This window comes from Phalangium opilio, unplaced genomic scaffold, assembly GCF_054372755.1.
Source record: "Phalangium opilio isolate 3A_F unplaced genomic scaffold, DU_Popi_V2 ptg000087l_1, whole genome shotgun sequence".
NCBI classification, from domain to species: domain Eukaryota; kingdom Metazoa; phylum Arthropoda; class Arachnida; order Opiliones; family Phalangiidae; genus Phalangium; species Phalangium opilio.
Window position 1 is genome coordinate 4,168,299 of NW_028324192.1, and position 72,089 is coordinate 4,240,387.

The 72,089-nt window shown below is 43.1% G+C and overlaps 25 pseudogenes; 21 read left to right on the plus strand and 4 right to left on the minus strand.

Moving 5' to 3' along the window:
- Nucleotides 1-22,502: 22,502 nt before the first annotated feature.
- Nucleotides 22,503-22,621, plus strand: LOC149650285 (5S ribosomal RNA; annotated as a pseudogene).
- A 361-nt stretch (nucleotides 22,622-22,982) lies between these two features.
- LOC149650286 (5S ribosomal RNA) lies at nucleotides 22,983-23,101 on the plus strand (annotated as a pseudogene).
- Nucleotides 23,102-23,463: 362 nt separating this feature from the next.
- On the plus strand, nucleotides 23,464-23,582 carry LOC149650287 (5S ribosomal RNA; annotated as a pseudogene).
- A 360-nt stretch (nucleotides 23,583-23,942) lies between these two features.
- Nucleotides 23,943-24,061, plus strand: LOC149650288 (5S ribosomal RNA; annotated as a pseudogene).
- A 362-nt stretch (nucleotides 24,062-24,423) lies between these two features.
- On the plus strand, nucleotides 24,424-24,542 carry LOC149650289 (5S ribosomal RNA; annotated as a pseudogene).
- Nucleotides 24,543-24,903: 361 nt separating this feature from the next.
- LOC149650290 (5S ribosomal RNA) lies at nucleotides 24,904-25,022 on the plus strand (annotated as a pseudogene).
- A 362-nt stretch (nucleotides 25,023-25,384) lies between these two features.
- LOC149650291 (5S ribosomal RNA) lies at nucleotides 25,385-25,503 on the plus strand (annotated as a pseudogene).
- Nucleotides 25,504-25,863: 360 nt separating this feature from the next.
- On the plus strand, nucleotides 25,864-25,982 carry LOC149650292 (5S ribosomal RNA; annotated as a pseudogene).
- A 362-nt stretch (nucleotides 25,983-26,344) lies between these two features.
- Nucleotides 26,345-26,463, plus strand: LOC149650293 (5S ribosomal RNA; annotated as a pseudogene).
- A 361-nt stretch (nucleotides 26,464-26,824) lies between these two features.
- Nucleotides 26,825-26,943, plus strand: LOC149650294 (5S ribosomal RNA; annotated as a pseudogene).
- Nucleotides 26,944-27,305: 362 nt separating this feature from the next.
- On the plus strand, nucleotides 27,306-27,424 carry LOC149650295 (5S ribosomal RNA; annotated as a pseudogene).
- Nucleotides 27,425-28,010: 586 nt separating this feature from the next.
- Nucleotides 28,011-28,129, plus strand: LOC149650296 (5S ribosomal RNA; annotated as a pseudogene).
- Nucleotides 28,130-28,266: 137 nt separating this feature from the next.
- Nucleotides 28,267-28,385, plus strand: LOC149650297 (5S ribosomal RNA; annotated as a pseudogene).
- Nucleotides 28,386-28,745: 360 nt separating this feature from the next.
- Nucleotides 28,746-28,864, plus strand: LOC149650298 (5S ribosomal RNA; annotated as a pseudogene).
- A 362-nt stretch (nucleotides 28,865-29,226) lies between these two features.
- On the plus strand, nucleotides 29,227-29,345 carry LOC149650299 (5S ribosomal RNA; annotated as a pseudogene).
- Nucleotides 29,346-29,931: 586 nt separating this feature from the next.
- On the plus strand, nucleotides 29,932-30,050 carry LOC149650300 (5S ribosomal RNA; annotated as a pseudogene).
- Nucleotides 30,051-30,186: 136 nt separating this feature from the next.
- Nucleotides 30,187-30,305, plus strand: LOC149650301 (5S ribosomal RNA; annotated as a pseudogene).
- A 362-nt stretch (nucleotides 30,306-30,667) lies between these two features.
- On the plus strand, nucleotides 30,668-30,786 carry LOC149650302 (5S ribosomal RNA; annotated as a pseudogene).
- A 137-nt stretch (nucleotides 30,787-30,923) lies between these two features.
- LOC149650303 (5S ribosomal RNA) lies at nucleotides 30,924-31,042 on the plus strand (annotated as a pseudogene).
- Nucleotides 31,043-31,640: 598 nt separating this feature from the next.
- On the plus strand, nucleotides 31,641-31,759 carry LOC149650304 (5S ribosomal RNA; annotated as a pseudogene).
- A 362-nt stretch (nucleotides 31,760-32,121) lies between these two features.
- On the plus strand, nucleotides 32,122-32,240 carry LOC149650305 (5S ribosomal RNA; annotated as a pseudogene).
- Nucleotides 32,241-34,002: 1,762 nt separating this feature from the next.
- Nucleotides 34,003-34,121, minus strand: LOC149650306 (5S ribosomal RNA; annotated as a pseudogene).
- A 361-nt stretch (nucleotides 34,122-34,482) lies between these two features.
- On the minus strand, nucleotides 34,483-34,601 carry LOC149650307 (5S ribosomal RNA; annotated as a pseudogene).
- Nucleotides 34,602-34,962: 361 nt separating this feature from the next.
- On the minus strand, nucleotides 34,963-35,081 carry LOC149650308 (5S ribosomal RNA; annotated as a pseudogene).
- Nucleotides 35,082-35,442: 361 nt separating this feature from the next.
- On the minus strand, nucleotides 35,443-35,561 carry LOC149650309 (5S ribosomal RNA; annotated as a pseudogene).
- Between the last annotated feature and the right edge of the window lie 36,528 nt (nucleotides 35,562-72,089).

Sequence of the window (72,089 nt, forward strand, 5' to 3'; positions counted from 1 at the left end):
AAAAACCTTGACTTTTTACGTAACATCTGAGACGTCACAACACCGCTCCCGGGTATGCTTGAAGCACGAACCTATTGGCTAACAGCCGAACGCGCTAACCATTGAGCCACGGAAGCTCAGAAATTAAATGGTTGTCAGGTATTGTGGAAAAACTTTGGCTTTCTACGTTACATTTGAGACCCCACAACCACCAACCTTTCGATTAACAGCTGAACGCGCTAACCATTGAGCCACGGAAGCTCAGAAATTAAATGGTCGTCAGGTGTTGTGGAAAAACTTTGGCTTTCTACGTTACATTTGAGATCCCACAACACCGCTCCCGGGTGGGCTCGAACCACCAACCTATGGGTCAACAGCAGAACGCGCTAACCATTGCGCCACGGAAGCCCAAAAATTAAATGCTCGTCAGGTTTTGCGTAAAAACCTTGACTTTTTACGTCACATCTGAGACCTCACAACACCGCTCCCGGATGGGCTCGAACTACCAAACTATTGGTTAACAGCCGAACGCGCTAACCATTGAGCCACGGATGCTCAGAAATTAAATGCTCGTCAGGTTTTGCGTAAAAGCCTTGACTTTTTACGTCACATCTGAGAACTCACAACACCGCTCCCGGATGAGCTCGAACAACCAACCTATTGGTTAACAGCCGAACGCGCTAACCATTGAGCCACGGAAGCTCAGAAATTAAATGATTGTCACGTATTGTGGATAAGTTTTGACTTTTTACGCTACATATGAGACCCCACAACACCTCTCCCGGGTGGGCTCGAACCTTCGACCTTTCGATTAACAGCTGAACGCGCTAATCATTCCGCCACGGAAGCCCAAAAATTAAATGTTCGTCAGGTATTGTGAAAAACTCTGACATTTTACGTTACATCTGAGACCTCACAACACCGCATCCCGGATGGGCTTGAACCACAAACCTATTGGTTAACAGCCGAACGCGATAACCATTGAGCCAAGGAAGCTCGGAAATTAAATGGTTGTCAGGTATTGTGGATAAGTTATGACTTATTACGTTACATCTGATACCCTACAACACCTCTCCCGGTTGGGATCGAACCACCAACCTTTCGGTTAACAGCCGAACGCGCTAACCATTGCCCCAAGGAAGCCCAAAAATTAAATGTTCGTCAGGTATTGTGGAAAAACCTTGAATTTTTACGTTACATTTGAGATCCCACAACACCTCTCCCGGTTGGGCTCGAACCACCAACCTATTGGTTAACAGCCGAACGCGCTAATCATTGAGCCACGGAAGCCCAGAAATTAAATGATTGTCACGTATTGTGGAAAAGTTTTGACTTTTTACGCTACATCTGAGACCCCACAACACCTCTCCCGGGTGGGCTCGTACCACCAACCTTTCGATTAACAGCTGAACGCGCTAACCATTGCGCCACGGAAGCCCAAAAATTCAATGTTCGACAGGTATTGTGGAAAAACTCTGACATTTTATGTTACATTTGAGACGTCACAACACCGCTCCCGGGAGAGCTCAAACCACCAGTCTTTTGAATAGCAGCTGAACGCGCTAACCATTGCGCCACGGAAGCCCAAAAATTAAATGGTCGTCAGGTATTTTGGAAAAACCTTGACTTTTAACGTCACATCTGAGACGTCACAATACCGCTCCCGGATGGGCTCGAACCACCAACCTATTGGTTAACAGCCGAACGCGCTAACCATTGAGCCACGGAAGCCCAAAGTTAAATGCTCGTCAGGTATTGTGTAAAAACCTTGACTTTTTACGTCACATCTGAGACCTCACAACACCGCTCCCGGATGGGCTCGAACCACCAACCTATTGGTTAACAGCCAAACGCGCTAACCATTGAGCCACGGAAGCCCAAAGTTAAATGCTCGTCAGGTATTGTGTAAAAACCTTGACTTTTTACGTCACATCTGAGACCTCACAACACCGCTCCCGGATGGGCTCGAACCACCAACCTATTGGTTAACAGCCAAACGCGCTAACCATTGAGCCACGGAAGCTCAGAAATTAAATGGTTGTCACGTATTGTGGAAATGTTTTGACTTTTTACGCTACATCTGAGACCCCACAACACCTCTCCCGGGTGGGCACGAACCACCAACCTTTCGGTTAACAGCCGAACGCACTAACAATTGCGCCAAGGAAGCCCAAAAATTTAATGGTCGTCAGGTATTGTGGCAAAACTTTGGCTTTCTACGTTACATTTGAGATCCCACACCACCGCTCCCGGGTGGGCTCGAACCACCAACCTATTGGTTAACAGCCGAACGCGCTAACCATTGAGCCACGGAATCTCAGAAATTAAATGGTTGTCACGTATTGTGGATAAGTTTTGACTTTTTACGCTACATCTGAGACCCCACAACACCTCTTCTGGGTGGGCTTGAACCACCAGCCTTTCGATTAACAGTTGAACGCGCTAATAATTGCGCCAAGGAAGCCCAAAAATTAAATGTTCGTCAGGTATTGTGGAAAAATTCTGACATTTTACGTTACATCTGAGACGCCACAACACCGCTCCCGGATGGGCACGAACCACCAACCTTTAGGTTAAGAGCCGAACGCGCTAACCATTGAGCCACGGAAGCCCAAAAATTAAATGCTCGTCAGGTATTGTGTAAAAACCTTGACTTTTTGCGTCACATCTGAGACCTCACAACACCGCTCCCGGATGGGCTCGAACAACCAACCTATTGGTTAACAGCCGAACGCGCTAACCATTGCGCCACGGAAGCCCCAAAGTTAAATGCTCGTCAGGTATTGTGTAAAAACCTTGACTTTTTACGTCACATCTGAGACCTCACAACACCGCTCTCGGATGGGCTCGAACAACCAACCTATTGGTTAACAGCCGAACGCGCTAACCATTGCGCCACGGAAGCCCAAAAATTAAATGTTCGTCAGGTATTGTGGAAAAACTCTGACATTTTACGTTACATCTGAGACCTCACAACACCGCTCCCGGATGGGCTCGAACCACCAACCTATTGGTTAACAGCCGAACGCGCTAACCATTGAGCCACGGAAGCCCAAAAAATAAATGGTCGTCAGGTATTGTGGAAAAACTTTGTCTTTCTACGTTACATTTGAGATCCCACAACACCGCTCCCGGGTGGGCTCGAACCACCACCCTATTGGTTAAAAGCTGAACGCGCTAACCATTCAGCCACGGAAGCTCAGAAATTAAATGGTTGTCACGTATTGTGGAAAAGTTTTGACTTTTTACGCTACATCTGAGACCCCACAACACCTCTCCCGGTTGGGCTCGAACCACCAACCTTTCGGTTAACAGCCGAACGCGCTAACCATTGCGCCATGGAAGCCCAAAAATTAAATGTTCGTCAGGTATTGTGGAAAAACCTTGACTTTTTACGTCACTTCTGAGACCTCACAACACCGCTCCCGGATGGGCTCGAACCACCAACCTATTGGTTAACAGCCGAACGCGCTAACCATTGAGCCACGGAAGCTCAGAAATTAAATGGTCGTCACGTATTGTGGAAAAACTTTGGCTTTCTACGTTACATTTGAGATCCCACAACACCGCTCCCGGGTGGGCTCGAACCACCAACCTATTGGTTAACAGCCGAACGCGTTAACCATTGCGCCACGGAAGCCCAAAAATTAAATGGTCGTCAGGTATTGTGGAAAAACTTTGGCTTTCTACGTTACGTTTGAGATCCCACAACGCCGCTCCCGGGTGGGCTCGAACCACTAACCTATTTGTTAACTGCTGAACGCGCTCACCATTGCGCCACGGAAGCTAAAAATTAAATGCTCGTCAGGTATTGTGTAAAAACCTTGACTTTTTACGTCACATCTGAGACCTCACAACACCGCTCCCGGATGGGCTCGAACCACCAACCTATTGGTTAACAGCCGAACGCGCTAACCATTGCGCCACGGAAGCCCAAAAATTAAATGTTCGTCAGGTATTGTGGAAAAACTCTGACATTTTACGTTACATCTGAGACCTCACAACACCGCTCCCGGATGGGCTCGAACCACCAACCTATTGGTTAACAGCCGAACGCGCTAACCATTGAGCCACGGAAGCTCAGAGATTAAATGGTTGTCAGGTGTTGTGGATAAGTTATGACTTATTACGTTACATCTGAGACCCTACAACACCTCTCTCGGTTGGGCTCGAACCACCAACCTTTCGGTTAACAGCCGAACGCGCTAACCATTGCGCCAAGGAAGCCCAAAAAATAAATGGTCGTCAGGTATTGTGGAAAAACTTTGTCTTTCTACGTTACATTTGAGATCCCACAACACCGCTCCCGGGTTGGCTCGAACCACCACCCTATTGGTTAAAAATTGAACGCGCTAACCATTCAGCCACGGAAGCTCAGAAATTAAATGGTTGTCACGTATTGTGGAAAAACTTTGGCTTTCTACGTTACATTTGAGATCCCACAACACCGCTCCCGGGTGGGCTCGAACCACCAACCTATTTGTTAACAGCCGAACGCGTTAACCATTGCGCCACGGAAGCCCAAAAATTAAATGGTCGTCAGGTATTGTGGAAAAACTTTGGCTTTCTACGTTACGTTTGAGATCCCACAACGCCGCTCCCAGGTGGGCTCGAACCACTAACCTATTTGTTAACTGCTGAACGCGCTAACCATTGCGCCACGGAAGCCCAAAAATTAAATGCTCGTCAGGTATTGTGTAAAAACCTTGACTTTTTACGTCACTTCTGAGACCTCACAACACCGCTCCCGGATGGGCTCGAACCACCAACCTATTGGTTAACAGCCGAACGCGCTAACCATTGCGCCAAGGAAGCCCAAAATTTAAATGCTCGTCAGGTATTGTGTAAAAACCTTGACTTTTTACGTCACATCTGAGACCTCACAACACCGCTCCCGGATATGCTCGAACCACCAACCTATTGCTTAACAGCCGAACGCGCTAACCATTGCGCCACGGAAGCCCAAAACCTAAATGCTCGTCAGGTATTGTGCAAAAAACTTGACTTTTTACGTCACATCTGAGACCTCACAACACCGCTCCCGGATGGGCTCGAACCACCAACCTATTGGTTAACAGCCGAACGCGCTAACCATTGCGCCACGGAAGCCCAAAAGTTAAATGCTCGTCAGGTATTGTGTAAAAACCTTGACTTTTTACGTCACATCTGAGACCTCACAACACCGCTCCCGGATGGGCTCGAACCACCAACCTATTGGTTAACAGCCGAACGCGCTAACCATTGAGCCACGGAAGCTCAGAAATTAAATGGTTGTCAGGTGTTGTGGAAAAACTTTGGCTTTCTACGTTACATTTGAGACCCCACAACACCTCTCCCGGGTGGGCTCGAACCACCAACCTATTGGTTAACAGCCGAACGCGCTAACCATTGCGCCACGGAAGCCCAAAAATTAAATGGTCGTCAGGTATTGTGGAAAAACTTTGGCTTTCTACGTTACACTTGAGATCACACAACACCGCTCCCGGGTGGGCTCGAACCACCAACCTATTGGTTAACAGCTGAAATTGCTAACCATTGAGCCACGGAAGCTCAGAAATTAAACGGTTGTCAGGTATTGTGGAAAAACTTTGGCTTTTTACTTCACATCTGAGACCTCACAACACCGCTCCCGGATGGGCTCGAACCACCAACCTTTCGGTTAACAGCCGAACGCGCTAACCATTGCGCCACGGATGCCCAAAAAAAATGGTCGTCAGGTATTGCGGAAAAACTTTGGCTATTTACGTTACATTTGAGATCCAAAAACACCGCTCCCGGGTGGGCTCGAACCACCAAGCTATTGGTTAACAGCCGAACGCGCTAACCATTGAGCCACGAAAGATCAGAAAATAAATGGTTATCACGTATTATGGAAAAAGTTTGACTTTTCACGCTACATCTGAGACCTCACAACACCTCTCCCGGGTGGGCTTGAACCACCAACCTTTCGATTAACAGTTGAACGCGCTAACAATTGCGCCACGGAAGCCCAAAAATTAAATGCTCGTCAGGTATTGTGGAAAAGTTACGACTTTTCACGCTACATCTGAGACCCCACAAAACCTCTCTCGTTTGGGCTCGAACCACCAACCTTTCGGTTAACAGCTGAACGCGCTGACCATTGCGCCACTGAAGCCCAAAAATTAAATGTTCGTCAGGTATTGTGGAAAAACTCTGACATTTTACGTTACATCTGAGACGTCACAACACCGCTCCCGGGGGGGCTCGAACCACCAACCTTTCGGTTAACAGCTGAACGCGCTGACCATTGCGCCACTGAAGCTCAGAAATTAAATGGTTGTCACGTATTGTGGAAAAGTTTTGACTTTTTACGCTACATCTGAGACCCCACATCACCTCTTCCGGGTGGGCTCGAACCACCAACCTTTCGATTAACAGCTGAACGCGCAAACCATTGCGCCAAGGAAGCCCAAAAATTAAATGTTCGTCAGGTATTGTGGAAAAACTCTGACATTTTACGTTACATCTGAGACATCACAACACCGCTCCCGGATGGGCTAGAACCACCAACCTATTGGTTAACAGCCGAACGCGCTAACCATTGATCCACGGAAGCTCAGAAATTAAATGGTTGTCAGGTATTGTTGAAAAGTTACGACTTTTCACGCTACATCTAAGACCCCACAAAACCTCTCTCGTTTGGGCTCGAACCACCAACCTTTCGGTTAACAGCTGAACGCGCTGACCATTGCGCCACTGAAGCCCAAAAATTAAATGTTCGTCAGGTATTGTGGAAAAACTCTGACATTTTACGTTACATCTGAGACGTCACAACACTTCTCCCGGATGGGCTCGAACCACCAACCTATTGGTTAATAGCCGAACGCGCTAACCATTGCGCCACTGAAGCCCAAAAATTAAATTTTCGTCAGGTATTGAGGTAAAACCTTGACTTTTTACTTACCATCTGAGACCTCACAACACCGCTCCCGGATGGGCTCGAACCACCAACCTTTCGGTTAACAGCCGAACGCGCTAACCATTCGCCACTGAGGCCCAAAAATTAAATGGTCGTCAGGTATTGTGGAAAAACTTTGGCTATTTACGTTACATTTGAGATCCAAAAACACCGCTCCCGGGTGGGCTCGAACCACCAACCTATTGGTTAACAGCCGAACGCGCTAACCATTGAGCCACGGAAGATCAGAAATTAAATGGTTGTCACGTATTGTGGAAAAGTTTTGACTTTTAACGCTACATCTGAGACCCCACAACACCTCTTCCGGGTGGGCTCGAACCACCAACCTTTCGATTAAGAGCTGGACGCGCTAATTACTGCGCCACGGAAGCCCAAAAATTAAATGTTCGTCAGGTATTGTGGAAAAACTCTGACATTTTACGTAACATCTGAGACGTCACAACACCGCTCCCGGATGGGCTCGAACCACCAACCTTTCGGTTAACAGCCGAACGCGCTAACCATTGCGCCATGGAAGCCCAAAAATTAAATGTTCGTCAGGTATTGTGGAAAAACCTTGACTTTTTACGTCACTTCTGAGACCTCACAACACCGCTCCCGGATGGGCTCGAACCACCAACCTATTGGTTAACAGCCGAACGCGCTAACCATTGAGCCACGGAAGCTCAGAAATTAAATGGTCGTCACGTATTGTGGAAAAACTTTGGCTTTCTACGTTACATTTGAGATCCCACAACACCGCTCCCGGGTGGGCTCGAACCACCAACCTATTGGTTAACAGCCGAACGCGTTAACCATTGCGCCACGGAAGCCCAAAAATTAAATGGTCGTCAGGTATTGTGGAAAAACTTTGGCTTTCTACGATACGTTTGAGATCCCACAACGCCGCTCCCGGGTGGGCTCGAACCACTAACCTATTTGTTAACTGCTGAACGCGCTCACCATTGCGCCACGGAAGCTAAAAATTAAATGCTCGTCAGGTATTGTGTAAAAACCTTGACTTTTTACGTCACATCTGAGACCTCACAACACCGCTCCCGGATGGGCTCGAACCACCAACCTATTGGTTAACAGCCGAACGCGCTAACCATTGCGCCACGGAAGCCCAAAAATTAAATGTTCGTCAGGTATTGTGGAAAAACTCTGACATTTTACGTTACATCTGAGACCTCACAACACCGCTCCCGGATGGGCTCGAACCACCAACCTATTGGTTAACAGCCGAACGCGCTAACCATTGAGCCACGGAAGCTCAGAGATTAAATGATTGTCAGGTGTTGTGGATAAGTTATGACTTATTACGTTACATCTGAGACCCTACAACACCTCTCTCGGTTGGGCTCGAACCACCAACCTTTCGGTTAACAGCCGAACGCGCTAACCATTGCGCCAAGGAAGCCCAAAAAATAAATGGTCGTCAGGTATTGTGGAAAAACTTTGTCTTTCTACGTTACATTTGAGATCCCACAACACCGCTCCCGGGTTGGCTCGAACCACCACCCTATTGGTTAAAAATTGAACGCGCTAACCATTCAGCCACGGAAGCTCAGAAACTAAATGGTTGTCACGTATTGTGGAAAAACTTTGGCTTTCTACGTTACATTTGAGATCCCACAACACCGCTCCCGGGTGGGCTCGAACCACCAACCTATTTGTTAACAGCCGAACGCGTTAACCATTGCGCCACGGAAGCCCAAAAATTAAATGGTCGTCAGGTATTGTGGAAAAACTTTGGCTTTCTACGTTACGTTTGAGATCCCACAACGCCGCTCCCAGGTGGGCTCGAACCACTAACCTATTTGTTAACTGCTGAACGCGCTAACCATTGCGCCACGGAAGCCCAAAAATTAAATGCTCGTCAGGTATTGTGTAAAAACCTTGACTTTTTACGTCACTTCTGAGACCTCACAACACCGCTCCCGGATGGGCTCGAACCACCAACCTATTGGTTAACAGCCGAACGCGCTAACCATTGCGCCAAGGAAGCCCAAAATTTAAATGCTCGTCAGGTATTGTGTAAAAACCTTGACTTTTTACGTCACATCTGAGACCTCACAACACCGCTCCCGGATATGCTCGAACCACCAACCTATTGCTTAACAGCCGAACGCGCTAACCATTGCGCCACGGAAGCCCAAACCTAAATGCTCGTCAGGTATTGTGCAAAAAACTTGACTTTTTACGTCACATCTGAGACCTCACAACACCGCTCCCGGATGGGCTCGAACCACCAACCTATTGGTTAACAGCCGAACGCGCTAACCATTGCGCCACGGAAGCCCAAAAGTTAAATGCTCGTCAGGTATTGTGTAAAAACCTTGACTTTTTACGTCACATCTGAGACCTCACAACACCGCTCCCGGATGGGCTCGAACCACCAACCTATTGGTTAACAGCCGAACGCGCTAACCATTGAGCCACGGAAGCTCAGAAATTAAATGGTTGTCAGGTGTTGTGGAAAAACTTTGGCTTTCTACGTTACATTTGAGACCCCACAACACCTCTCCCGGGTGGGCTCGAACCACCAACCTATTGGTTAACAGCCGAACGCGCTAACCATTGCGCCACGGAAGCCCAAAAATTAAATGGTCGTCAGGTATTGTGGAAAAACTTTGGCTTTCTACGTTACACTTGAGATCACACAACACCGCTCCCGGGTGGGCTCGAACCACCAACCTATTGGTTAACAGCTGAAATTGCTAACCATTGAGCCACGGAAGCTCAGAAATTAAACGGTTGTCAGGTATTGTGGAAAAACTTTGGCTTTTTACTTCACATCTGAGACCTCACAACACCGCTCCCGGATGGGCTCGAACCACCAACCTTTCGGTTAACAGCCGAACGCGCTAACCATTGCGCCACGGACGCCCAAAAAAAATGGTCGTCAGGTATTGCGGAAAAACTTTGGCTATTTACGTTACATTTGAGATCCAAAAACACCGCTCCCGGGTGGGCTCGAACCACCAAGCTATTGGTTAACAGCCGAACGCGCTAACCATTGAGCCACGAAAGATCAGAAAATAAATGGTTATCACGTATTATGGAAAAAGTTTGACTTTTCACGCTACATCTGAGACCTCACAACACCTCTCCCGGGTGGGCTTGAACCACCAACCTTTCGATTAACAGTTGAACGCGCTAACAATTGCGCCACGGAAGCCCAAAAATTAAATGCTCGTCAGGTATTGTGGAAAAGTTACGACTTTTCACGCTACATCTGAGACCCCACAAAACCTCTCTCGTTTGGGCTCGAACCACCAACCTTTCGGTTAACAGCTGAACGCGCTGACCATTGCGCCACTGAAGCCCAAAAATTAAATGTTCGTCAGGTATTGTGGAAAAACTCTGACATTTTACGTTACATCTGAGACGTCACAACACCGCTCCCGGGAGGGCTCGAACCACCAACCTTTCGGTTAACAGCTGAACGCGCTGACCATTGCGCCACTGAAGCTCAGAAATTAAATGGTTGTCACGTATTGTGGAAAAGTTTTGACTTTTTACGCTACATCTGAGACCCCACATCACCTCTTCCGGGTGGGCTCGAACCACCAACCTTTCGATTAACAGCTGAACGCGCAAACCATTGCGCCAAGGAAGCCCAAAAATTAAATGTTCGTCAGGTATTGTGGAAAAACTCTGACATTTTACGTTACATCTGAGACATCACAACACCGCTCCCGGATGGGCTAGAACCACCAACCTATTGGTTAACAGCCGAACGCGCTAACCATTGATCCACGGAAGCTCAGAAATTAAATGGTTGTCAGGTATTGTTGAAAAGTTACGACTTTTCACGCTACATCTAAGACCCCACAAAACCTCTCTCGTTTGGGCTCGAACCACCAACCTTTCGGTTAACAGCTGAACGCGCTGACCATTGCGCCACTGAAGCCCAAAAATTAAATGTTCGTCAGGTATTGTGGAAAAACTCTGACATTTTACGTTACATCTGAGACGTCACAACACTTCTCCCGGATGGGCTCGAACCACCAACCTATTGGTTAATAGCCGAACGCGCTAACCATTGCGCCACTGAAGCCCAAAAATTAAATTTTCGTCAGGTATTGAGGTAAAACCTTGACTTTTTACTTACCATCTGAGACCTCACAACACCGCTCCCGGATGGGCTCGAACCACCAACCTTTCGGTTAACAGCTGAAAGCGCTGACCATTGCGCCACTAAAGCTCAGAAATTAAATGGTTGTCACGTATTGTGGAAAAGTTTTCACTTTTTACGCTACATCTGAGACCCCACATCACCTCTTCCGGGTGGGCTCGAACCACCAACCTTTCGATTAACAGCTGAACGCGCTAACCATTGCGCCACGGAAGCCCAAAAATTAAATGTTCGTCAGGTATTGTGGAAAAACTCTGACATTTTACGTTACATCTGAGACGTCACAACACTTCTCCCGGATGGGCTCGAACCACCAACCTATTGGTTAATAGCCGAACGCGCTAACCATTGCGCCACTGAAGCCCAAAAATTAAACTTTCGTCAGGTATTGAGGTAAAACCTTGACTTTTTACTTACCATCTGAGACCTCACAACACCGCTCCCGGATGGGCTCGAACCACCAACCTTTCGGTTAACAGCCGAACGCGCTAACCATTCGCCACTGAGGCCCAAAAATTAAATGGTCGTCAGGTATTGTGGAAAAACTTTGGCTATTTACGTTACATTTGAGATCCAAAAACACCGCTCCCGGGTGGGCTCGAACCACCAACCTATTGGTTAACAGCCGAACGCGCTAACCATTGAGCCACGGAAGATCAGAAATTAAATGGTTGTCACGTATTGTGGAAAAGTTTTGACTTTTAACGCTACATCTGAGACCCCACAACACCTCTTCCGGGTGGGCTCGAACCACCAACCTTTCGATTAAGAGCTGGACGCGCTAATTACTGCGCCACGGAAGCCCAAAAATTAAATGTTCGTCAGGTATTGTGGAAAAACTCTGACATTTTACGTAACATCTGAGACGTCACAACACCGCTCCCGGATGGGCTCGAACCACCAACCTTTCGGTTAACAACCGAACGCGCTAGCCATTGCGCCACGGACACCCAAAAATTAAATGGTTGTCAGGTATTATTGAAAAGTTACGAATTTTCACGCTACATCTGAGACCCCACTAAACCTCTCTCGTTTGGGCTCGAACCACCAACCTTTCGGTTAACAGCTGAACGCGCTGACCATTGCGCCACTGAAGCCCAAAAATTAAATGTTCGTCAGGTATTGTGAAAAACTTCGACATTTTACGTTACATCTGAGACGTCACAACACTTCTCCCGAATGGGCTCGAACCACCAACCTATTGGTTAATAGCCGAACGCGCTAACCATTGCGCCACTGAAGCCCAAAAATTAAATTTTCGTCAGGTATTGAGGTAAAACTTTGACTTTTTAGTTCACATCTGAGACCCCACATCACCTCTTCCGGGTGGGCTCGAACCACCAACCTTTCGATTAACAGCTGAACGCGCAAACCATTGCGCCAAGGAAGCCCAAAAATTAAATGTTCGTCAGGTATTGTGGAAAAACTCTGACATTTTACGTTACATCTGAGACATCACAACACCGCTCCCGGATGGGCTAGAACCACCAACCTATTGGTTAACAGCCGAACGCGCTAACCATTGATCCACGGAAGCTCAGAAATTAAATGGTTGTCAGGTATTGTTGAAAAGTTACGACTTTTCACGCTACATCTAAGACCCCACAAAACCTCTCTCGTTTGGGCTCGAACCACCAACCTTTCGATTAACAGCTGAACGCGCTAACCATTGCGCCACGGAAGCCCAAAAGTTAAATGTTCGTCAGGTGTTTTGGAAAAACTCTGACATTTTACGTTACATCTGAGACGTCACAACACCGCTCCCGGGAGGGCTCGAACCACCAACCTTTCGGTTAACAGCTGAACGCGCTGACCATTGCGCCACTGTAGCCCAAAAATTAAATTTTCGTCAGGTATTGAGGTAAAACCTTGACTTTTACTTACCATCTGAGACCTCACAACACCGCTCCCGGATGGGCTCGAACCACCAACCTTTCGGTTAACAGCTGAAAGCGCTGACCATTGCGCCACTAAAGCTCAGAAATTAAATGGTTGTCACGTATTGTGGAAAAGTTTTCACTTTTTACGCTACATCTGAGACCCCACATCACCTCTTCCGGGTGGGCTCGAACCACCAACCTTTCGATTAACAGCTGAACGCGCTAACCATTGCGCCACGGAAGCCCAAAAATTAAATGTTCGTCAGGTATTGTGGAAAAACTCTGACATTTTACGTTACATCTGAGACGTCACAACACTTCTCCCGGATGGGCTCGAACCACCAACCTATTGGTTAATAGCCGAACGCGCTAACCATTGCGCCACTGAAGCCCAAAAATTAAACTTTCGTCAGGTATTGAGGTAAAACCTTGACTTTTTACTTACCATCTGAGACCTCACAACACCGCTCCCGGATGGGCTCGAACCACCAACCTTTCGGTTAACAGCCGAACGCGCTAACCATTCGCCACTGAGGCCCAAAAATTAAATGGTCGTCAGGTATTGTGGAAAAACTTTGGCTATTTACGTTACATTTGAGCTCCAAAAACACCGCTCCCGGGTGGGCTCGAACCACCAACCTATTGGTTAACAGCCGAACGCGCTAACCATTGAGCCACGGAAGATCAGAAATTAAATGGTTGTCACGTATTGTGGAAAAGTTTTGACTTTTAACGCTACATCTGAGACCCCACAACACCTCTTCCGGGTGGGCTCGAACCACCAACCTTTCGATTAAGAGCTGGACGCGCTAATTACTGCGCCACGGAAGCCCAAAAATTAAATGTTCGTCAGGTATTGTGGAAAAACTCTGACATTTTACGTAACATCTGAGGCGTCACAACACCGCTCCCGGATGGGCTCGAACCACCAACCTTTCGGTTAACAACCGAACGCGCTAGCCATTGCGCCACGGACACCCAAAAATTAAATGGTTGTCAGGTATTGTTGAAAAGTTACGAATTTTCACGCTACATCTGAGACCCCACAAAACCTCTCTCGTTTGGGCTCGAACCACCAACCTTTCGGTTAACAGCTGAACGCGCTGACCATTGCGCCACTGAAGCCCAAAAATTAAATGTTCGTCAGGTATTGTGAAAAACTTCGACATTTTACGTTACATCTGAGACGTCACAACACTTCTCCCGAATGGGCTCGAACCACCAACCTATTGGTTAATAGCCGAACGCGCTAACCATTGCGCCACTGAAGCCCAAAAATTAAATTTTCGTCAGGTATTGAGGTAAAACTTTGACTTTTTAGTTCACATCTGAGGCCTCACAACACCGCTCCCGGATGGGCTCGAACCACAAACCTTTCGGTTAACAGCCGAACGCGCTAACCATTGCGCCATGGACGCCCAAAAAAAATGGTCGTCAGGTATTGCGGAAAAACTTTGGCTATTTACGTTACATTTGAGATCCAAAAACACCGCTCCCGGGTGGGCTCGAACCACTAAGCTATGGGTTAACAGCCGAACGCGCTAACCATTGAGCCACGAAAGATCAGAAAATGAATGGTTATCACGTATTATGGAAAAAGTTTGACTTTTCACGCTACATCTGAGACCACACAATACCTCTTCCGGGCGGGCTCGAACCACCAACCTTTCGATTAACAGCTGAACGCGCTAACCATTGCGCCACGGAAGCCCAAAAGTTAAATGTTCGTCAGGTGTTTTGGAAAAACTCTGACATTTTACGTTACATCTGAGACGTCACAACACCGCTCCCGGGAGGGCTCGAACCACCAACCTTTCGGTTAACAGCTGAACGCGCTGAACATTGCGCCACTGTAGCCCAAAAATTAAATTTTCGTCAGGTATTGAGGTAAAACCTTGACTTTTACTTACCATCTGAGACCTCACAACACCGCTCCCGGATGGGCTCGAACCACCAACCTTTCGGTTAACAGCTGAAAGCGCTGACCATTGCGCCACTAAAGCTCAGAAATTAAATGGTTGTCACGTATTGTGGAAAAGTTTTCACTTTTTACGCTACATCTGAGACCCCACATCACCTCTTCCGGGTGGGCTCGAACCACCAACCTTTCGATTAACAGCTGAACGCGCTAACCATTGCGCCACGGAAGCCCAAAAATTAAATGTTCGTCAGGTATTGTGGAAAAACTCTGACATTTTACGTTACATCTGAGACGTCACAACACTTCTCCCGGATGGGCTCGAACCACCAACCTATTGGTTAATAGCCGAACGCGCTAACCATTGCGCCACTGAAGCCCAAAAATTAAACTTTCGTCAGGTATTGAGGTAAAACCTTGACTTTTTACTTACCATCTGAGACCTCACAACACCGCTCCCGGATGGGCTCGAACCACCAACCTTTCGGTTAACAGCCGAACGCGCTAACCATTCGCCACTGAGGCCCAAAAATTAAATGGTCGTCAGGTATTGTGGAAAAACTTTGGCTATTTACGTTACATTTGAGCTCCAAAAACACCGCTCCCGGGTGGGCTCGAACCACCAACCTATTGGTTAACAGCCGAACGCGCTAACCATTGAGCCACGGAAGATCAGAAATTAAATGGTTGTCACGTATTGTGGAAAAGTTTTGACTTTTAACGCTACATCTGAGACCCCACAACACCTCTTCCGGGTGGGCTCGAACCACCAACCTTTCGATTAAGAGCTGGACGCGCTAATTACTGCGCCACGGAAGCCCAAAAATTAAATGTTCGTCAGGTATTGTGGAAAAACTCTGACATTTTACGTAACATCTGAGGCGTCACAACACCGCTCCCGGATGGGCTCGAACCACCAACCTTTCGGTTAACAACCGAACGCGCTAGCCATTGCGCCACGGACACCCAAAAATTAAATGGTTGTCAGGTATTGTTGAAAAGTTACGAATTTTCACGCTACATCTGAGACCCCACAAAACCTCTCTCGTTTGGGCTCGAACCACCAACCTTTCGGTTAACAGCTGAACGCGCTGACCATTGCGCCACTGAAGCCCAAAAATTAAATGTTCGTCAGGTATTGTGAAAAACTTCGACATTTTACGTTACATCTGAGACGTCACAACACTTCTCCCGAATGGGCTCGAACCACCAACCTATTGGTTAATAGCCGAACGCGCTAACCATTGCGCCACTGAAGCCCAAAAATTAAATTTTCGTCAGGTATTGAGGTAAAACTTTGACTTTTTAGTTCACATCTGAGGCCTCACAACACCGCTCCCGGATGGGCTCGAACCACAAACCTTTCGGTTAACAGCCGAACGCGCTAACCATTGCGCCATGGACGCCCAAAAAAAATGGTCGTCAGGTATTGCGGAAAAACTTTGGCTATTTACGTTACATTTGAGATCCAAAAACACCGCTCCCGGGTGGGCTCGAACCACTAAGCTATGGGTTAACAGCCGAACGCGCTAACCATTGAGCCACGAAAGATCAGAAAATGAATGGTTATCACGTATTATGGAAAAAGTTTGACTTTTCACGCTACATCTGAGACCACACAATACCTCTTCCGGGCGGGCTCGAACCACCAACCTTTCGATTAACAGCTGAACGCGCTAACCATTGCGCCACGGAAGCCCAAAAGTTAAATGTTCGTCAGGTGTTTTGGAAAAACTCTGACATTTTACGTTACATCTGAGACGTCACAACACCGCTCCCGGGAGGGCTCGAACCACCAACCTTTCGGTTAACAGCTGAACGCGCTGACCATTGCGCCACTGTAGCCCAAAAATTAAATTTTCGTCAGGTATTGAGGTAAAACCTTGACTTTTTACTTACCATCTGAGACCTCACAACACCGCTCCCGAATGGGCTCGAACCACCAACCTTTCGGTTAACAGCTGAAAGCGCTGACCATTGCGCCACTAAAGCTCAGAAATTAAATGGTTGTCACGTATTGTGGAAAAGTTTTCACTTTTTACGCTACATCTGAGACCCCACATCACCTCTTCCGGGTGGGCTCGAACCACCAACCTTTCGATTAACAGCTGAACGCGCTAACCATTGCGCCACGGAAGCCCAAAAATTAAATGTTCGTCAGGTATTGTGGAAAAACTCTGACATTTTACGTTACATCTGAGACGTCACAACACTTCTCCCGGATGGGCTCGAACCACCAACCTATTGGTTAATAGCCGAACGCGCTAACCATTGCGCCACTGAAGCCCAAAAATTAAATTTTCGTCAGGTATTGAGGTAAAACTTTGGCTATTTACGTTACATTTGAGATACCAAAACACCGCTCCCGGGTGGGCTCGAACCACCAACCTATTGCTTAACAGCCGAACGCGCTAACCATTGAGCCACGGAAGCTCAGAAAATAAATGGTTATCACGTATTATGGAAAAAGTTTGACTTTTCACGCTACATCTGAGACCTCACAACACCGCTCCCGGATGGGCTCGAACCACCAACCTTTCGATTAACAGCCGAACGCGCTAACATTGAGCCACGGAAGCCCAAAAATTAAATGTTCGTCAGGACAATAAATAAAAATGTACCTCGATTTTTAATTTTCAGCTGTTAACCGAAAGGTTGGTGGTTCGAGCCCTCCCGGGAGCGGTGTTGTGACGTCTCAGATGTAACGTAAAATGTCAGAGTTTTTCCACAATACCTGACGAGCATTTAATTTTTGGGCTTCCGTGGCGCAATGGTTAGCGTGTTCAGCTGTTAATCGAAAGGTTGGTGGTTCGAGCCCACCCGGGAGAGGTGTTGTGAGGTCTCAGATGTAGCGTGAAAAGACAAACTTTTTCCATAATACGTGATAACCATTTATTTTCTGATCTTTCGTGGCTCAATGGTTAGCGCGTTCGGCTGTTAACCAATAGCTTGGTGGTTCGAGCCCACCCGGGAGCGGTGTTTTTGGATCTCAAATGTAACGTAAATAGCCAAAGTTTTTCTACAATACCTGACGACCATTTAATTTTTGGGCTTCCGTGGCGCAATGGTTAGTGCGTTCAGCTGTTAACCGAAAGGTTGGTGGTTCGAGCCCAAACGAGAGAGGATTTGTGGGGTCTCAGATGTAGCGTGAAAAGTCGTAACTTTTCAACAATACCTGACAACCATTTAATTTTTGGGCGTCCGTGGCGCAATGGCTTGCGCGTTCGGCTGTTAACCGAAAGGTTGGTGGTTCGAGCCCATCCGGGAGCGGTTTTGTGACGTCTCAGATGTTACGTAAAATGTCAGAGTTTTTCCACAACACCAGACGAACATTTAACTTTTGGGCTTCCGTGGCGCAATGGTTAGCGCGTTCGGCTGTTAACCAATAGGTTGGTGGTTCGAGCCCATCCGGGAGCGGTGTTGTGAGGTCTCAGATGTGAGTTAAAAAGTCAAGGTTTTTACACAATACCTGACGAGCATTTAATTTTTGGGATTCCGTGGCGCAATGGTTAGCGCGTTCAGCTGTTAATCGAAAGGTTGGTGGTTCGAGCCCACCCGGGAGAGGTGTTGTGGGGTCTCAAATGTAACGTAGAAAGCCAAAGTTTTTCCACAACACCTGACAACCATTTAATTTCTGAGCTTCCGTGGCTCAATGGTTAGCGCGTTCGGCTGTTAATCAATAGGTTGGTGGTTCGAGCCCATCCGGGAGCAGTGTTGTGAGGTCTCAGATGTGACGTAAATAGTCAAGGTTTTTACACAATACCTGACGAGTATTTAACTTTTGGGCTTCCGTGGCGCAATGGTTAGCGCGTTCGGCTGTTAACCAATAGGTTGGTGGTTCGAGCCCATCCGGGAGCGGTGTTGTGAGGTCTCAGATGTGACGTAAAAAGTCAAGTTTTTTGCACAATACCTGACGAGCATTTAGGTTTTGGGCTTCCGTGGCGCAATAGTTAGCGCGTTCGGCTGTTAACCAATAGGTTGGTGGTTCGAGCCCACCCGGGAGCGGTGTTGTGTGATCTCAAATGTAACGTAGAAAGCCAAAATTTTTCCACAATACCTGACGACCATTTAATTTTTGGGCTTCCGTGGCGCACTGGTTAGCACGTTCGGCTGTTAACCAATAGGTTGGTGGTTCGAGCCCATCCGGGAGCGGTGTTGTGAGGTCTCAGATGTGACGTTAAAAGTCAAGGTTTTCCACAATACCTGACAACCATTTAATTTCTGAGCTTCCGTGGCTCAATGGTTAGCGCGTTCGGCTGTTAACCAATAGGTTGGAGGTTCGAGCCCACCCGGGAGCGGTGTTGTGGGATCTGAAATGTAACGTAGAAAGCCAAAGTTTTTGCACAATAAATGACGACCATTTAATTTTTGGGCTTCCGTGGCGCAATGGTTAGCGCGTTCGGCTGTTAACCAATAGGTTGGTGGTTCGACCCCATCCGGGAGCGGTGTTGTGAGGTCTCAGATGTGACGTAAAAAGTCAAGGTTTTTACATAATACCTGACGAACATTTAAATTTTGGGCTTCCGTGGCGCAATGGTTAGCGCGTTCGGCTGTTAACCAATAGGTTGGTGGTTCGAGCCCACCCGGGAGCGGTGTTGTGTGATCTCAAATGTAACGTAGAAAGCCAAAGTTTTTCCACAATACCTGACGACCATTTAATTTTTGGGCTTCCGTGGCGCAATGGTTAGCGCGTTAAGCTGCTATTCAAAAGACTGGTGGTTTGAGCTCTCCCGGGAGCGGTGTTGTGACGTCTCAAATGTAACATAAAATGTCAGAGTTTTTCCACAATACCTGTCGAACATTGAATTTTTGGGCTTCCGTGGCGCAATGGTTAGCGCGTTCAGCTGTAAATCGAGAGGTTGGTGGTACGAGCCCACCCGGGAGAGGTGTTGTGGGGTCTCAGATGTAGCGTAAAAAGTCAAAACTTTTCCACAATACGTGACAACCATTTAATTTCTGGGCTTCCGTGGCTCAATGATTAGCGCGTTCGGCTGTTAACCAATAGGCTTGTGGTTCGAGCCCATCCGGGATGCGGTGTTGTGAGGTCTCAGATGTAACGTAAAATGTCAGAGTTTTTCACAATACCTGACGAACATTTAATTTTTGGGCTTCCGTGGCGCAATGATTAGCGCGTTCAGCTGTTAATCGAAAGGTTGAAGGTTCGAGCCCACCCGGGAGCGGTGTTGTGAGGTCTCAGATGTGACGTAGAAAGCCAAAGTTTTTCCACAATTCCTGACGACCATTTAATTTTTGGGCTTCCGTGGCTCAATGGTTAGCGCGTTCGGCTGTTAACCAATAGGTTGGTGGTTCGAGCCCATCCGGGAGCGGTGTTGTGTGATCTCAAATGTAACGTAGAAAGCCAAAGTTTTTGCACAATAAATGACGACCATTTAACTTTTGGGCTTCCGTGGCGCAATGGTTAGCGCGTTCGGCTGTTAACCAATAGGTTGGTGGTTCGACCCCATCCGGGAGCGGTGTTGTGAGGTCTCAGATTTGACGTAAAAAATCAAGGTTTTTACACAATACCTGACGAGCATTTAACTTTTGGGCTTCCGTGGCGCAATGGTTAGCGCGTTCGGCTGTTAACCAATAGGTTGGTGGTTCGAGCCCATCCGGGAGCGGTGTTGTGAGGTCTCAGATGTGACGTAAAAAGTCAAGGTTTTTACACAATACCTGACGAGCATTTAACTTTTGGGCTTCCGTGGCGCAATGTTTAGCGCGTTCGGCTGTTAACCAATAGGTTGGTGGTTCGAGCCCATCCGGGAGCGGTGTTGTGAGGTCTCAGATGTGACGTAAAAAGTCAAGGTTTTTACACAATACCTGACGAGCATTTAATTTTTGGGATTCCGTGGCGCAATGGTTAGCGCGTTCAGCTGTTAATCGAAAGGTTGGTGGTTCGAGCCCACCCGGGAGAGGTGTTGTGGGGTCTCAAATGTAACGTAGAAAGCCAAAGTTTTTCCACAACACCTGACAACCATTTAATTTCTGAGTATGGTTAGATGAATGACAAATTGGACTATAACATATCCTAAGGACATCCCGGTATCTCTAGTAGACACAGAGTTATGGGCCTTGCAAAGTATAGTCTAATGCATTTTCTATGGAGGGGTTTGTTTGTTCACGTATTGCTTAATTACTTGACCCTGTTCCTTCGATTAAAAATAATAACATATCTTTAGTGTAGCCGTTATCGCATCCGCCTCACTCCCGGAAGGCCACAGGTTCGAAACCGCGAAGTTTTTTCTTTTTGCTTGGAACATGCAAAGACCTTTATAATTATCCGAACATTTGTGTCAAGGTCACATTATTTACATCCCCGTATCTCTGGTAGAACCAGAGTTACGAGCCTGCAAAGTTTATTTTCAAAAATCAAAAGTAACCTTCTAACAATAAGTGAGACAAAAAATAAGTTGACGACGATATTGAGGTAGCCTCAAGTTTAAAGTATCCTGGTATGGGGAGCAAAGAGTACTATAACATTTCCAAAGGAGATCCCAGTATCTCTTGTAGAACAAGAGTTATGAGCCTCCAAAGTTTAGTGCAAAAATCATAAGTAACATAATAAAAATAAGTGAGACGATACCAAAGTTGACGAACATTTTGCTTAATATCTCGGCCCTTGTTTGTCGTAGCTCAATGTTTTTAGTATGGTTAGATGGGTGACAATTTGGACTATAACATATCCTAAGGACATCCCCGTATCTCTAGTAGACACAGAGTTATGGGCCTGCAAAGTATAGTCTAATGCATTTCCTAAGGACGGGTTGTTTGTTTACGTTTAGCTTAATTACTCGGCCCCTGTTTGTCGTAGCTCAATGTTTTTAGTATGGTTAGATGGAAGACAAATTGGAATATAACATACTCAAAGGACATCCCCGTATCTCCAGTGGAAACAGAGTTACGAGCCTGCAAAGTATAGTCTAACTCATTTCCTATGGAGGGGGTTTGTTTCTTTACGTTTCGCTTAAGTACTCGGCCCCTGTTTGTCGTAGCCCAAAGTTTTTAGTATGGTTAGATGAATGACAAATTGGACTATAACATATCCTAAGGACATCCCGGTATCTCTAGTAGACACAGAGTTATGGGCCTTGCAAAGTATAGTCTAATGCATTTTCTATGGAGGGGTTTGTTTGTTCACGTATTGCTTAATTTCTTGACCCTGTTCCTTCGATTAAAAATAATAACATATCTTTAGTGTAGCCGTTATCGCATCCGCCTCACTCCCGGAAGGCCACAGGTTCGAAACCGCGAAGTTTTTTTTTTTGCTTGGAACATGCAAAGACCTTTATAATTATCCGAACATTTGTGTCAAGGTCACATTATTTACATCCCCGTATCTCTGGTAGAACCAGAGTTACGAGCCTGCAAAGTTTATTTTCAAAAATCAAAAGTAACCTTCTAACAATAAGTGAGACAAAAAATAAGTTGACGACGATATTGAGGTAGCCTCAAGTTTAAAGTATCCTGGTATGGGGAGCAAAGAGTACTATAACATTTCCAAAGGAGATCCCAGTATCTCTTGTAGAACAAGAGTTATGAGCCTCCAAAGTTTAGTGCAAAAATCATAAGTAACATAATAAAAATAAGTGAGACGATACCAAAGTTGGCGAACATTTTGCTTAATATCTCGGCCCTTGTTTGTCGTAGCTCAATGTCGTAGCTCTCGGCAACGGCCATTTCACGCTGAATTCACCGGTTCTCGTCCGATAACCAAAGTTAGGCAGCGTCGAGCGCAGTCAGTACTTGGGAGGGCGACCACTTAGGAACACTGCGTGCCGTTAGCTTTTTCACTTTTTTTTCCTCTTTTAAATTCCAATAGATATGAAAAAATTAAACATATTTTCTTTTTGTTATTGTTTGAAAAAGATGAAGGTTAATTTGTCTCACTTAATTTAAATTCGAATTATTATCTAGCACTCTCGGCAACGGCCATATCACGCTGAGAACACCGGTTCTCGTCCGATCGCCGACGTTAGCAGCGTCGAGCGCAGTCAGTACTTGGGAATACTGCGTGCCGTTTGCTTTTTCACTTTTGTTTCCTCTTTCAAATTCCACCAGATATGAAAAAAGCAAACATATCTTCTTTTTGTTATTGTTTTAAAATGATGAAAGTTAATTAAATTCAAATTATTAACTAGCACTCTCGGCAACGGCCATGTCACGCTGAATACACCGGTTCTCGTCCGATAAGCGAAGTTAAGCAGCGTCGAGCGCAGTCACTACTTGGGAGGGAGACAACTTAGGAACACTGCGTGCCGTTGGCTTTTTCAATTTTTCTTCCCCATTTAAATTTTAATAGATATGAAAAAAGCAAACATGTTTTCTTTTTGTTATTGTTTTAAAATGATGAAGGTTAATTTGTCTCACTTAATTTAAATTCGAATTATTAACTAGCACTCTCGACAACGGCCATATCACGCAGAAAACACCGGTTCACGTCCGATCACCGAAGTTAAGCAGCGTCGAGCGCATACAGCACTTGGGAATACTGCGTGCCGTTTGTTTTTTCACTTTTGTTTCCTCTTTTAAATTCCACCAGATATGAAAAAAGCAAACATATCTTCTTTTTGTTATTGTTTTATAAAGATGAACGTTAATTAAATTCAAATTATTAACTAGCACTCTCGGCAACGGCGATATCACGCTGAATACACCGTTTCTCGTCCGATAACCGAAGTTAAGCAGCGTCGAGCGCAGTCAGTACTTGGGAGGGCGACCACTTAGGAACACTGCGTGCCGTAAGCTTTTTCACTTTTTTTCCTCTTTTAAATTCCAATAGATATGAAAAAAGCAAACATATTTTCTTTTTGATATTGTTTGAAAAAGATGAAGGTTAATTTGTCTCACTTAATTTAAATTCGAATTACTATCTAGCACTCTCGGCAACGGCCATATCACGCTGAGAACACCGGTTCTCGTCCGATCGCCGACGTTAGCAGCGTCGAGCGCAGTCAGTACTTGGGAATACTGCGTGCCGTTTGCTTTTTCACTTTTGTTTCCACTTTCAAATTCTACCAGATATGAAAAAAGCAAACATATCTTCTTTTTGTTATTGTTTTATAATGATGAAAGTTAATTAAATTCAAATTATTAACTAGCACTCTCGGCAACGGCCATATCACGCTGAATACACCGGTTCTCGTCCGATAACCGAAGTTAAGCAGCGTCGAGCGCAGTCACTACTTGGGAGGGAGACCACTTAGGAACACTGCGTGCCGTTGGCTTTTTCAATTTTTCTTCCCCATTTAAATTTTAATAGATATGAAAAAAGCAAACATGTTTTCTTTTTGTTATTGTTTTAAAATGTTGAAGGTTAATTTGTCTCACTTAATTTAAATTCGAATTATTAACTAGCACTCTCGGCAACGGCCATATCACGCTGAAAACACCGGTTCACGTCCGATCACCGAAGTTAAGCAGCGTCGAGCGCATACAGTACTTGGGAATACTGCGTGCCGTTTGTTTTTTCACTTTTGTTTCCTCTTTTAAATTCCACCAGATATGAAAAAAGCAAACATATCTTCTTTTTGTTATTGTTTTATAAAGATGAACGTTAATTAAATTCAAATTATTAACTAGCACTCTCGGCAACGGCCATATCACGCTGAATACACCAGTTCTCGTCCGATAACCAAAGTTAAGCAGCGTCGAGCGCAGTCAGTACTTGGGAGGGCGACCACTTAGGAACACTGCGTGCCGTTAGCTTTTTCACTATTTTTTCCTCTTTTAAATTCCAATAGATATGAAAAAAGCAAACATATTTTCTTTTTGTTATTGTTTGAAAAAGATGAAGGTTAATTTGTCTCACTTAATTTAAATTCGAATTATTATCTAGCACTCTCGGCAACGGCCATATCACGCTGAGAACACCGGTTCTCGTCCGATCGCCGACGTTAGCAGCGTCGAGCGCAGTCAGTACTTGGGAATACTGCGTGCCGTTTGCTTTTTCACTTTTGTTTCCACTTTCAAATTCTACCAGATATGAAAAAAGCAAACATATCTTCTTTTTGTTATTGTTTTATAATGATGAAAGTTAATTAAATTCAAATTATTAACTAGCACTCTCGGCAACGGCCATATCACGCTGAATACACCGGTTCTCGTCCGATAACCGAAGTTAAGCAGCGTCGAGCGCAGTCACTACTTGGGAGGGAGACCACTTAGGAACACTGCGTGCCGTTGGCTTTTTCAATTTTTCTTCCCCATTTAAATTTTAATAGATATGAAAAAAGCAAACATGTTTTCTTTTTGTTATTGTTTTAAAATGTTGAAGGTTAATTTGTCTCACTTAATTTAAATTCGAATTATTAACTAGCACTCTCGGCAACGGCCATATCACGCTGAAAACACCGGTTCACGTCCGATCACCGAAGTTAAGCAGCGTCGAGCGCATACAGTACTTGGGAATACTGCGTGCCGTTTGTTTTTTCACTTTTGTTTCCTCTTTTAAATTCCACCAGATATGAAAAAAGCAAACATATCTTCTTTTTGTTATTGTTTTATAAAGATGAACGTTAATTAAATTCAAATTATTAACTAGCACTCTCGGCAACGGCCATATCACGCTGAATACACCGTTTCTCGTCCGATAACCGAAGTTAAGCAGCGTCGAGCGCAGTCAGTACTTGGGAGGGCGACCACTTAGGAACACTGCGTGCCGTAAGCTTTTTCACTTTTTTTCCTCTTTTAAATTCCAATAGATATGAAAAAAGCAAACATATTTTCTTTTTGATATTGTTTGAAAAAGATGAAGGTTAATTTGTCTCACTTAATTTAAATTCGAATTACTATCTAGCACTCTCGGCAACGGCCATATCACGCTGAGAACACCGGTTCTCGTCCGATCGCCGACGTTAGCAGCGTCGAGCGCAGTCAGTACTTGGGAATACTGCGTGCCGTTTGCTTTTTCACTTTTGTTTCCACTTTCAAATTCTACCAGATATGAAAAAAGCAAACATATCTTCTTTTTGTTATTGTTTTATAATGATGAAAGTTAATTAAATTCAAATTATTAACTAGCACTCTCGGCAACGGCCATATCACGCTGAATACACCGGTTCTCGTCCGATAACCGAAGTTAAGCAGCGTCGAGCGCAGTCACTACTTGGGAGGGAGACCACTTAGGAACACTGCGTGCCGTTGGCTTTTTCAATTTTTCTTCCCCATTTAAATTTTAATAGATATGAAAAAAGCAAACATGTTTTCTTTTTGTTATTGTTTTAAAATGTTGAAGGTTAATTTGTCTCACTTAATTTAAATTCGAATTATTAACTAGCACTCTCGGCAACGGCCATATCACGCTGAAAACACCGGTTCACGTCCGATCACCGAAGTTAAGCAGCGTCGAGCGCATACAGTACTTGGGAATACTGCGTGCCGTTTGTTTTTTCACTTTTGTTTCCTCTTTTAAATTCCACCAGATATGAAAAAAGCAAACATATGTTCTTTTTGTTATTGTTTTATAAAGATGAACGTTAATTAAATTCAAATTATTAACTAGCACTCTCGGCAACGGCCATATCTCGCTGAATACACCAGTTCTCGTCCGATAACCAAAGTTAAGCAGCGTCGAGCGCAGTCAGTACTTGGGAGGGCGACCACTTAGGAACACTGCGTGCCGTTAGCTTTTTCACTATTTTTTCCTCTTTTAAATTCCAATAGATATGAAAAAAGCAAACATATTTTCTTTTTGTTATTGTTTGAAAAAGATGAAGGTTAATTTGTCTCACTTAATTTAAATTCGAATTATTATCTAGCACTCTCGGCAACGGCCATATCACGCTGAGAACACCGGTTCTCGTCCGATCGCCGACGTTAGCAGCGTCGAGCGCAGTCAGTACTTGGGTATACTGCGTGCCGTTTGCTTTTTCACTTTTGTTTCCACTTTCAAATTCTACCAGATATGAAAAAAGCAAACATATCTTCTTTTTGTTATTGTTTTATAATGATGAAAGTTAATTAAATTCAAATTATTAACTAGCACTCTCGGCAACGGCCATATCACGCTGAATACACCGGTTCTCGTCCGATAACCGAAGTTAAGCAGCGTCGAGCGCAGTCACTACTTGGGAGGGAGACCACTTAGGAACACTGCGTGCCGTTGGCTTTTTCAATTTTTCTTCCCCATTTAAATTTTAATAGATATGAAAAAAGCAAACATGTTTTCTTTTTGTTATTGTTTTAAAATGTTGAAGGTTAATTTGTCTCACTTAATTTAAATTCGAATTATTAACTAGCACTCTCGGCAACGGCCATATCACGCTGAAAACACCGGTTCACGTCCGATCACCGAAGTTAAGCAGCGTCGAGCGCATACAGTACTTGGGAATACTGCGTGCCGTTTGTTTTTTCACTTTTGTTTCCTCTTTTAAATTCCACCAGATATGAAAAAAGCAAACATATCTTCTTTTTGTTATTGTTTTATAAAGATGAACGTTAATTAAATTCAAATTATTAACTAGCACTCTCGGCAACGGCCATATCACGCTGAATACACCGTTTCTCGTCCGATAACCGAAGTTAAGCAGCGTCGAGCGCAGTCAGTACTTGGGAGGGCGACCACTTAGGAACACTGCGTGCCGTAAGCTTTTTCACTTTTTTTCCTCTTTTAAATTCCAATAGATATGAAAAAAGCAAACATATTTTCTTTTTGTTATTGTTTGAAAAAGATGAAGGTTAATTTGTCTCACTTAATTTAAATTCGAATTATTATCTAGCACTCTCGGCAACGGCCATATCACGCTGAGAACACCGGTTCTCGTCCGATCGCCGACGTTAGCAGCGTCGAGCGCAGTCAGTACTTGGGAATACTGCGTGCCGATTGCTTCTTCACTTTTGTTTCCTCTTTCAAATTCCACCAGATATGAAAAGAGCAAACATATCTTCTTTTTGTAATTGTTTTATAATGATGAAAGTTAATTAAATTCAAATTATTAACTAGCACTCTCGGCAACGGCCATATCACGCTGTATACACCGATTCTCGTCCGAATACCGAAGTTAAGCAGCGTCGAGCGCATAGAGTACTTGGGAATACTGCGTGCCGTTGGCTTTTTCACTTTTGTTTCCTCTTTCAAATTCCACCAGATATGAAAAAAGCAAACATATCTTCTTTTTTGTTATTGTTTTATAAAGATGAAAGTTAATTAAATTTAAATTATTAACTAGCACTCTCGGCAACGGCCATATCACGCTGAATACACCGGTTCTCGTCCGATAACCGAAGTTAAGCAGCGTCGAGCGCAGTTACTACTTGGGAGGGAGACCACTTAGGAACACTGCGTGCCGTTGGCTTTTTCACTTTTTTTTCCTCTTTTAAATTTTAATAGTTATGAAAAAAGCAAACATATCTTCTTTTTGTTATTGTTTTATAAAGATGAAGGTTAATTTGTCTCACTTAATTTAAATTCGAATTATTATCTAGCACTCTCGGCAACGGCCATATCAAGCTGAATACACCGTTTCTCGTCCGATAACCGAAGTTAAGCAGCGTCGAGCGCAGTCAGTACTTGGGAGGGCGACCACTTAGGAACACTGCGTGCCGTAAGCTTTTTCACTTTTTTTCCTCTTTTAAATTCCAATAGATATGAAAAAAGCAAACATATTTTCTTTTTGTTATTGTTTGAAAAAGATGAAGGTTAATTTGTCTCACTTAATTTAAATTCGAATTATTATCTAGCACTCTCGGCAACGGCCATATCACGCTGAGAACACCGGTTCTCGTCCGATCGCCGACGTTAGCAGCGTCGAGCGCAGTCAGTACTTGGGAATACTGCGTGCCGTTTGCTTTTTCACTTTTGTTTCCACTTTCAAATTCTACCAGATATGAAAAAAGCAAACATATCTTCTTTTTGTTATTGTTTTATAATGATGAAAGTTAATTAAATTCAAATTATTAACTAGCACTCTCGGCAACGGCCATATCACGCTGAATACACCGGTTCTCGTCCGATAACCGAAGTTAAGCAGCGTCGAGCGCAGTCACTACTTGGGAGGGAGACCACTTAGGAACACTGCGTGCCGTTGGCTTTTTCAATTTTTCTTCCCCATTTAAATTTTAATAGATATGAAAAAAGCAAACATGTTTTCTTTTTGTTATTGTTTTAAAATGTTGAAGGTTAATTTGTCTCACTTAATTTAAATTCGAATTATTAACTAGCACTCTCGGCAACGGCCATATCACGCTGAAAACACCGGTTCACGTCCGATCACCGAAGTTAAGCAGCGTCGAGCGCATACAGTACTTGGGAATACTGCGTGCCGTTTGTTTTTTCACTTTTGTTTCCTCTTTTAAATTCCACCAGATATGAAAAAAGCAAACATATCTTCTTTTTGTTATTGTTTTATAAAGATGAACGTTAATTAAATTCAAATTATTAACTAGCACTCTCGACAACGGCCATATCACGCTGAATACACCGTTTCTCGTCCGATAACCGAAGTTAAGCAGCGTCGAGCGCAGTCAGTACTTGGGAGGGCGACCACTTAGGAACACTGCGTGCCGTAAGCTTTTTCACTTTTTTTCCTCTTTTAAATTCCAATAGATATGAAAAAAGCAAACATATTTTCTTTTTGTTATTGTTTGAAAAAGATGAAGGTTAATTTGTCTCACTTAATTTAAATTCGAATTATTATCTAGCACTCTCGGCAACGGCCATATCACGCTGAGAACACCGGTTCTCGTCCGATCGCCGACGTTAGCAGCGTCGAGCGCAGTCAGTACTTGGGAATACTGCGTGCCGATTGCTTCTTCACTTTTGTTTCCTCTTTCAAATTCCACCAGATATGAAAAGAGCAAACATATCTTCTTTTTGTAATTGTTTTATAAAGATGAAAGTTAATTAAATTCAAATTATTAACTAGCACTCTCGGCAACGGCCATATCACGCTGTATACACCGATTCTCGTCCGAATACCGAAGTTAAGCAGCGTCGAGCGCATAGAGTACTTGGGAATACTGCGTGCCGTTGGCTTTTTCACTTTTGTTTCCTCTTTCAAATTCCACCAGATATGAAAAAAGCAAACATATCTTCTTTTTTGTTATTGTTTTATAAAGATGAAAGTTAATTAAATTTAAATTATTAACTAGCACTCTCGGCAACGGCCATATCACGCTGAATACACCGGTTCTCGTCCGATAACCGAAGTTAAGCAGCGTCGAGCGCAGTTACTACTTGGGAGGGAGACCACTTAGGAACACTGCGTGCCGTTGGCTTTTTCACTTTTTTTCCTCTTTTAAATTTTAATAGTTATGAAAAAAGCAAACATATCTTCTTTTTGTTATTGTTTTATAAAGATGAAGGTTAATTTGTCTCACTTAATTTAAATTCGAATTATTATCTAGCACTGTCGGCAACGGCCATATCACGCTGAAAACACCGGTTCACGTCCGATCACCGAAGTAAAGCAGCGTCGAGCGCAGTCAGTACTTGGGAGGGCGACCACTTAGGAACACTGCTTGCCGTTAACTTTTTCACTTTTTTTTCCTCTTTTAAATTCCAATAGATATGAAAAAAGCAAACATATTTTCTTTTTGTTATTGTTTGAAAAAGATGAAGGTTAATTTGTCTCACTTAATTTAAATTCGAATTATTATCTAGCACTCTCGGCAACGGCCATATCACGCTGAGAACACCGGATCTCGTCCGATCGCCGACGTTAGCAGCGTCGAGCGCAGTCAGTACTTGGGAATACTGCGTGCCGTTTGCTTTTTTCATTTTTGTTTCCTCTTTCAAATTCCACCAGATATGAAAAAAGCAAACAAATCTTCTTTTAGTTATTGTTTTATAAAGATGAAAGTTAATTAAATTCAAATTATTAACTAGCACTCTCGGCAACGGCCATATCACGCTGAATACACCGGTTCTCGTCAGATAACCGAAGTTAAGCAGCGTCGAGCGCAGTCACTACTTGGGAGGGAGACCACTTAGGAACACTGCGTGCCGTTGGCTTTTTCACTTTTTTTTCCTCTTTTTAATTTTAATAGATATGAAAAAAGCAAACATGTTTTCTTTTTGTTATTGTTTTAAAATGATGAAGGTTAATTTGTCTCACTTAATTTAAATTCGAATTATTAACTAGCACTCTCGGCAACGGCCATATCACGCTGAACACACCGGTTCTCGTCCGATAACCGAAGTTAAGCAGCGTCGATCGCAGTCAGTACTTGGGAGGGCGACCACTTAGGAACACTGCGTGCCGTTAGCTTTTTCACTTTTTTTTTCTCTTTTAAATTCCAATAGATATGAAAAAAGCAAACATATTTTCTTTTTGTTATTGTTTGAAAAAGATGAAGGTTAATTTGTCTCACTTAATTTAAATTCGAATTATTATCTAGCACTCTCGGCAACGGCCATATCACGCTGAGAACACCGGTTCTCGTCCGATCGCCGACGTTAGCAGCGTCGAGCGCAGTCAGTACTTGGGAATACTGCGTGCCGTTTGCGTTTTCACTTTTTTTCCTCTTTTAAATTCCAATAGATATGAAAAACAAACATATTTTCTTTTTGTTATTGTTTGAAAAAGATGAAGGTTAATTTGTCTCACTTAATTTAAATTCGAATTATTATCTAGCACTCTCGGCAACGGCCATATCACGCTGAGAACACCAGTTCTCGTCCGATCGCCGACGTTAGCATTGTCGAGCGCAGTCAGTACTTGGGAATACTGCGTGCCGTTTGCTTTTTTCACTTTAGTTTCCTCTTTCAAATTCCACCAGATATGAAAAAAGCAAACAAATCTTCTTTTAGTTATTGTTTTATAAAGATGAAAGTTAATTAAATTCAAATTATTAACTAGCACTCTCGGCAACGGCCATATCACGCTGAATACACCGATTCTCGTCCGATAACCGAAGTTAAGCAGCGTCGAGCGCAGTCATTACTTGGGAGGGAGACCACTTAGGAACACTGCGTGCCGTTGGCTTTTTCACTTTTTTTTCCTCTTTTAAATTCCAATAGATATGAAAAAAGCAAACATATTTTCCTTTTGTTATTGTTTGAAAAAGATGAAGGTTAATTTGTCTCACTTAATTTAAATTCGAATTATTATCTAGCACTCTCGGCAACGGCCATATCACGCTGAGAACACCGGATCTCGTCCGATCGCCGACGTTAGCAGCGTCGAGCGCAGTCAGTACTTGGGAATACTGCGTGCCGTTTGCTTTTTTCACTTTTGTTTCCTCTTTCAAATTCCACCAGATATGAAAAAAGCAAACAAATCTTCTTTTAGTTATTGTTTTATAAAGAAGAAAGTTAATTAAATTCAAATTATTAACTAGCACTCTCGGCAACGGCCATATCACGCTGAATACACCGGTTCTCGTCAGATAACCGTAGTTAAGCAGCGTCGAGCGCAGTCACTACTTGGGAGGGAGACCACTTAGGAACACTGCGTGCCGTTGGCTTTTTCACTTTTTTTTCCTCTTTTAAATTTTAATAGATATGAACAAGTTGGGAAAACCAAAATATTACCTCTCCGAGTCAAGACGACTACTTACAAACTTATTTACACAGATATGGAAATGTTTCTTAAGTTAAAATTTATGAAATATTAAGCAGTATACAAAGCATAGCAAATATACTGTAAATCAGACGACATTTTACATCCAATAATGATATACTTGTACACATTAAAATCATCCGATGGGGGAAAAACGGGAAATGAAGACAAAAAACTTTGGAGGGATATTACCTTAACGTGTTTGTAAAGGCCCAATTTTCTACTCCTCAACTGTATGCCCTCTATGTTCAAAGCCATACTCACAACAGGGTTGCCATGTAAACACTATCCTCTCGTTTCACCTCAACGATTTTCTTAGTTTTGTCAACAAGACTGTTAACGTTACATAACACTACGCGTTTTACGTCACGTTATCCAAAAAGCCGACTATTTTCTTTGAAGACCGCGCTAGCTCAGCGCTGAGCACCCGACGTCAAAGTTCATAAACAAAATCCGGTTACATAGGACACTGTTCACAGCGCTGGGGTCTGCTGAACGCGGCCCAGATATCCACCATGATTATAAAATTTAAGCCTAATTATTTAAAAGTGTATTTAACTTTCGGCTCACTCTGAACCGTTATTGTCTCTGCATTACAGAAACGAAAACCAAGCGTTTACTTTTTGGTTCACTAGGCCTATTGACAAATAAAAGTTAATTTGACCAACATAGTAGCGTTCTGCTTGTATTCACTTTAGAAAGGATTATGCTATAAACAGATCTAGTATAGCTTAAGTAATATATAAACATCCATTTTAAATAATTATATTTAAAAAAATCTTTGGAATATCAAAATGAAATAGAGCTTTAAAGCTACAAAAGTACTAAATGCATCATAATTACGAAAAATATTTCCACATATTCACTTTATATTAAGGATAAAGGGGATATTATGGTTCTGTAGGATTTCTTTACACATCAAAACAAAACGAACTTCTAACGCAGCGCACTACTGTAACAACGGACGGACACACACAGACAAAAACATAGGCTGCTTTTTAACTCTTTCCGTATTAATTTTGAATTGAGAAACAAGATTATCTTAAATATTATAATAAATATAATTAATATTTAACATTTTCTTCGTTAGTTATTCGCCTTATTGAACGTTACATCGTTTTAAAAAAGAACAATTAAACATTCTTGAGAGACTTGACTAATATTGGCGTTTGAAATGAAGCATACGCCGGTTGCTTCGCCTTACTAAAATAGGTAGTATATAAGGGTTTCGAATCGCAACTATGGATAAGAACAGCGCAATTGCGTGAACCTTTGGTGGAAGCCCCACCTTAGGGAGGCCGGACGTTTCTCGTAACCCTGGCCGATCGCCGCGTATGTCTTAACCTTAACGATGATGATGGAGTAGAAGCCAGGTGTGCAGACTGGTGTCCATGTGGGATGGACCAAAACAATGACCAGAAGATGGTGGTGTGTAGAAACCAGTATTCCCAAGTACTGTATGCGCTCGACGCTGCTTAACTTCGGTGATCGGACGTGAACCGGTGTTTTCAGCGTGATATGGCCGTTGCCGAGAGTGCTAGTTAATAATTCGAATTTAAATTAAGTGAGACAAATTAACCTTCAACATTTTAAAACAATAACAAAAAGAAAACATGTTTGCTTTTTTCATATCTATTAAAATTTAAATGGGGAAGAAAAATTAAAAAAGCCAACGGCACGCAGTGTTCCTAAGTGGTCTCCCTCCCAAGTAGTGACTGCGCTCGACGCTGCTTAACTTCGGTTATCGGACGAGAACCGGTGTATTCAGCGTGATATGGCCGTTGCCGAGAGTGCTAGTTAATAATTTGAATTTAATTAACTTTCATCATTATAAAACAATAACAAAAAGAAGATATGTTTGCTTTTTTCATATCTGGTAGAATTTGAAAGTGGAAACAAAAGTGAAAAAGCAAACGGCACGCAGTATTCCCAAGTACTGACTGCGCTCGACGCTGCTAACGTCGGCGATCGGACGAGAACCGGTGTTCTCAGCGTGATATGGCCGTTGCCGAGAGTGCTAGATAATAATTCGAATTTAAATTAAGTGAGACAAATTAACCTTCATCTTTTTCAAACAATAACAAAAAGAAAATATGTTTGCTTTTTTCATATCTATTGGAATTTAAAAGAGGAAAAAATAGTGAAAAAGCTAACGGCACGCAGTGTTCCTAAGTGGTCGCCCTCCCAAGTACTGACTGCGCTCGACGCTGCTTAACTTTGGTTATCAGACGAGAACTGGTGTATTCAGCGTGATATGGCCGTTGCCGAGAGTGCTAGTTAATAATTTGAATTTAATTAACCTTCATCTTTATAAAACAATAACAAAAAGAAGATATGTTTGTTTTTTTCATATCTGGTGGAATTTAAAAGAGGAAACAAAAGTGAAAAAACAAACGGCACGCAGTATTCCCAAGTACTGTATGCGCTCGACGCTGCTAACGTCGGCGATCGGACGAGAACCGGTGTTCTCAGCGTGATATGGCCGTTGCCGAGAGTGCTAGATAATAATTCGAATTTAAATTAAGTGAGACAAATTAACCTTCATCTTTTTCAAACAATAACAAAAAGAAAATATGTTTGCTTTTTTCATATCTATTGGAATTTAAAAGAGGAAAAAAAAGTGAAAAAGCTAACGGCACGCAGTGTTCCTAAGTGGTCGCCCTCCCAAGTACTGACTGCGCTCGACGCTGCTTAACTTTGGTTATCGGACGAGAACTGGTGTATTCAGCGTGATATGGCCGTTGCCGAGAGTGCTAGTTAATAATTTGAATTTAATTAACCTTCATCTTTATAAAACAATAACAAAAAGAAGATATGTTTGCTTTTTTCATATCTGGTGGAATTTAAAAGAGGAAACAAAAGTGAAAAAACAAACGGCACGCAGTATTCCCAAGTACTGTATGCGCTCGACGCTGCTAACGTCGGCGATCGGACGAGAACCGGTGTTCTCAGCGTGATATGGCCGTTGCCGAGAGTGCTAGATAATAATTCGAATTTAATTTAAGTGAGACAAATTAACCTTCATCTTTTTCAAACAATAACAAAAAGAAAATATGTTTGCTTTTTTCATATCTATTGGAATTTAAAAGAGGAAAAAAAAGTGAAAAAGCTAACGGCACGCAGTGTTCCTAAGTGGTCGCCCTCCCAAGTACTGACTGCGCTCGACGCTGCTTAACTTTGGTTATCGGACGAGAACCGGTGAATTCAGCGTGATATGGCCGTTGCCGAGAGCTACGACATTGAGCTACGACAAACAAGGGCCGAGATATTAAGCAAAATGTTCGCCAACTTTGGTATCGTCTCACTTATTTTTATTATGTTACTTATGATTTTTGCACTAAACTTTGGAGGCTCATAACTCTTGTTCTACAAGAGATACTGGGATCTCCTTTGGAAATGTTATAGTACTCTTTGCTCCCCATACAAGGATACTTTAAACTTGAGGCTACCTCAATATCGTCGTCAACTTATTTTTTGTCTCACTTATAGTTAGAAGGTTACTTTTGATTTTTGAAAATAAACTTTGCAGGCTCGTAACTCTGGTTCTACCAGAGATACGGGGATGTAAATAATGTGACCTTGACACAAATGTTCGGATAATTATAAAGGTCTTTGCATGTTCCAAGCAAAAAAAAAACTTCGCGGTTTCGAACCTGTGGCCTTCCGGGAGTGAGGCGGATGCGATAACGGCTACACTAAAGATATGTTATTATTTTCAATCGAAGGAACAGGGTCAAGTAATTAAGCAATACGTGAACAAACAAACCCCTCCATAGAAAATGCATTAGACTATACTTTGCAAGGCCCATAACTCTGTGTCTACTAGAGATACCGGGATGTCCTTAGGATATGTTATAGTCCAATTTGACATTCATCTAACCATACTAAAAACTTTGGGCTACGACAAACAGGGGCCGAGTACTTAAGCGAAACGTAAAGAAACAAACCCCCTCCATAGGAAATGAGTTAGACTCTACTTTGCAGGCTCGTAACTCTGTTTCTACTGGAGATACGGGGATGTCCTTTGAGTATGTTATAGGCCAATTTGTCCCCCATCTAACCATACTAAAAACATTGAGCTACGACAAACAGGGGCCGAGTAATTAAGCTAAACGTAAACAAACAACCCGTCCTTAGGAAATGCATTAGACTATACTTTGCAGGCCCATAATTCTGTGTCTACTAGAGATACGGGGATGTCCTTAGGATATGTTATAGTCCAAATTGTCACCCATCTACCCATACTAAAAACATTGAGCTACGACAAACAAGGGCCGAGATATTAAGCAAAATGTTCGTCAACTTTGGTATCGTCTCACTTATTTTTATTATGTTACTTATGATTTTTGCACTAAACTTTGGAGGCTCACAACTCTTGTTCTACAAGAGATACTGGGATCTCCTTTGGAAATGTTATAGTACTCTTTGCTCCCCATACCAGGATACTTTAAACTTGAGGCTACCTCAATATCGTCGTCAACTTATTTTTTGTCTCACTTATTGTTAGAAGGTTACTTTTGATTTTTGAAAATAAACTTTGCAGGCTCGTAACTCTGGTTCTACCATAGATACGGGGATGTAAATAATGTGACCTTGACACAAATGTTCGGATAATTATAAAGGTCTTTGCATGTTCCAAGCAAAAAAAAAAACTTCGCGGTTTCGAACCTGTGGCCTTCCGGGAGTGAGGCGGATGCGATAACCGCTACACTAAAGATATGTTATTATTTTTAATCGAAAGAACAGGGTCAAGTAATTAAGCAATACGTGAACAAACAAACCCCTCCATAGAAAATGCATTAGACTATACTTTGCAAGGCCCATAACTCTGTGTCTACTAGAGATACCGGGATGTCCTTAGGATATGTTATAGTCCAATTTGACATTCATCTAACCATACTAAAAACTTTGGGCTACGACAAACAGGGGCCGAGTACTTAAGCGAAACGTAAAGAAACAAACCCCCTCCATAGGAAATGAGTTAGACTATACTTTGCAGGCTCGTAACTCTGTTTCCACTGGAGATACGGGGATGTCCTTTGAGTATGTTATATTCCAATTTGTCTTCCATCTAACCATACTAAAAACATTGAGCTACGACAAACAGGGGCCGAGTAATTAAGCTAAACGTAAACAAACAACCCGTCCTTAGGAAATGCATTAGACTATACTTTGCAGGCCCATAATTCTGTGTCTACTAGAGATACGGGGATGTCCTTAGGATATGTTATAGTCCAAATTGTCACCCATCTACCCATACTAAAAACATTGAGCTACGACAAACAAGGGCCGAGATATTAAGCAAAATGTTCGTCAACTTTGGTATCGTCTCACTTATTTTTATTATGTTACTTATGATTTTTGCACTAAACTTTGGAGGCTCATAACTCTTGTTCTACAAGAGATACTGGGATCTCCTTTGGAAATGTTATAGTACTCTTTGCTCCCCATACCAGGATACTTTAAACTTGAGGCTACCTCAATATCGTCGTCAACTTATTTTTTGTCTCACTTATTGTTAGAAGGTTACTTTTGATTTTTGAAAATAAACTTTGCAGGCTCGTAACTCTGGTTCTACCATAGATACGGGGATGTAAATAATGTGACCTTGACACAAATGTTCGGATAATTATAAAGGTCTTTGCATGTTCCAAGCAAAAAAAAAAACTTCGCGGTTTCGAACCTGTGGCCTTCCGGGAGTGAGGCGGATGCGATAACCGCTACACTAAAGATATGTTATTATTTTTAATCGAAAGAACAGGGTCAAGTAATTAAGCAATACGTGAACAAACAAACCCCTCCATAGAAAATGCATTAGACTATACTTTGCAAGGCCCATAACTCTGTATCTACTAGAGATACCGGGATGTCCTTAGGATATGTTATAGTCCAATTTGTCATTCATCTAACCATACTAAAAACTTTGGGCTACGACAAACAGGGGCCGTGTACTTAAGCGAAACGTAAAGAAACAAACCCCCTCCATAGGAAATGAGTTAGACTATACTTTGCAGGCTCGTAACTCTGTTTCCACTGAAGATACGGGGATGTCCTTTGAGTATGTTATAGTCCAATTTGTCCCCCATCTAACCATACTAAAAACATTGAGTTACGACAAACAGGGGCCGAGTAATTAAGCTAAACGTAAACAAACAACCCGTCCTTAGGAAATGCATTAGACTTTACTTTGCAGGCCCATAACTCTGTGTCTACAAGAGATACGGGGATGTCCTTAGGATATGTTATAGGCCAAATTGTCCCCCATCTAACCATACTAAAAACATTGAGCTACGACAAACAAGGGCCGAGATATTAAGCAAAATGTTCGTCAACTTTGGTATCGTCTCACTTATTTTTATTATGTTTCTTATGATTTTTGCACTAAACTTTGGAGGCTCATAACTCTTGTTCTACAAGAGATACTGGGATCTCCTTTGGAAATGTTATAGTACTCTTCGCTCCCCATACAAGGATACTTTAAACTTGAGGCTACCTCAATATCGTCGTCAACTTATTTTTTGTCTCACTTATTGTTAGAAGGTTACTTTTGATTTTTGAAAATAAACTTTGCAGGCTCGTAACTCTGGTTCTACCAGAGATACGGGGATGTAAATAATGTGACCTTGACACAAATGTTCGGATAATTATAAAGGTCTTTGCATGTTCCAAGCAAAAAGAAAAAACTTCGCGGTTTCGAACCTGTGGCCTTCCGGGAGTGAGGCGGATGCGATAACGGCTACACTAAAGATATGTTATTATTTTTAATCGAAGGAACAGGGTCAAGTAATTAAGCAATACGTGAACAAACAAACCCCTCCATAGAAAATGCATTAGACTATACTTTGCAAGGCCCATAACTCTGTGTCTACTACACTGTTAAAAAAAATGGAACTGTTTGACACCTTTAGAGGTGTTTCCTAATGCATCCCCAGCAGCACCCCTATTGGTGTTTAAAAGCACCATTCGAGAGGATGTCAATACGCACCTTTGAAAACGGTGCGAAATAATACCTTCTCTGAAGGTGCTTTTTATATCCTGTGAGGTGTTTTAATCACTTTGAATAGCGGTGTATATTAATACCAGAAAAAGTGTTAATAAACCCTTTAAGAAAAGGTCTTTTTGAGACTAATTTGGTGTTTTTAAATTCCATTGACGTTGGTGCTTTTTAATTCTTGTTAGGTTTAAACCATCACCCTAAATAGAGGATTATAATTATACCAGAAAGGTGTCTATAGACTCTGTAAATGGTGTTTTTTGAAATTATTTTTTTCAAAATACATGAGTTACCATAGATTAGTCTTTCAAAATAGCTGCTCAAATCCAGTGAATTAAGGGTAAACGTTTTTTCTGTTGTAAGCCTTATTGAACCGTGTAAGAATTGATGCGTGTTAAATGGTTACGTTTAACCTTTACTGTATATCCTCAATAGTTCTATTTAAGGACCTGATTTACATCATTTAAATGTGTATTTAATTTTCGGCTCACTGTGAACCGTCAAGACCTCCTCAAAGACACACGAATTCAAGGAACCAATCCAAACAACGCTTACCAAAACATTTAGAAGAAACATTTAGTGAAACTAGGAGAGTTTAATTTCATGTTAACACTGTATATAAATGTAGTAAAGCTGAATTAAAAAGTAAACACCAAATTTGATATATTAATATAAAAGATCTTCTTGGAATATTGAAATGAAACAGAGCTTTATAGCTACAAAACTACTTAAAGAATTGTAATGCCAAAACATACTTAACATATTTTCATTTAATATTCTACAATAAGAATATGTTATGGTTTTGATAGATATAATTTTATCATACTCGTGATATGCGTGTAGTGTTTCGACTCAGATGCAATCTTCATTACTCGTTCTATATAAACTTTCACTTGTGTCGTTCCGAAGAAAGAAAATTATCTTAAATATTTAAATAAATATAAATGATATTAATGTTTTTAATCGTCAGTATTTTTGCTTAATTCTAGTTAAGTGGTTTTAAGAACGTTATTCATAAAATGATTTTAAACATAGCTATTGTTGACGTTTGACTTCTAGCGTAAACCGTTTTCACAATTTTTGGCAATTTAGGGTATATAAGGCGATTGATTCATAAATGATAGGAATAAGCGCTATTGCGTGAACCTTAATTTGGTCGAAGCCCTGCCATTGGGAGGCTGGTCGTTTCTCGTAACTTAAGCCGATCGCGCGTACATCTTAATCCCAACGATGATAATGGAGTAGAAGCCAATGTTTCAGATTGGCGTGTATGTGTTATACCATGAGTTAATAATATGTTATCTCCCTATAAGTTACTCAGGCAATTCATTTTTATACTCCAGCGTTTTCTCCCGCGCCGCCGGCTTCCCAATTATATGCGACGCTCTGCGGCCGCCACGTGAACGAAAATCTTATTTACTCTTCTTTCCGGTTTTTCCCCGGAAGCGCGTGTAGTGGAAGCTAGCCAATGATATCGGAGCTATTTAAGCAGCCGAATATTTCGCTCAGTAGCCTCGGTTATGAAAACAGTTACGAGATCAGTGGATTGGATTTAGCTCAGTTGTGTATTTTTCTGGTTTCAAGTCACAATAACAACTCTTATCTTTAGCATTCTTTATCAATATCGGCAAATTCCATGGAGTTCCTGCATTTTTTTGTCTCAGTACTGACACAAACGCCATGATTTAATGTTAAATTGTTAAAACATAAACATTCACGACTAAAACACTCCCTCGGTGAAAAAGCAGCCTACGACTCGAGGTCGATTAACCGTGCGAGCGGGATTTTTTTTTTCGACTAGAGAGAGCGCAACATTCGGATTTTTTCCCGCGCGGGCGAAATGGGAAGAAATCGCTGGATACGTTACGCCTATAGAGCCTGAGTAACTAATAGGGAGCTAACATATTATTAACTCATGGTTATACACAGAAGACTATATGATGGTGTTGTCAGAAGACAATAAGTACAGATTAGCGTGTATGTGGTATATACCATTAGAAAAACAAGTGTGGAGATAGCGTAATGAAGTAGAACTTTTACCTCTTTCCGAGTGACTGGGCGTGTCTGTGTGTCTGTCTGTCACCGCGTTCGCAGTTGGCAAATCGAAGCAAACGTGTTCGTAGTTTCCGGAACGCGTTCGCAGTATACAGAAATTCGGAAAATATTACTTCGTTGCAATATCCATCTCATTTAACGTCAATCATTAACTATCCGTTACACCTTCATCTGCTGTCTAACAACCAATTGTTTCACCCAATGCTAACCGGTATTTAATGGTTTCTAAAAACAACACCATGCACTAGTCTTTCGTTTACACCACATATGCCACAAGTGAGACATGAGAAACGTCTAGCCTCCTAATGGCAGAGCTTCCACCAAAGGTTGACGCAATTGCGCATTTCTTATCTCTTAGTGTGAATCAATCACCTTATATACCCAAAATTTACAAAAGTTCTGATATAGGTGTTTCCTAGAAGTATAACTTTATATATAGCTATGTTTAAAATTATTTTAGGAATTAAATTTCTTAAACCGACCTAACTATAATTAACGTAAACTACTGTCAATTAAAATAATTCATATTACTTATATTTATTTAATTATTTAAGATAAACTTCTTTCTTTGGAATGACAAAAAACAGAGTTTATTTAGAACGAGTAATGAAGATTGCATCTGAATCGAGACACAACACGCATATCAAAGTTAATATAAAGCGAGTAGGATGATAAGATCTCTTACAAAACGATAACATTTACTTTTTGCAGAATATTAAATGGAAATATTTTAAATACTTTTCGGCATTACGATTCTTTTAGTAGTTGTGTAGCTATAAAGCTTTGTTTCATCTCAGACACACAGATACGTCCAGTGTAATACCTCTCCGTGACGTCATCGTCACTCGGAGAGAGAAAAACCTGTGTCAAGGGGAAATTCAAGTGATAATATTATTAATTACTCTAATTCCAAGACATTCCAGCATATTGAACTCTTCGAGAATTATTTTCCAATGATTGAAAAATCAAAATAAGTATAAATTCCTTCAAATATTAGAATAAGCTAGTCCCAAGAAATGTTAAATAATTAAGATTTTTAAAATCTTTGGGTTATTTTTAGGATGCTTAACTATGCAGGTAGAATTAGTAGATTATTTCCCTCTAAGCTCATATCAATAACCTTTCACTTAAAAAAAACCCCATATCAGCTAAAAATGTGTAAAAATAAGCCCAAAGGTGCTTATTCGCACCATTCGAACAGATTAATATTAAAAACACTACTTCCGTCTAAAAAACAATTTAATAAGGGTCAATTAACACCTAAAGGTGTGTCTACATACCAGTGAATCACCATTTCCTTAAAAAATACCTTAAAAGAGTCAACTAGCACCTTTTTACGGAGAAAACACCATCTCAGTTAAAAAACACTCCAAAAAGAGTGTATAAACACCTCAAGGTATTTTCAAACACCCATGAAACACCTTTTTTTCTAACAGTGTAGAGATACCGGGATGTCCTTAGGATATGTTATAGTCCAATTTGTCATTCATCTAACCATACTAAAAACTTTGGGCTACGAAAAACAGGGGCCGAGTACTTAAGCGAAACGTAAAGAAACAACCCGTCCTTAGAAAATGCATTAGACTATACTTTGCAGGCCCATAACTCTGTGTCTACTAGAGATACGGGGATGTCCTTAGGATGTGTTATAGTCCAAATTGTCACCCATCTAACCATACTAAAAACATTGAGCTACGACAAACAAGGGCCGAGATATTAAGCAAAATGTTCGTCAACTTTGGTATCGTCTCACTTATTTTTATTATGTTACTTATGATTTTTGCACTAAACTTTGGAGGCTCATAACTCTTGTTCTACAAGAGATACTGGGATCTCCTTTGGAAATGTTATAGTACTCTTTGCTCCCCATACCAGGATACTTTAAACTTGAGGCTACCTCAATATCGTCGTCAACTTATTTTTTGTCTCACTTATTGTTAGAAGGTTACTTTTGATTTTTGAAAATAAACTTTGCAGGCTCGTAACTCTGGTTCTACCATAGATACGGGGATGTAAATAATGTGACCTTGACACAAATGTTCGGATAATTATAAAGGTCTTTGCATGTTCCAAGCAAAAAAAAAACTTCGCGGTTTCGAACCTGTGGCCTTCCGGGAGTGAGGCGGATGCGATAACCGCTACACTAAAGATATGTTATTATTTTTAATCGAAAGAACAGGGTCAAGTAATTAAGCAATACGTGAACAAACAAACCCCTCCATAGAAAATGCATTAGACTATACTTTGCAAGGCCCATAACTCTGTATCTACTAGAGATACCGGGATGTCCTTAGGATATGTTATAGTCCAATTTGTCATTCATCTAACCATACTAAAAACTTTGGGCTACGACAAACAGGGGCCGTGTACTTAAGCGAAACGTAAAGAAACAAACCCCCTCCATAGGAAATGAGTTAGACTATACTTTGCAGGCTCGTAACTCTGTTTCCACTGAAGATACGGGGATGTCCTTTGAGTATGTTATAGTCCAATTTGTCCCCCATCTAACCATACTAAAAACATTGAGTTACGACAAACAGGGGCCGAGTAATTAAGCTAAACGTAAACAAACAACCCGTCCTTAGGAAATGCATTAGACTATACTTTGCAGGCCCATAACTCTGTGTCTACAAGAGATACGGGGATGTCCTTAGGATATGTTATAGGCCAAATTGTCCCCCATCTAACCATACTAAAAACATTGAGCTACGACAAACAAGGGCCGAGATATTAAGCAAAATGTTCGTCAACTTTGGTATCGTCTCACTTATTTTTATTATGTTTCTTATGATTTTTGCACTAAACTTTGGAGGCTCATAACTCTTGTTCTACAAGAGATACTGGGATCTCCTTTGGAAATGTTATAGTACTCTTTGCTCCCCATACAAGGATACTTTAAACTTGAGGCTACCTCAATATCGTCGTCAACTTATTTTTTGTCTCACTTATTGTTAGAAGGTTACTTTTGATTTTTGAAAATAAACTTTGCAGGCTCGTAACTCTGGTTCTACCAGAGATACGGGGATGTAAATAATGTGACCTTGACACAAATGTTCGGATAACTATAAAGGTCTTTGCATGTTCCAAGCAAAAAAAAAAACTTCGCGGTTTCGAACCTGTGGCCTTCCGGGAGTGAGGCGGATGCGATAACCGCTACACTAAATATATGTTATTATTTTTAATCGAAAGAACAGGGTCAAGTAATTAAGCAATACGTGAACAAACAAACCCCTCCATAGAAAATGCATTAGACTATACTTTGCAGGCTCGTAACTCTGTTTCTACTGGAGATACGGGGATGTCCTTTGAGTATGTTATAGTCCAATTTGTCCCCCATCTAACCATACTAAAAACATTGAGCTACGACAAACAGTAGTCGAGTAATTAAGCTAATCGTAAGCAAACAAACCAGTCCATAGGAAATACATTAGACTGAATTCTGGAGGCTCGTAACTCTGGTTCTACCAGAGATACGGGGATGTAAATAATGTGACCTTGACACAAATGTTCGGATAATTATAAAAAAAAACTTCGCGGTTTCGAACCTGTGGCCTTCCGGGAGTGAGGCGGATGCGATAACCGCTACACTAAAGATATGTTATTATTTTTAATCGAAAGAACAGGGTCAAGTAATTAAGCAAAACGTGAACAAACAAACTCCTCCATAGGAAATGAGTTAGACTATACTTTGCAGGCTCGTAACTCTGTTTCTACTGGAGATACGGGGATGTCCTTTGAGTATGTTATAGTCCAATTTGTCCCCCATCTAACCATACTAAAAACATTGAGCTACGACAAACAAGGGCCGAGATATTAAGCAAAATGTTCGTCAACTTTGGTATCGTCTCACTTATTTTTATTATGTTACTTATGATTTTTGCACTAAACTTTGGAGGCTCATAACTCTTGTTCTACAAGAGATACTGGGATCTCCTTTGGATATGTTATAGTTATCTTTGCTCCCCATACAAGGATACTTTAAACTTGAGGCTAACTCAATATCGTCGTCAACTTATTTTTTGTCTCACTTATTGTTAGAAGGTTACTTTTGATTTTTGAAAATAAACTTTGCAGGCTCGTAACTCTGTTTCTACTGGAGATACCGGGATGTCCTTAGGATATGTTATAGTCCAATCTGTCCTTCATCTAACCATACTAAAAACTTTGGGCTACGACAAACAGGGGCCGAGTACTTAAGCAAAACGTAAAGAAACAAACCCCCTCCATAGGAAATGAGTTAGACTATACTTTGCAGGCTCGTAACTCTGTTTCTACTGGAGATACGGGGATGTCCTTTGAGTATTTTATAGTCCAATTTGTCCCCCATCTAACCATACTAAAAACATTGAGACAAACAGGGGCCGAGTAATTAAGCTAAACGTAAACAAACAACCCGTCCATAGGAAATGCATTAGACTATACTTTGCAGGCCCATAACTCTGTGTCTACAAGAGATACGGGGATGTCCTTAGGATATGATATAGTCCAAATAGTCCCCCATCTAACCATACTAAAAACATTGAGCTACGACAAACAAGGGCCGAGATATTAAGCAAAATGTTCGTCAACTTTGGTATCGTCTCACTTATTTTTATTATGTTACTTATGATTTTTGCACTAAACTTTGGAGGCTCATAACTCTTGTTCTACAAGAGATACTGGGATCTCCTTTGGAAATGTTATAGTACTCTTTGCTCCCCATACAAGGATACTTTAAACTTGAGGCTACCTCAATATCGTCGTCAACTTATTTTTTGTCTCACTTATTGTTAGAAGGTTACTTTTGATTTTTGAAAATAAACTTTGCAGGCTCGTAACTCTGGTTCTACCAGAGATACGGGGATGTAAATAATGTGACCTTGACACAAATGTTCGGATAATTATAAAGGTCTTTGCATGTTCCAAGCAAAAAAAAAAAACTTCGCGGTTTCGAACCTGTGGCCTTCCGGGAGTGAGGCGGATGCGATAACCGCTACACTAAATATATGTTATTATTTTTAATCGAAAGAACAGGTTCAAGTAATTAAGCAATACGTGAACAAACAAACCCCTCCATAGAAAATGCATTAGACTATACTTTGCAGGCTCGTAACTCTGTTTCTACTGGAGATACGGGGATGTCCTTTGAGTATGTTATAGTCCAATTTGTCCCCCATCTAACCATACTAAAAACATTGAGCTACGACAAACAGTAGTCGAGTAATTAAGCTAATCGTAAACAAACAAACCCCTCCATAGGAAATACATTAGACTGAATTCTGGAGGCTCGTAACTCTGGTTCTACCAGAGATACGGGGATGTAAATAATGTGACCTTGACACAAATGTTCGGATAATTATAAAGGTCTTTGCATGTTCCAAGCAAAAAAAAAAAACTTCGCGGTTTCGAACCTGTGGCCTTCCGGGAGTGAGGCGGATGCGATAACCGCTACACTAAATATATGTTATTATTTTTAATCGAAAGAACAGGGTCAAGTAATTAAGCAATACGTGAACAAACAAACCCCTCCATAGAAAATGCATTAGACTATACTTTGCAGGCTCGTAACTCTGTTTCTACTGGAGATACGGGGATGTCCTTTGAGTATTTTATAGTCCAATTTGTCCCCCATCTAACCATACTAAAAACATTGAGCTACGACAAACAGGGGCCGAGTAATTAAGCTAAACGTAAACAAACAACCCGTCCATAGCAAATGCATTAGATTGTACTTTGCAGGCCCATAACTCTGTGTCTACTAGAGATACGGGGATGTCCTTAGGATATTTTATAGTACAAATTGTCCCCCATTTAACCATACTAAAAACATTGAGCTAGGATAAACAGGGTCCGAGATATTAAGCAAAATGTTCGTCAACTTTGGTATCGTCTCACTTATTTTTATTATGTTACTTATGATTTTTGCACTAAACTTTGGAGGCTCATAACTCTTGTTCTGCAAGAGATACTGGGATCTCCTTTGGATATGTTATAGTACTCATTGCTCCCCATACAAGGATACTTTCAACTTGAGGCTACCGCAATATCGTCGTCAACTTATTTTTTGTCTCACTTATTGTTAGAAGGTTACTTTTGATTTTTGAAAATAAATTTTGCAGGCTCGTAACTCTGTTTCTACTGGAGATACGGGGATGTCCTTTGAGTATGTTATAGACCAATTTGTCCCCCATCTAGCCATACTAAGAATTAGGGCTACGACAAACAGTAGTCGAGTAATTAAGCTAATCGTAAACAAACAAACCCCCTCCATAGGAAATACATTAGACTAAATTCTGGAGGCTCGTAACTCTGGTTCTACCAGAGATACGGGGATGTAAATAATGTGACCTTGACACAAATGTTCGGATAATTATAAAAAAAAACTTCGCCGTTTCGAACCTGTGGCCTTCCGGGAGTGAGGCGGATGCGATAACCGCTACACTAAAGATATGTTATTATTTTTAATCGAAAGAACAGGGTCAAGTAATTAAGCAATACATGAACAAACAAACCCCTCCATAGAAAATGCATTAGACTATACTTTGCAGGCTCGTAACTCTGTTTCTACTGTAGATACGGCATTCTATCAACTCTCACAAAACGCTCCCGGATGGGCTCGAACCACCAACCTTTCGGTTAACAGCCGAACGCGCTAACCATTGCGCCACGGAAGCCCAAAAATTAAATGGTCGTCAGGTATTGTGGAAAAACTTTGGCTTTCTACGTTACATTTGAGATCACACAACACCGCTCCCGGGTGGGCTCGAACCACCAACCTTTCGATTAACAGCTGAACGCGCTAACCATTGCGCCACGGAAGCCCAAAAATTAGATGCTCGTCAGATATTGTGTAAAAACCTTGACTTTTTACGTCACATCTAAGACCTCACAACACCGCTCCCGGATGGGCTCGAACCACCAACCTATTGGTTAACAGCCGAACGCGCTAACCATTGCGCCACGGACGCCCAATAATTAAATGGTTGTCAGGTATTGTTGAAAAGTTACGACTTTTCACGCTACTTCTGAGACCCCACAAATCCTCTCTCGTTTGGGCTCGAACCACCAACCTATTGCTTAACAGCTGAACGCGCTAACCATTGAGCCACGGAAGTTCAGAAATTAAACGGTTGTCAGGTATTGTGGAAAGACTTTGGCTTTCTACGTTACATTTGAGACCCCACAACACCTCTCCCGGGTGGGCTCGAACCACCAACCTTTCGGTTAACAGCTGAACGCGCTAACCATTGCGCCACTGAGGCCCAAAAATTAAATGGTCGTCAGGTATTGTGGAAAAACTTTGGCTATTTACGTTACATTTGAGATCCCAAAACACCGCTCCCGGGTGGGCTCGAACCACCAACCTATTGGTTAACAGCCGAACGCGCTAACCATTGAGCCACGGAAGCTCAGAAAATAAATGGTTATCACGTATTATGGAAAAAGTTTGACTTTTCACGCTACATCTGAGACCTCACAACACCGCTCCCGGATGGGCTCGAACCACCAACCTTTCGATTAACAGCCGAACGCGCTAACCATTGAGCCACGGAAGCTGAGAAATTAAATGGTTGTCACGTATTGTGGAAAAGTTTTGACTTTTTACGCTACATCTGACACCACACAATACCTCTTCCGGGCGGGCTCGAACCACCAACCTTTCGATTAACAGCTGAACGCGCTAACCATTGCGCCACGGAAGCCCAAAAGTTAAATGTTCTTCAGGTGTTTTGGAAAAACTCTGACATTTTACGTTACATCTGAGACGTCACAACACCGCTCCCGGGAGGGCTCGAACCACCAACCTTTCGGTTAACAGCTGAACGCGCTGACCATTGCGCCACTGAAGCTCAGAAATTAAATGGTTGTCACGTATTGTGGAAAAGTTTTGACTTTTTACGCTACATCTGAGACCCCACATCACCTCTTCCGGGTGGGCTCGAACCACCAACCTTTCGATTAACAGCTGAACGCGCTAACCATTGCGCCAAGGAAGCCCAAAAATTAAATGTTCGTCAGGTATTGTGGAAAAACTCTGACATTTTACGTTACATCTGAGACATCACAACACCGCTCCCGGATGGGCTAGAACCACCAACCTATTGGTTAACAGCCGAACGCGCTAACCATTGAGCCACGGAAGCTCAGAAATTAAATGGTTGTCAGGTATTGTTGAAAAGTTACGACTTTTCACGCTACATCTGAGACCCCACAAAACCTCTCTCGTTTGGGCTCGAACCACCAACCTTTCGGTTAACAGCTGAACGCGCTGACCATTGCGCCACTGAAGCCCAAAAATTAAATGTTCGTCAGGTATTGTGGAAAAACTCTGACATTTTACGTTACATCTGAGACGTCACAACACTTCTCCCGGATGGGCTCGAACCACCAACCTATTGGTTAATAGCCGAACGCGCTAACCATTGCGCCACTGAAGCCCAAAAATTAAATTTTCGTCAGGTATTGAGGTAAAACTTTGACTTTTTACTTCACATCTGAGGCCTCACAACACCGCTCCCGGATGGCTCGAACCACCAACCTTTCGGTTAACAGCCGAACGCGCTAACCATTGCGCCACGGAAGCCCAAAAATTAAACGGTCGTCAGGTATTGTGGAAAAACTTTGGCTTTCTATGTTACATTTGAGATCACACAACACCGCTCCCGGGTGGGCTCGAACCACCAACCTATTGGTTAACAGCTGAACGCGCTAACCATTGAGCCACGGAAGCTCAGAAATTAAACGGTTGTCAGGTATTGTGGAAAAACTTTGGCTTTCTACGTTACATTTGAGACCCCACAACACCTCTCCCGGGTGGGCTCGAACCACCAACCTTTCGATTAACAGCTGAACGCGCTAACCATTGCGCCACGGAAGCCCAAAAATTAGATGCTCGTCAGATATTGTGTAAAAACCTTGACTTTTTACGTCACATCTAAGACCTCACAACACCGCTCCCGGATGGGCTCGAACCACCAACCTATTGGTTAACAGCCGAACGCGCTAACCATTGCGCCACGGACGCCCAATAATTAAATGGTTGTCAGGTATTGTTGAAAAGTTACGACTTTTCACGCTACTTCTGAGACCCCACAAATCCTCTCTCGTTTGGGCTCGAACCACCAACCTATTGCTTAACAGCTGAACGCGCTAACCATTGAGCCACGGAAGCTCAGAAATTAAACGGTTGTCAGGTATCGTGGAAAGACTTTGGCTTTCTACGTTACATTTGAGACCCCACAACACCTCTCCCGGGTGGGCTCGAACCACCAACCTTTCGGTTAACAGCTGACCGCGCTAACCATTGCGCCACTGAGGCCCAAAAATTAAATGGTCGTCAGGTATTGTAGAAAAACTTTGGCTATTTACGTTACATTTGAGATCCCAAAACACCGCTCCCGGGTGGGCTCGAACCACCAACCTATTGGTTAACAGCCGAACGCGCTAACCATTGAGCCACGGAAGCTGAGAAATTAAATGGTTGTCACGTAGTGTGGAAAAGTTTTGACTTTTTACGCTACATCTGAGACCACACAATACCTCTTCCGGGCGGGCTCGAACCACCAACCTTTCGATTAACAGCTGAACGCGCTAACCATTGCGCCACGGAAGCCCAAAAGTTAAATGTTCGTCAGGTGTTTTGGAAAAACTCTGACATTTTACGTTACATCTGAGACGTCACAACACCGCTCCCGGGAGGGCTCGAACCACCAACCTTTCGGTTAACAGCTGAACGCGCTGACCATTGCGCCACTGTAGCCCAAAAATTAAATTTTCGTCAGGTATTGAGGTAAAACCTTGACTTTTTACCTCTCCGAGTGACGTATGTCACGGAGAGGTTCTGTAACGATCGTGTGTGTCTGTCTGTGTGTGTGTCTGTGTGTCTGTGTGTCTGTGTGTGTGTCTGTTGTTACACCCACGTGACCGCGTTCGCAGTTTCCAAATCGGAGCAAACGTGTTCGCCATTTCCGAACTGCTTTCACAGTCACGGAAATGGCTACTCTATGGCGAGTTCTCACACCACCATCTTCTGGTCTTTGTCCATCCCACACGGACACCAGTCTGTACTTACAGGCTTCTAATCACCACCATCTTATGGCCTTCGTCAATCCCACATGGACACCAGTCTGTACACACTGGCTTCTAACACCACCATCTTCTGGTCATTGTCCATCCCACATGGACACCAGTCTGTACACACTGGCTTCTAACACCACCATCTTCTGGTCTTCGTTTTTGTCCATCGCACATGGACACCAGTCTGTACTTACTGGTTTCTAACACCACCATCTTCTGGTCATTGTCCATCCCACATGGACACCAGTCTGTACACACTGGCTTCTAACACCACCATCTTCTGGTCTTTGTTTTTGTCCATACCACATGGACACCAGTCTGTACACCTGGCTTCTACACCACCATCTTCTGGTCTTTGTTTTTGTCCATCCCACATGGACACCAGTCTGCACACCTGGCTTCTACTCCATCGTCATCGTTTGGTTTAAGACATTCGCGGCGATCAGCTAGGGTTACGAGAAACGTCTAGCCTCCCTAGCGTGGGTTGTCCACGATAGGTTTTCGCAATTGCGGTTGTTCTTGCTTTTAACTGTAGTTCGACACCCTTATATACTACCTATTTGAATAAGGCGAAGCAACCGGCGTATGCTTCATTTCAAACGCCAATATTAGTCAAGTCTCTCAAGAATGTTTAATTGTTCTTTTTTAAAACGATGTAACGTTCAATAAGGCGAATAACTAGCGAAGAAAATATTAAATATTAATTATATTCATTTCAATATTTAAGATAATCTTGTTTCTCAATTCAAAATTAATACGGAAAGAGTTAAAAAGCAGTCTATGCTTTTGTCTGTGTGTGTCCGTCCGTTGTTACAGTAGTGCGCTGCGTTAGAAGTTCGTTTTGTTTTGATGTGTAAAGGAATCCTACAGAACCATAATATTCCCTTTATCCTTAATATAAAGTGAATATGTGGAAATACTTTTCGTAATTATGATGCATTTAGTACTTTTGTAGCTTTAAAGCTCTATTTCATTTTGATATTCCAAAATAGTTTTTTAATATTATTATTTAAAATGGATGTTTATATATTACCTAAGCTATACTACATCTGTTTATACCATAATCCTTTCTAAAGTGAATTCAAGTACAATGCTACTATGTTGGTCAAATGAACTTTGATTTGTCAATAGGCCTAGTGAACCAAAAAGTAAACGCTTGGGTTTGGATTTCGTTTCTGTAATGCAGAGACGTTAACGGTTCAGAGTGAGCCGAAAGTTAAGTACACTTTAGGCTTAGATATTATAAACATGGTGGAAATCTGGGCCGCGTTCAGCAGAGCCCAGCGCTGTTAACAGTGTCCTACATGACGGGATTTTGTTTTTGAATTTTGACGTCACGGTGCTTAGCGCTGAGCTAGCGCGGTCCTCAAAGAAAATAGTCGGCTTTTTGGATAACGTGACGTAAAACGTGTAGTTCTCAGCTTGGCGAAAAATCCATGGATGAATTAATATAAATAGCTCTTTGGGACTATAGCTATTTAATTGGCGTGAAACCAGTTGATCACGCGAGAATTTTGAGAGATATGCTAGTTTCTAATTTTAATTATAAAAGTTGTTATCTATCTATATAAATATGTTATCATACAATTTTTGTTAAGCCTTGGTACCTTGCACGCTTTATTGCGCTAGCGTCATTTATAAAACGCCGATGACCGGAGAGAAGCTATGACGACAGAGCTCACCGGTAAACATTTCCAAAATCCGCTGTCTTTTTTGGTGAGCTCTGCTGAACGCAGCCCAGACCAGTGAAAGGTCTGATCGTAATCGGATAATAGCTTCGTGTTTTCATGCTTTTTATGGTACGCATTTACTTTTAGTGTGTGTAGCCACAAATAAGCTTAACGTTAACAGTCATGTTGACAAACTAAGAAAATCGTTGAGGTGAAACGAGAGGATAGTGTTTATATGGCAACCCTGTTGTGAATATGGCTTTGAACATAGAGGGCATACAGTTGAGGAGTAGAAAATTGGGCCTTTACAAACACGTAAAGGTAGTATCCCTCCAAAGTTTTATCTCTTCATTTCCCGTTTCTCCCCCATCGGATGATTTTAATGTGTACAAGTATATCATTATTGGATGTAAAATGTCGTCTGATTTACAGTATATTTGCTATGCTTTGTATACTGCTTTAATATTTCATACATTTTAACTTAAGAAACATTTCCATATCTGGGTAAATAAGTTTGTAAGTAGTCGTCTTGACTCGGAGAGGTAATATTTTGGTTTTCCCAACTTGTTACTTCACATCTGAGACCTCACAACACCGCTCCCGGATGGGCTCGAACCACCAACCTTTCGGTTAACAGCCGAACGCGCTAACCATTCGCCACTGAGGCCCAAAAATTAAATGGTCGTCAGGTATTGTGGAAAAACTTTGGCTATTTACGGTACATTTGAGATCCAAAAACACCGCTCCCGGATGGGCTCGAACCACCAACCTATTGGTTAACAGCCGAACGCGCTAACCATTGAGCCACGGAAGCTCAGAAATTAAATGGTTGTCACGTATTGTGGAAAAGTTTTGACTTTTTACGCTACATCTGAGACCCCACAACACCTCTCCCGGGTTGGCTCGAACCACCAACCTTTCGATTAACAGCTGAACGCGCTAATCATTGCGCCACGGAAGCCCAAAAATTAAATGTTCGTCAGGTATTGTGGAAAAACTCTGACATTTTACGTTACATCTGAGACCTCACAACACCGCTCCCGGATGGGCTCGAACCACCAACCTATTGGTTAACAGCCGAACGCGCTAACCATTGCGCCACGGAAGCCCAAAAATTAAATGGTCGTCAGGTGTTGTGGAAAAAACCTTGACTTTTTACGTCACATCTGAGACCTCACAACACCGCTCCCGGATGGGCTCGAACCACCAACCTATTTGTTATCAGCCGAACGCGCTAACCTTTGAGCCACGGAAGCTCAGAAATCAAATGCTTGTCAGGTATTGTGGATAAGTTATGACTTTTTACGTTACATCTGAGACCCTACAACACCTCTTCCGGTTGGGCTCGAACCACCAACCTTTCGGTTAACAGCCGAACGCGCTAACCATTGCGCCACGGACGCCCAAAAAAATGGTCGTCAGGTATTGCGGAAAAACTTTGGCTATTTACGTTACATTTGAGATCCAAAAACACCGCTCCCGGGTGGGCTCGAACCACCAAGCTATTGGTTAACAGACGAACGCGCTAACCATTGAGCCACGAAAGATCAGAAAATAAATGGTTATCACGTATTATGGAAAAAGTTTGACTTTTCACGCTACATCTGAGACCTCAAAACACCTCTCCCGGGTGAGCTCGAACCACCAACCTTTCGATTAACAGCTGAACGCGCTAACCATTGCGCCACGGAAGCCCAAAAATTAAATGTTCGTCAGGTATTGTGGAAAAACTCTGACATTTTACGTTACATCTGAGACATCACAACACCGCTCCCGGATGGGCTAGAACCACCAACCTACTGGTTAACAGCCGAACGCGCTAACCATTGAGCCACGGAAGCTCAGAAATTAAATGGTTGTCAGGTATTGTTGAAAAGTTACGACTTTTCACGCTACATCTGAGACCCCACAAAACCTCTCTCGTTTGGGCTCGAACCACCAACCTTTCGGTTAACAGCTGAACGCGCTGACCATCGCGCCACTGAAGCCCAAAAATTAAATGTTCGTCAGGTATTGTGGAAAAACTCTGACATTTTACGTTACATCTGAGACGTCACAACACTTCTCCCGGATGGGCTCGAACCACCAACCTATTGGTTAATAGCCGAACGCGCTAACCATTGCGCCACTGAAGCCCAAAAATTAAATTTTCGTCAGGTATTGAGGTAAAACTTTGACTTTTTACTTCACATCTGAGGCCTCACAACACCGCTCCCGGATGGGGTCGAACCACCAACCTTTCGGTTAACAGCCGAACGCGCTAACCATTGCGCCAAGGAAGCCCAAAAATTAAATGGTCGTCAGGTATTGTGGAAAAACTTTGGCTTTCTACGTTACATTTGAGATCACACAACACCGCTCCCGGATGGGCTCGAACCACCAACCTATTGGTTAACAGCCGAACGCGCTAACCATTGCGCCACGGAAGCTCAGAAATTAAACGGTTGTCAGGTATTGTGGAAAAACCTTGACTTTTTACGTCACATCTAAGACCTCACAACACCGCTCCCGGATGGGCTCGAACCACCAACCTATTGGTTAACAGCCGAACGCGCTAACCATTGCGCCACGGACGCCCAATAATTAAATGGTTGTCAGGTATTGTTGAAAAGTTACTTTTCACGCTACTTCTGAGACCCCACAAATCCTCTCTCGTTTGTGCTCGAACCACCAACCTTTCGGTTAACAGCTAAACGCGCTAACCATTGCGCCACTGAGGCCCAAAAATTAAATGGTCGTCAGGTATTGTGGAAAAACTTTGGCTATTTACGTTACATTTGAGATCCCAAAACACCGCTCCCGGGTGGGCTCGAACCACCAACCTATTGGTTAACAGCCGAACGCGCTAACCATTGAGCCACGGAAGCTCAGAAAATAAATGGTTATCACGTATTATGGAAAAAGTTTGACTTTTCACGCTACATCTGAGACCTCACAATACCGCTCCCGGATGGGCTCGAACCACCAACCTTTCGATTAACAGCCGAACGCGCTAACCATTGAGCCACGGAAGCTCAGAAATTAAATGGTTGTCACGTATTGTGGAAAAGTTTTGACTTTTTACGCTACATCTGAGACCACACAATACCTCTTCCGGGTGGGCTCGAACCACCAACCTTTCGATTAACAGCTGAACGCGCTAACCATTGCGCCACGGAAGCCCAAAAGTTAAATGTTCGTCAGGTGTTTTGGAAAAACTCTGACATTTTACGTTACATCTGAGACGTCACAACACCGCTCCCGGATGGGCTCGAACCACCAACCTTTCGGTTAACATCCGAACGCGCTAACCATTGCGCCACGGACGCCTAATAATTAAATGGTTGTCAGGTATTGTTGAAAAGTTACTTTTCACGCTACTTCTGAGACCCCACAAATCCTCTCTCGTTTGTGCTCGAACCACCAACCTTTCGGTTAACAGCTAAACGCGCTAACCATTGCGCCACTGAGGCCCAAAAATTAAATGGTCGTCAGGTATTGTGGAAAAACTTTGGCTATTTACGTTACATTTGAGATCCCAAAACACCGCTCCCGGGTGGGCTCGAACCACCAACCTATTGGTTAACAGCCGAACGCGCTAACCATTGAGCCACGGAAGCTCAGAAAATAAATGGTTATCACGTATTATGGAAAAAGTTTGACTTTTCACGCTACATCTGAGACCTCACAATACCGCTCCCGGATGGGCTCGAACCACCAACCTTTCGATTAACAGCCGAACGCGCTAACCATTGAGCCACGGAAGCTCAGAAATTAAATGGTTGTCACGTATTGTGGAAAAGTTTTGACTTTTTACGCTACATCTGAGACCACACAATACCTCTTCCGGGCGGGCTCGAACCACCAACCTTTCGGTTAACAGCTGAACGCGCTGACCATTGCGCCACTGTAGCCCAAAAATTAAATTTTCGTCAGGTATTGAGGTAAAACCTTGACTTTTTACTTACCATCTGAGACCTCACAACACCGCTCCCGGATGGGCTCGAACCACCAACCTTTCGGTTAACAGCCGAACGCGCTAACCATTCGCCACTGAGGCCCAAAAATTAAATGGTCGTCAGGTATTGTGGAAAAACTTTGGCTTTCTACGTTACATTTGAGATCACACAACACCGCTCCCGGATGGGCTCGAACCACCAACCTATTGGTTAACAGCCGAACGCGCTAACCATTGCGCCACGGAAGCTCAGAAATTAAACGGTTGTCAGGTATTGTGGAAAAACCTTGACTTTTTACGTCACATCTAAGACCTCACAACACCGCTCCCGGATGGGCTCGAACCACCAACCTATTGGTTAACAGCCGAACGCGCTAACCATTGCGCCACGGACGCCCAATAATTAAATGGTTGTCAGGTATTGTTGAAAAGTTACTTTTCACGCTACTTCTGAGACCCCACAAATCCTCTCTCGTTTGTGCTCGAACCACCAACCTTTCGGTTAACAGCTAAACGCGCTAACCATTGCGCCACTGAGGCCCAAAAATTAAATGCTCGTCAGGTATTGTGGAAAAACTCTGACATTTTACGTTACATCTGAGACGTCACAACACCGCTCCCGGGAGGGCTCGAACCACCAACCTTTCGGTTAACAGCCGAACCCGCTAACCATTCGCCACGGACGCCCAAAAATTAAATGGTCGTCAGGTATTGTGGAAAAACTTTGGCTATTTATGTTACATTTGAGATCCAAAAACACCACTCCCGGGTGGGCTCGAACCACCAACCTATTGGTTAACAGCCGAACGCGCTAACCATTGAGCCACGAAAGCTTAGAAAATCAATGGTTGTCACGTATTGTGGAAAAGTTTTGTCTTTTTACGCTACATATGAGACCCAACAACACCTCTCCCGGGTGGGCTCGAACCACCAACCTTTCGATTAACAGCTGACCGCGCTAACCATTGCGCCACGCAAGCCCAAAAATTAAATGTTCGTTGGTATTGTGGAAAAACTCTGACATTTTACGTTACATCTGAGACGTCACAACACGTCTCCCGGATAGGCTCGAACCACCAACCAATTGGTTAACAGCCGAACGCGCTAACCATTGAGCCACAGAAGCTCAGAAATTAAATGGTTGTTAGGTTTTGTGGATAAGTTATGACTTTTTACGTTACATCTGAGACCCTACAACACTTCTCCCAGGTGGGCTCGAACCACCATCCTTTCGGTTAACAGCCGAACGCGCTAACCATTGCGCCAAGGAAGCCCAAAAATTAAATGGTAGTCAGGTATTGTGGAAAAACTTTGGTTTTCTACGTTACATTTGAGATCCCACAACACCGCTCCCGGGTGGGCTCGAACCACCAACCTTTCGATTAACAGCTGGACGCGCTAATTATTGCGCCACGCAAGCCCGAAAAATAAATGTTCGTCAGGTATTGTGGAAAAACTCTGACATTTTACGTAACATCTGAGACGTCACAACACCGCTCCCGGATGGGCTCGAACCACCAACCTTTCGGTTAACATCCGAACGCGCTAACCATTGCGCCACGGACGCCCAAAAAAAAAATGGTCGTCAGGTATTGTGGAAAAACTTTGGCTTTTTACGTTACATTAGAGATCCCACAACACCGCTCCCGGGTGGGCTCGAACCACCAACCTTTCGACTAACAGCCGAACGCGCTAACCATTGCGCAACGGAGACCAAATATTAAATGGTCGTCAGGTATTGAGGTAAAACTTTGACTTTTTACTTCACATCTGAGACCTCACAACACCGCTCCCGGATGGGCTCGAACCACCAACCTATTGGTTAACAGCCGAACGCGCTAACCATTGAGCCACGGAAGCTCAGAAATTAAATGGTTGTCACGTATTGTGGAAAAGTTTTGACTTTTTACGCAACATCTGAGACCCCACAACACCTCTCCCGGGTTGGCTCGAACCTTCAAAATTTCGATTAACAGCTGAACGCGCTAATCATTGCGCCACGGAAGCCCAAAAATTAAATGTTCGTCAGGTATTGTGGAAAAACTCTGACATTTTACGTTACATCTGAGACCTCACAACACCGCTCCCGGATGGGCTCGAACCACCAACCTATTGGTTAACAGCCGAACGCGCTAACCATTGCGCCACGGAAGCCCAAAAATTAAATGGTCGTCAGGTGTTGTGGAAAAAACCTTGACTTTTTACGTCACATCTGAGACCTCACAACACCGCTCCCGGATGGGCTCGTACCACCAACCTATTGGTTAACAGCCGAACGCGCTAACCATTGAGCCACGGAAGCTCAGAAATTAAATGGTTGTCACGTATTGTGGATAAGTTTTGACTTTTTACGCTACATCTGAGACCCCACAACACCTCTTCCGGGTGGGCCTGAACCACCAGCCTTTCGATTAACAGTTGAACGCGCTAATAATTGCGCCAGGGAAGCCCAAAAATTAAATGTTCGTCAGGTATTGTGGAAAAACTCTGACATTTTACGTTACATCTGAGACCCCACAACACCTCTCCTGGTTGGGCTCGAACCACCAACCTTTCGATTAACAGCTGAACGCGCTAACCATTGCGCCACGGAAGCCCAAAAATTCAATGTTCGTCAGGTATTGTGGAAAAACCTTGACTTTTTACGTCACATCTGAGACCTCACAACACCGCTCCCGGATGGGCTCTAACCACCAACCTATTGGTTAACAGCCGAACGCGCTAACCATTGAGCCACGAAGCTCAGAAATTAAATGGTCGTCACGTATTGTGGAAAAACTTTGGCTTTCTACGTTACATTTGAGATCCCACAACACCGCTCCCGGGTGGGCTCGAACCACCAACCTATTGGTTAACAGCCGAACGCGTTAACCATTGCGCCACGGAAGCCCAAACATTAAATGGTCGTCAGGTATTGTGGAAAAACTTTGGCTTTCTACGTTACATTTGAGATCCCACAACGCCGCTCCCGGGTGGGCTCGAACCACTAACCTATTGGTTAACAGCCGAACGCGCTAACCATTGAGCCACGGAGGCTCAGAAATTAAATGGTTGTCACGTATTGTGGAAACGTTTTGACTTTTTACGCTACATCTGAGACCCCACAACACCTCTCCCGGGTGGGCTCGAACCACCAACCTTTCGATTAACAGCTGAACGCGCTAACCATTGCGCCACGGAAGCCCAAAAATTCAATGTTCGTCAGGTATTGTGGAAAAACTCTGACATTTTATGTTACATCTGAGACGTCACAACACCGCTCCCGGGAGGGCTCAAACCACCAGTCTTTTGAACAGCAGCTGAACGCGCTAACCATTGCGCAACGGAAGCCCAAAAATTAAATGGTCGTCCGGTATTGTGGAAAAACTTTGACTTTTTACGTAACATCTGAGACCTCATAGCACCGCTCCCGGGTGTGCTCGAACCACCAACCTTTCTGTTAACAGCCGAACGCGCTAACCATTGAGCCACGGAAGCTCAGAATTTAAATGGTTGTCACGTATTGCGGAAAAGTTTTGACTTTTTACGCTACATCTGAGACCCCACAACACCTCTCTCGGGTGGGCTCGAACCTTCAACCTTTCGATTAACAGCTGAACGCGCTAATCATTGCGCCACGGAAGCCCAAAAATTAAATGGTCGTCAGGTGCTGTGGAAAAAACCTTGACTTTTTACGTCACATCTGAGACGTCACAACACCGCTCCCGGATGGGCTCGAACCACACACCTATTTGTTAACAGCCGAACGCGCTAACCTTTGAGCCAAGGAAGCCCAAAAATTTAATGGTCGTCAGGTATTGTGGCAAAACTTTGGCTTTCTACGTTACATTTGAGATCCCACACCACCGGTCCCGGGTGGGCTCAAACCACCAACCTATTGGTTAACAGCCGAACGCGCTAACCATTGAGCCACGGAAGCTCAGAAATTAAATGGTTGTCACGTATTGTGGGTAGGTTTTGACTTTTTACACTACATCTGAGACCCCACAACACCTCTTCCGGGTGGGCTTGAACCGCCAGCCTTTCGATTAACAGCTGAACGCGCTGACCATTGCGCCACGGAAACCCAAAAAATAAATGGTCGTCAGGTATTGTGGAAAAATTTTGGCTTTCAACGTTACATTTGAGATCCCAAAATACCGCTCCCGGGTGGGCTCGAACCACCAACCTATTGGTTAACAGCCGAATTCGCTAACCATTGAGCCACGGAAGCTCAGAATTTAAGTGGTTGTCACATATTGTGGAAAAGTTTTAACATTTTACGTTACATCTGAGACCTCACAACACCGCTCCCGGATGGGCTCGAACCACCAACCTATTGGTTAACAGCCGAACGCGCTAACCATTGCGCCACGGAAGACCAAAAATGAAATGGTCGTCAGGTGTTGTGGAAAAAACCTTGACTTTTTACGTCACATCTGAGACGTCACAAAACCGCTCCCGGATGGGCTCGAACCACACACCTATTGGTAAACAGCCGAACGCGCTAATCTTTGAGCCACGGAAGCTCAGAAATTAAATGGTTGTCAGGTATTGTGGATAAGTTATGACTTTTTACGTTACATGTGTGACCCTACAACACCTCTTCCGGTTGGGCTCGAACCACCAACCTTTCGGTTAACAGCCGAACGCGCTAACCATTGCGCCAAGGAAGCCCAAAAATTTAATGGTCGTCAGGTATTGTGGCAAAACTTTGGCTTTCTACGTTACATTTGAGATCCCACACCACCGCTCCCGGGTGGGCTCGAACCACCAACCTATTGGTTAACAGCCGAACGCGCTAACCATTGAGCCACGGAAGCTCAGAAATTGAACGGTTGTCACGTATTGTGGATAAGTTTTGACTTTTTACGCTACATCTGAGACCCCACAACACCTCTTTCGGGTGGGCCTGAACCACCAGCCTTTCGATTAACAGTTGAACGCGCTAATAATTGCGCCAGGGAAGCCCAAAAATTAAATGTTCGTCAGGTATTGTGGAAAAACTCTGACATTTTACGTTACATCTGAGACCTCACAACACCGCTCCCGGACGGGCTCTAACCACCAACCTATTGGTTAACAGCCGAACGCGCTAACCATTCAGCCACGGAAGCTCAGAAATTAAATGGTTGTCACGTATTGTGGAAAAGTTTTGACTTTTTACGCTACATCTGAGACCCCACAACATCTCTCCTGGTTGGGCTCGAACCACCAACCTTTCGATTAACAGCTGAACGCGCTAACCATTGCGCCACGGAAGCCCAAAAATTCAATGTTCGTCAGGTATTGTGGAAAAACCTTGACTTTTTACGTCACATCTGAGACCTCACAACACCGCTCCCGGATGGGCTCTAACCACCAACCTATTGGTTAACAGCCGAACGCGCTAACCATTGAGCCACGAAGCTCAGAAATTAAATGGTCGTCAGGTATTGTGGATAAGTTATGACTTTTTACGTTACATGTGTGACCCTACAACACCTCTTCCGGTTGGGCTCGAACCACCAACCTTTCGGTTAACAGCCGAACGCGCTAACCATTGCGCCAAGGAAGCCCAAAAATTTAATGGTCGTCAGGTATTGTGGCAAAACTTTGGCTTTCTACGTTACATTTGAGATCCCACACCACCGCTCCCGGGTGGGCTCGAACCACCAACCTATTGGTTAACAGCCGAACGCGCTAACCATTGAGCCACGGAAGCTCAGAAATTGAACGGTTGTCACGTATTGTGGATAAGTTTTGACTTTTTACGCTACATCTGAGACCCCACAACACCTCTTTCGGGTGGGCCTGAACCACCAGCCTTTCGATTAACAGTTGAACGCGCTAATAATTGCGCCAGGGAAGCCCAAAAATTAAATGTTCGTCAGGTATTGTGGAAAAACTCTGACATTTTACGTTACATCTGAGACCTCACAACACCGCTCCCGGACGGGCTCTAACCACCAACCTATTGGTTAACAGCCGAACGCGCTAACCATTCAGCCACGGAAGCTCAGAAATTAAATGGTTGTCACGTATTGTGGAAAAGTTTTGACTTTTTACGCTACATCTGAGACCCCACAACATCTCTCCTGGTTGGGCTCGAACCACCAACCTTTCGATTAACAGCTGAACGCGCTAACCATTGCGCCACGGAAGCCCAAAAATTCAATGTTCGTCAGGTATTGTGGAAAAACCTTGACTTTTTACGTCACATCTGAGACCTCACAACACCGCTCCCGGATGGGCTCTAACCACCAACCTATTGGTTAACAGCCGAACGCGCTAACCATTGAGCCACGAAGCTCAGAAATTAAATGGTCGTCACGTATTGTGGAAAAACTTTGGCTTTCTACGTTACATTTGAGATCCCACAACACCGCTCCCGGGTGGGCTCGAACCACCAACCTATTGGTTAACAGCCGAACGCGTTAACCATTGCGCCACGGAAGCCCAAACATTAAATGGTCGTCAGGTATTGTGGAAAAACTTTGGCTTTCTACGTTACGTTTGAGATCCCACAACGCCGCTCCCGGGTGGGCTCGAACCACTAAATTATTTGTTAACTGCTGAACGCGCTAACCATTGCGCCACGGAAGCTCAGATATTAAATGGTTGTCACGTATTGTGGAAAAGTTTTGACTTTTTACGCTACATCTGAGACCCCACAACACCTTTCCCGGGTGGGCTCGAACCTTCAACCTTTCGATTAACAGCTGAACGTGCTAATCATTGCGCCACGGAAGCCCAAAAATTAAATGGTCGTCAGGTATTGTGGAAAAACTTTGGCTTTCCACGTTACGTTTGAGATCCCACAACACCGCGCCCGGGTGGGCTCGAACCACCAACCTATTGGTTAACAGCCGAACGCCCTAACCATTGCGCCACGGAAGCCCAAAAATTAAATGATCGTCAGGTATTGTGGAAAAACTTTGGCTTTCTACGTTACATTTGAGATCCCACAACGCCGCTCCCGGGTGGGCTCGAACCACTAACCTATTAGTTAACAGCCGAACGCGCTAACCATTGAGCCACGGAAGCTCAGAAATTAAATGGTTGTCACGTATTGTGGAAAAGTTTTCACTTTTTACGCTACATCTGAGACCCCACAACACCTCTCCCGGGTGGGCTCGAACCACCAACCTTTCGATTAACAGCTGAACGCGCTAACCATTGCGCCACGGAAGCCCAAAATTTCAATGTTCGTCAGGTATTGTGGAAAAACTCTGACATTTTATGTTACATCTGAGACGTCACAACACCGCTCCCGGGAGGGCTCAAACCACCAGTCTTTTGAATAGCAGCTGAACGCGCTAACCATTGCACCACGGAAGCCCAAAAATTAAATGGTCGTCCGGTATTGTGGAAAAACTTTGACTTTTTACGTAACATCTGAGACCTCATAGCACCGCTCCCGGGTGTGCTCGAACCACCAACCTTTCTGTTAACAGCCGAACGCGCTAACGATTGCGCCACGGAAGCCCAAAATTTAAATGGTCGTCCGGTATTGTGGAAAAACCTTGACTTTTTACGTCACATCTGAGACGTCACAACACCGCTCCCGGATGGGCTCGAACCACCAACCTATTGGTTAACAGCCGAACGCGCTAACCATTGAGCCACGGAAGCTCAGAAATTAAATGGTTGTCACGTATTGTGGAAAAGTTTTGACTTTTTACGCTACATCTGAGACCCCACAACACCTCTCCCGGGTGGGCTCGAACCTTCAACCTTTCGATTAACAGCTGAACGCGCTAGTCATTGCGGCAAGGAAGCCCAAAAATTAAATGTTCGTCAGGTATTGTGGAAAAACTCTGACATTTTACGTTACATCTGAGACCTCACTACACCGCTCCCGGATGGGCTCGAACCACCAACCTATTGGTTAAAAGCCGAACGCGCTAACCATTGCGCCACGGAAGCCCAAAAATTAAATGGTCGTCAGGTGTTGTGGAAAAAACCTTGGCTTTTTACGTCACACCTGAAACATCACAACACCTATTCCGGTTGGGCTCGAACCACCAACCTTTCGGTTAACAGCCGAACGCGCTAACCATTGCGCCAAGGAAGCCCAAAAATTTAATGGTCGTCAGGTATTGTGGCAAAACTTTGGCTTTCTACGTTACATTTGAGATCCCACACCACCGCTCCTGGGTGGGCTCGAACCACCAACCTATTGGTTAACAGCCGAACGCGCTAACCATTGAGCCACGGAAGCTCAGAAATTAAATGGTTGTCACGTATTGTGGATAAGTTATGACTTATTACGTTACATCTGAGACCCTACAACACCTCTCTCGGTTGGGCTCGAACCACCAACCTTTCGGTTAACAGCCGAACGCGCTAACCATTGCGCCAAGGAAGCCCAAAAAATAAATGGTCGTCAGGTATTGTGGAAAAACTTTGGCTTTCTACGTTACATTTGAGATCCCACAACACCGATCCCGGGTGGGCTCGAACCACCAACCTATTGGCTAACAGCCGAACGCGCTAAGCATTGAGCCACGGAAGCTCAGAAATTAAAAGGTTGTTACGTATTGTGGAAAAGTTTTGACATTTTACGCTACATCTGAGACCCCACAAAACCTCTCCCGGGTGGGCTCGAACCACCAACCTTTCGATTAACAGCTGAACGCGCTAATTATTACGCCACGGAAGCCCAAAAATTAAATGTTCGTCAGGTATTGTGGAAAAACTCTGACATTTTACGTTACATTCAAGACGTTACAACACCGCTCCCGGGAGGGCTAAAACCACCAGTCTTTTGAATAGCAGCTGAACGCGCTAACCATTGCGCCACGGAAGCCTAAATATTAAATGGTCGTCATGTATTGTGGAAAAACTCTGACTTTTTACGTTACATCTGAGACCTCACAAAACGCTCCCGGATGGGCTCGAAAAACCAAAATTTCGGTTAAAAGCCGAAAGCGCTAGCCATTGAGCCACGGAAGCTCTGAAATTAAATGGTCGTCCGGTATTGTGGAAAAACTTTGACTTTTTACGTAACATCTGAGACCTCATAGCACCGCTCCCGGGTGTGCTCGAACCACCAAACTTTCTGTTAACAGCCAAACGCGCTAACCATTGCGCCAAGGAAGCCCAAATATTAAATATTCGTCAGGTATTGTGGAAAAACTCTGACATTTTACGTCACATCTGAGAACTCACAACACCGCTCCCGGGTGGGCCCGAACCACCAACCTATTGGTTAACAGCCGAACACGCTAAACATTGAGCCACGGAAGCTCAGAAATTAAATCGTTGTCACGTATTGTGGAAAACTTTTGACTTTTTACGCTACATCTGAGACCCCACAACACCTCTCCCGGGTGGGCTCGAACCACCAACCTTTCGATTAACAGAAGAACGCGCTAACCATTGCGCCACGGAAGCTCAAAAATTAAATGGTCGTCAGGTATTGTGGAAAATCTTGACTTTTTACGTCACATCTGAGACCTCACAACACCGCTCCCGGATGGGCTCGAACTACCAAACTATTGGTTAACAGCCGAACGCGCTAACCATTGAGCCACGGAAGCTCAGAAATTAAATGGTCGTCAGGTATTGTGGAAAAACTTTGGCTTTCTACGTTACATTTGAGACCCCACAACACCGCTCCCGGGTGGGCTCGAACCACCAACCTATTGGCTAACAGCCAAACGCGCTAAACATTGAGCCACGGAAGCTCAGAAATTAAATCGTTGTCACGTATTGTGGATAAGTTTTGACTTTTTACGCTACATCTGAGACCCCACAACACCTCTTCCGGGTGGGCCTGAACCACCAGCCTTTCGATTAACAGTTGAACGCGCTAATAATTGCGCCAGGGAAGCCCAAAAATTAAATGTTCGTCAGGTATTGTGGAAAAACTCTGACATTTTACGTTACATCTGAGACCTCACAACACCGCTCCCGGACGGGCTCTAACCACCAACCTATTGGTTAACAGCCGAACGCGCTAACCATTCAGCCACGGAAGCTCAGAAATTAAATGGTTGTCACGTATTGTGGAAAAGTTTTGACTTTTTACGCTACATCTGAGACCCCACAACATCTCTCCTGGTTGGGCTCGAACCACCAACCTTTCGATTAACAGCTGAACGCGCTAACCATTGCGCCACGGAAGCCCAAAAATTCAATGTTCGTCAGGTATTGTGGAAAAACCTTGACTTTTTACGTCACATCTGAGACCTCACAACACCGCTCCCGGATGGGCTCTAACCACCAACCTATTGGTTAACAGCCGAACGCGCTAACCATTGAGCCACGAAGCTCAGAAATTAAATGGTCGTCACGTATTGTGGAAAAACTTTGGCTTTCTACGTTACATTTGAGATCCCACAACACCGCTCCCGGGTGGGCTCGAACCACCAACCTATTGGTTAACAGCCGAACGCGTTAACCATTGCGCCACGGAAGCCCAAACATTAAATGGTCGTCAGGTATTGTGGAAAAACTTTGGCTTTCTACGTTACGTTTGAGATCCCACAACGCCGCTCCCGGGTGGGCTCGAACCACTAAATTATTTGTTAACTGCTGAACGCGCTAACCATTGCGCCACGGAAGCTCAGAAATTAAATGGTTGTCACGTATTGTGGAAAAGTTTTGACTTTTTACGCTACATCTGAGACCCCACAACACCTCTCCCGGGTGGGCTCGAACCTTCAACCTTTCGATTAACAGCTGAACGTGCTAATCATTGCGCCACGGAAGCCCAAAAATTAAATGGTCGTCAGGTATTGTGGAAAAACTTTGGCTTTCCACGTTACGTTTGAGATCCCACAACACCGCGCCCGGGTGGGCTCGAACCACCAACCTATTGGTTAACAGCCGAACGCCCTAACCATTGCGCCACGGAAGCCCAAAAATTAAATGATCGTCAGGTATTGTGGAAAAACTTTGGCTTTCTACGTTACATTTGAGATCCCACAACGCCGCTCCCGGGTGGGCTCGAACCACTAACCTATTAGTTAACAGCCGAACGCGCTAACCATTGAGCCACGGAAGCTCAGAAATTAAATGGTTGTCACGTATTGTGGAAAAGTTTTGACTTTTTACGCTACATCTGAGACCCCACAACACCTCTCCCGGGTGGGCTCGAACCACCAACCTTTCGATTAACAGCTGAACGCGCTAACCATTGCGCCACGGAAGCCCGAAATTTCAATGTTCGTCAGGTATTGTGGAAAAACTCTGACATTTTATGTTACATCTGAGACGTCACAACACCGCTCCCGGGAGGGCTCAAACCACCAGTCTTTTGAATAGCAGCTGAACGCGCTAACCATTGCACCACGGAAGCCCAAAAATTAAATGGTCGTCCGGTATTGTGGAAAAACTTTGACTTTTTACGTAACATCTGAGACCTCATAGCACCGCTCCCGGGTGTGCTCGAACCACCAACCTTTCTGTTAACAGCCGAACGCGCTAACGATTGCGCCACGGAAGCCCAAAAATTAAATGGTCGTCAGGTATTGTGGAAAAACTTTGGCTATTTACGTTACATTTGAGATCCAAAAACACCGCTCCCGGGTGGGCTCGAACCACCAACCTATTGGTTAACAGCCGAACGCGCTAACCATTGAGCCACGGAAGATCAGAAATTAAATGGTTGTCACGTATTGTGGAAAAGTTTTGACTTTTAACGCTACATATGAGACCCAACAATACCTCTCCCGGGTGGGCTCGAACCACCAACCTTTCGATTAACAGCTGAACGCGCTAACCATTGCGCCACGCAAGCCCAAAAATTAAATGTTCGTCAGATATTGTGGAAAAACTCTGACATTTTACGTTACATCTGAGACGTCACAACACTTCTCCCGGATAGGCTCGAAAAACCAACCAATTGGTTAACAGCCGAACGCGCTAACCATTGAGCCACGGAAGCTCAGAAAATAAATGGTTATCACGTATTATGGAAAAAGTTTGACTTTTCACGCTACATCTGAGACCTCACAACACCGCTCCCGGATGGGCTCGAACCACCAACCTTTCGATTAACAGCCGAACGCGCTAACATTGAGCCACGGAAGCCCAAAAATTAAATGTTCGTCAGGACAATAAATAAAAATGTACCTCGATTTTTAATAACATTTTCAAAATCGACGTTTCACGGCCAAAGAAGCATATTTTGAGTATTTCTTCACTATTTTCAAATATAACCACTGAAACCATTATTTTTAAACTTTTTGCTTTAATTCAAGCAATGTAACGATATTCATTCAAAAAACTGTTAAAATTCAATTTTCAATAAGAAATCGTATTCACGGATTTTGTGTCTTGAAGAAGAAAAACCTGCGATTTTTTCGGAACTTTTTTGAATGCATTTTTTTCTGGAGAACTTTTTGACCGAATTCAGCTTAATTCCCTATAAAACACGAATTAAAAGTGATTTCATCTCCAGAAAAAAAAATTTCTCCAGAAAAAAAAGCATTCAAAAAAGTACCGAAAAAATCGCAGGTTTTTCTTCTTCAAGACACAAAATCCGTGAATACGATTTGTTATTGAAAATTGAATTTTAACAGTTTTTTGAATGAATATCGTTGCATTGCTTGAATTAAAGCAAAAAGTATAAAAATAATGGTTTCAGTGGTTATATTTGAAAATAGTGAAGAAATACTCAAAATATGCTTCTTTGGCCGTGAAACGTCGATTTTGAAAATGTTATTAAAAATCGAGGTACATTTTTATTTATTGTTCAATCGAGATGAAATCACTTTTATTGAGTGTTTTATAGGGAATTAAGCTGAATTCGGTCAAAACTTTTTTCTCCAGAAAAAAATGCATTCAAAAAAGTACCGAAAAAATCGCATGTTTTTCTTCTTCAAGATACAAAATCCGTGACAACGATTTCTTATTGAAAAATTTAATTTTAACAGTTTTTTGATTGAATATCGTTACATTTGCTTGAATTAAAGCAAAAAGTATAAAAATAATGGCTTCAGTGAACATATTTGAAAATAGTGAAGAAATACTCAAAGTATGCTTCTTTGGCCGTGAAACGTCGATTTTGAAAATGTTATTAAAAATCGAGGTAAATTTTTAATTATTGTTAAATCGAGATGAAATCACTTTCAAAGAGTGTTTTATAGGGAATTAAGCTGAATTCGGTCAAAAATTTCTCCAGAAAAAAATGCATTCAAAAGTGTACCGAAAAAATCACATGTTTTTCTTCTTCAAGATACAACATTTTGACTCATTTGACGAACATTTTGCTTAATATCTCGGCCCTTGTTTGTCGTAGCTCAATATTTTTAGTATGGTTAGATGGGGGACAATTTGGACTATAGCATATCCTAAGGACATCCCCTTATCTTTAGTAGACACAGAGTTATGGGCCTGCAAAGTATAGTCTAATGCATTTCCTATGGAGGGGTTTGTTTGTTTACGATTAGCTTAATTACTCGACTACTGTTTGTCGTAGCTCAATGTTTTTAGTATGGTTAGATGGGGGACAAATTGGACTATAACATACTCAAAGGACATCCCCGTATCTCCAGTCGAAACAGAGTTACGAGCCTGCAAAGTATAGTCTAATGCGTTTTCTATGGAGGGGTTTGTTTGTTCACGTATTGCTTAATTACTTGACCCTGTTCTTTCGATTAAAAATAATAACATATCTTTAGTGTAGCGGTTATCGCATCCGCCTCACTCCCGGAAGGCCACAGGTTCGAAACCGCGAAGTTTTTTTTTTATTGGAACATGCAAATTTCTTTATAATTATCCGAACATTTGTGTCAAGGTCACATTATTTACATCCCCGTATCTCTAGTAGAACCAGAGTTACGAGCCTCCAAAATTTAGTCTAATGTATTTCCTATGAAGGGGTTTGTTTGTTTACGATTAGCTTAATTACTCGACTACTGTTTGTCGTAGCCCTAATTCTTAGTATGGCTAGATGGGGGACAAATTGGTCTATAACATATCCTAAGGACATCCCGGTATCTCTAGTAGACACAGAGTTATGGGCCTGCAAAGCATAGTCTAATGCATTTCCTATGGAGGGGTTTGTTTGTTCACGTATTGCTTAATTACTTGACCCTGTTCTTTCGATTAAAAATAATAACATATCTTTAGTGTAGCGGTTATCGCATCCGCCTCACTCCCGGAAGGCCACAGGTTCGAAACCGCGAAGTTTTTTTTTAAAATTATCCGAACATTTGTGTCAAGGTCACATTATTTACATCCCCGTATCTCTGGTAGAACCAGAGTTACCAGCCTCCAGAATTTAGTCTTATGTATTTCCTATTGAGGGGTTTGTTTGTTTACGATTAGCTTAATTACTCGACTACTGTTTGTCGAAGCCCTAATTCTTAGTATGGCTAGATGGGGGACAAATTGGTCTATAACATACTCAAAGGACATCCCCGTATCTCCAGTAGAAACAGAGTTACGAGCCTGCAAAGTTTATTTTCAAAAATTAAAAGTAACCTTCTAACAATAAGTGAGACAAAAAATAAGTTGACGACGATATTGAGGTAGCCTCAAGTTTAAAGTATCCTTGTATGGGGAGCAAAGAGTACTATAACATATCCAAAGGAGATCCCAGTATCTCTTGTAGAACAAGAGTTATGAGCTTCCAAAGTTTAGTGCAAAAATCATAAGTAACATAATAAAAATAAGTGAGACGATACCAAAGTTGACGAACATTTTGCTTAATATCTCGGCCCCTGTTTGTCGTAGCTCAATGTTTTTAGTATGGTTAGATGGGGGACAATTTGGACTATAACATATCGTAAGGACATCCCCGTATCTCTAGTAGAAACAGAGTAATGGGCCTGCAAAGTATAGTCTAATGCATTTCCTATGGACGGGTTGTATGTTTACGTTTGGCTTAATTACTCGGCTCCTGTTTGTCGTAGCTCAATGTTTTTAGTATGGTTAGATGGGGGACAAATTCGACTATAACATACTCAAAGGACATCCCCGTATCTCCAGTGGAAACAGAGTTACGAGCCTGCAAAGTATAGTCTAACTCATTTCCTATGGAGGGGGTTTGTTTCTTTACGTTTTGCTTAAGTACTCGGCCCCTGTTTGTCGTAACCCAAAGTTTTTAGTATGTTAGATGAAGGACAA